Raw genomic sequence first — 72,089 nt, forward strand, 5'->3', positions numbered from 1 at the left:
TTTGACCTTGGATTTAGTATTGACAGTTCTTGGCTCAACCTTTGCTGAGCCATTCCCGGAAATGAGTATTGCGAACTTCAGAAGTAGAGGATGTGTGTGCAGGTATGAACAAACCAACATGGGATATGAGATCCAACCTGGACTCCTCTGGAAGAGAAGCTAGTGTCCTTATCATCTGAGTCATCTCTCCAGACCCCTTGTGTATATGCACATGTATGCATATGTTCATGTATATAGTTGTGTGTGTGTTTGTGTGTATGTTCAGGTTCACATGTGCCATTGTGTGTGTAAGCCAAAAGACAACCTCAGCTGGTAAGCCTTTGGTGCCATCAACTGAGTGTGTGTGTGTGTGTGTGTGTGTGTGTGTGTGTGTGCTCATAGGAAAAGGCATGTGCATGGAGGGAAGGGGTCCAAGTGTGCCACAGTGCTCACGAGAAGGTCAGAGGGCTCCTTCAGTCACTCACTTTCCACAATGCTTAATCAAAGGTCTTTTTGTTGTGTGCTTCTGTAAATCATCTGACCCTCAAGTTTCTGAGAAGTTTCCTGTCTCCACTTCTCTCTTTCTCACAATAGGAGCCCTGAAATTATAGGCATACCCTACTGTGTCTAGTTTTATATGAGTTAGAGTGATTTGAACTCATGTCCTCCAATTGCTTGAAAGGCAATTGCTTTACCTACAGAGCTATCTGCCAGTCTGGAAAATGCTGTACTTGCCTTAACATAAAGGAACATTTATCTTATGAACCTCACTGAGACTCCCTAGAATCTTGTATGTGTGGACAAACTCTAAAGCGTATGGATCATCTACAAATACTGTGAATTTGGTGGCAAGAGAGATGGCACAATGTACTGGTTGTAATTGGGAAGTTGGGTTCAGTTCCCAACACCCACATGTTGATTCACCAATTCCAGGACCTCCAACATCCTTTCTGACCTCTTCAGGCACTTCACACATGTGGTACACAGACATGAATGAATGAATGAAATTTATGCCCTGGCAAGGCTATCTATGGCTGTTCTGTTAACTTTGTCCATATTGGGTTTAACGCTCTGTGTTGGTGAGGACCTCTGACTAGGTCTCTTGCTCAATAGGGTACCAGATCTCATTACAGATGGTTGTGAGTCACCATGTGGTTGCTGGAAATTGAACTCAGGACCTTTGGAAGAGCAGGAAGTGCTCTTAACCAATGAGCCATCTCTCCAGACATACATGCAGAAAAACACTCATAAATAAAACATAAAATACACAGACTTTTAAAAGAAAAAAATAGTCTGATTTTGTCTACAATTTTGCATAGAAATTTGCCTTTGTGTTTATGACAGTCATGTGCACATAGACTGAAAATACTCTGCTCTCCAGCTATGTCACCCTCAGCTTCTGTCTGCTTTCCAGCCAATGACACTAGCCTTTTGTCACATGCCAAACTAGAGCTGCAGGCTCCAAACCCAGCCATGAGAATTCTGACTTGAATCCATGAGCATTTATGCAAGAGAAATAGAGCTACTCTAGAGAATCTAAGATAATCCCCTCTGCAATGCCATTACCAGAGGCAACGTGCCTATTGGTGGTAAACAGGTGAAAGAGTGACAGGAAAAAGACTGAGTTGAAAAGCTAAGCAATGGATAGCTCTTTGGGTATCTTGGTGCAGTGTTCTGATTTAGTAACAGGAGGTAATGACTTCAGATCCTAGCAACTACCTGAGATTTTCTTGAAAGACTATTCATAAATAGATACATAGAAAGCTGCAAGGACCATCTGGACTTAGTGTGTCCTTTCCCCGGTTTATACTAATGGTCACCTCTTCCAAGCCTATAAAACAGCTTGAAATCTAGAAAATACATGGGCACATGACATCAAGAACTTTATAGCACTTATCACAAGTATAGATCTGGGGGAATGTTAGTCAGGACTCAAGTAATTTCATCCCCGAAAAGTTCACACTCTTCCTTCCAACCAGCATTGGAAGGGACAACCACATGCCTTGTCCCTGGCAACCACTAATTTCCTCTGTGCCTCTATAATTTTGTCGTTTTGGAAATGAAATCATATAACATGACCTTTTGAGGTTGGCTTTTTATGGATCTCAATTCTATTTGCTAAAAATTTATTAAGAATTTTTATATTGCTCATTTCTCAGAAAATTAGGAAACAACCTTCCTCAAGACCCAGTAACACCACTTTTAGGTATATATCCATAGGATGCTCAATCGTACCACAAGAGTATGTGCTCAACTATGTTCATTGGAACGTTGTTTGATATAGCCAGAACCTGGAAACAACCTAAAAGCCCCTCAGCTGATGAATGAATAAGGAAAACGAGGTACATTTGCATAACGGAGTACTACATAGCAGAAAAAAATAATGAGATCTTGAATTTTGCAGGAAAATGGATGGAGGTAGAAAAAATTATTTTGAGTGAGGTAACCCAGAGACAGAAAGACAATTATCACATGTACTCACTCATAGGTGGTTTTTAAACATAAAGCAAAAATAAACCATCCTACAAAACACAATCCCAGAGAACTTAGACAACAATGAGGACACTAAGAGACTTATACAGATCTAACCTAAATGGGAAGTAGAAAAAGATAGATCTCTTGAGTAAATTGGGAACATGGGGACTTTGGGGGAAGGTTGAAGGGTGAAGGGGAGAGACAGGGAGGGCAGCAAAGAAAAATGTAAATAAAAATCAATTAAAAAAGAATTTTTATATTGCTCACCCCCCATTCCATCAGTCTCTAACTCCCAAAGGCATTACCTGAGAACCCTTTTGCCACAAAAACTGGTTGAAGAGCTTCAGACCTATAGTCTCCCTCCTGTCCTCCAAATTAAATCCCGCAGTCTCATCCCCAGATCTTTAGTATCTTCTCTTTCCTCTCTGTTACCATTCCCAGGAGACTCAGCAGATCCTGGTGGAATGCCCTGTTTTCCACCCTTCTGTGGACATGATCAGACTTCCCTTCTAGCCCACTTCAATTCCTAAGTGTCAGTTTCTCAATATTTAGAAAAACATTCTGCTTGGAACTGCCAGTGGCCATACCTGGCACAATCTTAGAAGGATTCCCTACCAGGCAACCCAGAGCCTTCATAATATTCTAAATATCAAAAGAGCAACAGAAACCAAGGAACACAGCCCTTGCCCAGCAAAGACATGGCCAGTTATCAGAACAGATATCTAAAAAGATGCCTAAACAGCAGCATAAAACTAGTTACAGCTAGGACAATATGTCTCCACTAAAGACCAACAACCTTATTAAATCAGACTGTAAGAAATGCAATATAGCTGAAGCATAAGACAAGGACTTCGCAATAGGCTTTATGAATGTGTTAGAGGGCTTGAAAAAGAAATGGAAGACTTAACATTGCCAGTACCTCTCAGAGTCAGACATGACTTACCAAGAGTTTTAGCTACTTAGCCTGTTATTATTTCTGAAAAATCAGCAAATAGTAAATACTCAAATGGATATATAGAATGTAAATAGGATCCTATATGTATGAAAGTTCTAAAAGATATTAAGCAATCAGTGGTATCTTATGGCATGTATTCACCATATGTGAGGCAGTTGATAAGACATGGGCTTCAAGAAATAAGCTACTCCAATAGACAGGCTTCAGTGAGTCTCAGCTTTACTAGATCATAGTCCACATCTGTGGAAGAAGAGTTACTAGAGGGAGGAAGCCTAGTACCTTGAACATCAAGGTAGAATCAGAGGTTTTGAGATCTCCCAAGATCAAATTCTTGGTGAGGGCCATTATGCAGATCCAGATAGTCAAGCTCTATACACTGAACACAATTTGTCCCTATTCCATATAGCAGCTCTGAATGCCTGGGACAGGAGACAGGAACCAGGAAAAAGAACTGAATATATACTAAGGTTACACAAGTTCCAAAAAGACAATTCACTGTCTTTTTGCAAATAGTAACTAAAGCTGTACAAACAGGGGTAGCAGATCCAGAATCCAGATAAGTACACATTGAATTTCTGGCTTAGAAAATGATAGTTTAGAATGTAAAAAGATAATTGGGCCCTCAAAGCTCAGATCAGTACCAATGGAGTAATGGATCCTACACAAAGTCAACATTGAGTTCTTTGGCTCTAACATTGAGGGTAGGAGAGTCAAATTGAAAACATATGAAGAGACTTCAAAATAGCAACTGTTTTAATTGTGGTAGAATGGGCTATCTGAGAAGGAATTGTAGACAATGCATTCCTAGAAATGCTTCTTCTGGGAATGGCCCAACCTTCTGGGTTATGCAGAAGATGTTAAAAATGCCAACAATGAACCAAGGAGTGTAGATCAATCAAGATATAAACAAGGCAACCCATTACCATTGGAAGACTCCTTGGGGAAACTCTCACCGGCCCCCAGATCAATAGTGGTCCAGTCATTCTCAGTCACTGTGGAAGACACACGTCCCCAGGATAATTAGAAAATTCAGTGCCTGTGTAAAAAAGACAATCCTACTGTCAATGATATTATAACCCTGGATGATGACTCAAAAATTCCAAAGGAAAATAGAATACATATATTTGGGCAGACTTCTATAAATGATCAAAGGACAAAAGTGAGAGTAAAAATATAGAATATTTTAATTACTTGATTATTGGAGACAGGTTCAGATGTGGCTTTTATTACCCCAGAATCTTGGAGCACAAATTGGCCTCTTCAAGAGGTAAATGTTCACCTCCTAGGAATTGGAACCCTACCTCAGGTAAAACAAAACAAGAAATGAGTTGAATGCATAGGGTAAAAAGAACAAAGAGGAATGCTGAGACCATATATGGCTAATATAGAAAAGTGAATCTATGGGATCATGATCTGTTACAATAACAGAATACCTGTTATTATTATAATGTTAATGTTATAACATTAACATTCCTGCAGTCACAGAAGTGGACAATAAACCAACTCATATGTCTGGAAAGGATGTTATAAGCTATCATAAAAAACAGTCACTGACTATTCAGGCTGTACAAAAACACAGAACAACGACAGACAAACTCTCACAAGTGTCAAAGGCTTTACCTTTAAAATGGTTAACTAAGAAGTATGAAGTAATGACCTATAACAAAAGGGAAACTGCAGGCTTTAGAATAACTGGTACAGGTGCAACTAGATACTGAGCATATTGAACTCTTAACCATCCCTTTGATTTTTTCTGTATTTGTTTTAAAAAGAAATGTGGAAAATGAAGAATGGTAAGAGACCTAATAGCTCTTAATAAGGTGATTCAGCCAATGGGCTCTCTATAATTTGGAATTCCATTGCCTTCCCTATTGCCTAAAGGATGGTCAATTATAGTTATTGATTTAAAAGATTTTTTTTTACTATACCTTTACAGACAGAGAAAAATTTGCCTTCAGCATGTCTACTGATAATAATTCTAAACCTGCTAAAAGATATCAATTCAAGAGAAATTATAGGAGGAACATGTGGATCATGTGGTTCTTAGTCTTTATTCTATTTTTGAGATAGGGAGTCTCTGTAGTTTTGGAGCCTGTCCTGGAACTAGCTCTTGAAGACTAGGCTGGCCTCAAACTCACAGATATCTACCTGCTTCTGCTTCCTGAGTGCGGGGATTAAAGACAAGTGCCACCACCACCTAGCATGGATCTGAGTCTTAACTGCATTCTGGTAATATTACCCTGCAAAATTTACCCTACAGACGTTTTAACACAGAAGGAAGATATTATCTTAGAATGAATCTTTTTGCCACATAAACTCAATAAAAATTTAAAAAACTTATGTGGAAAAGGTCTCTGGATTAATTAGGAAAGAAAAATTGAGACTCCATCAATTTTCAGCAATAGACCCATCAGAGATTGTAATATCATTTGATAACGAAGAAATTAACAAATTATGGGAAGAAAGTGAACCCTGGCTATGAGCTTGTAGTAATTTTTTGGGAGAGATTAACAACAGCTATTCCAAACATGACTGAATTTGACTTTTAAAGAGAAGTGACTGAATCCTTCCTCACATTGTATGGGACACACCAATAACTGGAGCCCCTGCATTCCATGTTAATGCAAATGACTCAGAAAAGGCAGGTAAAAAATAAAAAAATTCAAGTTAACCTCCAATATCTGTCTCTGGATTTTTAAATAATCACGTTACAGAAAGAAATAGTAGTATTATGGTAGAAAAAAGTTGGCTGAACATACTGCATTCATACTGAGATATCTTGGGGTGGAGTGGGAGTGGGAACACAGAGGCAGGGATCAGCAACTGGGAAAATAAAATCGCCAATCTCAGGACCAGTGACTTCAGCAAGGTTCCATCTCTCAAAAGATCCATAACCTCCCAAACAGAGTCACCAGGTCAGAACCACGTATTCACACACAGGCACCAGGAGCGGCTTCACCGTCAATCACAAAAGGCATCATGGACTCAGATGAGCTCTGGAAACCCGAAGGCAGAGGTCTGAGAAGAGCATCTCCCACATGAACCTGGGATCCACAGCATCCTCCGCTCTTCTCAGTCTCCCATAACCTGCAACAGAGCAGGAACATCAGAGGTGCACTGAGTGGTCCATGGGGCAGAGGGATGCTAGGAGCAGTGGTGACCACCAGGTAGGTGCTTATAATCCCAGCACCCAAAATAGTGTGCTGTTCGTTTGTTACACTCTGTCCAGTTCTCGGGCTCCCCCTTTGCATTGCAACAGAACACAAGCTGTAGCTTTTCCTTCCCCACTGTCCACATCTCCTGTGGATTAACACCAGCAAGCATTCCCCCACACATGCCCCTTTAACACACAAGTCAAGCAGATCAGTAAAACAGAGAACACACACCCACCACACTCAGAAAATATATCGAGGAAAGAGAAACCAAGGAACAAAACACTCATGCAACCCAGACAAACTCAGAAATCATCCCAAAACCTGATACCTAGTTGGCAGCATAAGAACAGAATCAAGGGTGGTGGCAGTGCGATCGTCCATGCGGTAATGGTTTTCATCTAGGAGCGGCTGGAGCGGCAGTGGCTGCTGGGAAGGGCGCGAGGCGATGCCAACTGCCAGTGGCGGTGGGGGGTGGGATGCAGAGGCAGCAGAGCAGCAAGTTGGACTCGTGGACATGCACTGCTGCAGTGCCGCTATGGTGACAGCGGAGAGAGGGGCCTCGGCGCTCCAGCCTGCTATGGCTTTCAATGTCCAGTCCCCAGCTCGCCAACTTTTTTTTTTTTTTGAATATACCTTGCATGTTCATGGTAATTCCGAGAGTGAGGGCAGACTGGCAGACTTCTGCCAGGCTCAGCCTCAGCATTTTCGCTGACAAGTGAGCTCGGCGGATATATGTGTCATAGCTGACATTTCCTTGAAGACTCTGAGAATATGGACTCAGAAGAGGTAGGCTTTTTTTTTTTACTTGAAGCAAATTTCTTTTAATGACTTTTAATTTTAAAATTAAGCATCAAGTAAACAAAAGTTTTACCTTTGAAACTTGTCTCACTCCGGCCTAAATGTAGGTTAAAAGCTGCTTAAATTTTGTATGTTGTTGGACTTTTTTGAGGCTGAAAGTATTCATCTGCAGCAATTGAGATCCTAGTTGAATTTGGATTGAAGTGGATTCTGGACACTTCTGCCTGGGTTGAAGAGAGAAGCTTTGTAAGGCGTAAACAAGTTGAATAGAGAAAATAGTAATCACTAATAGGCATTTTATGGTCATGTTAATGTTTTCTGCTGAGAAACATTTCAAGATTTATTGAAGCCCCCCCCCACTCCATTTTCCCTACTACACTCACACACCAGCTCACACTTTTTATTTGTCCTAATGAACATCCAGCCTCTGTGGAGATCTCTTACGAGAACATGTGCTTTCTGATAACTCCCAACCCCACCAATCCTACTCTCAACGAGTTCACAGGAACTTCAGAAGTACGGAGTGACAATTTCGGTTCGAGTTTGTGGTGCTACCTATGATAAAGCTGCAGGTGAAAGGGAGGAATTAATGCTCTAGATTGGATGATGGTGCTCTGCTCGTTAATCAAACAGTAGATGACTGGCTAAACCTGATAAAGCCAAGTTTGGTGAAGAATCAGGTTGCTGTGCTGCAGTGCTTTGTGTGGCAGGGTTGGGAAGGGCCCTGTGCTACTGGCACTTGCATTGATGTGGGATGCAGTGTGAAGATTCCGTTCAGTTTATGAGACAAAAAAGATGGGGAGCATTCAATTCCAAGCAGAAGCTTTACTTGGAGAAATACTGACCTAAAGTGTGATTAACTAAAAATTCTTCATTTTAAAATCCCCAAAAGATACCATCAACCCAAAAAGTAGAAAGTAAGTTTAAGAATATGACACCCACATTCCCAAGGGGAAGAGTGGATGGGTTTTGGTCATTCATTGCATTATGGATCTTGGTCATTGTTTAGGAGTGTCAGTTACAAGTTATTATTGGTAATGATCAGGAAAAAGCTAAACAAAGGAAATTATATTCAAGGATCTTGTTTTGGAAAGCAACAGAGGGGATATAGATATGATAGGATAAGAGGGTTGTTTATTAAATCTACTCTGGAAAGAAAATGTGAGGATATAGATATCATAAGATAAGAAGTTAGGTTATTGAATGTACTTTTAGAAAGCAACTACAAGTTTTAGACATTTTACACTGGAATATACTTTTGCATATTGCATATAAATTTGTATATTGATACAAATTTGAGATTAATTTTCATAAAACATATTGTAAGTAAGTTTACAATCCTGTTCAAGGTATTATACATATACAGTTCATTTAAAAATATTGCGCAAACTTCTAGTCCTTGAATGTTTTATTACCAACTGTTTAGAACAGTTAGGTAATGCAGGTTAGTAATTAGTCACTTATTATAATCGAACTTGTATTCATAGTAGGCATGTTTTCAAGGTCAAACGAAGATAAATTTTTAATAGACAAGTCATCTTCAAACACTTCAGAATATTAAAGAATATAGCATTTAAGATATTTTTAATAACATAGGCTCTTTTTATGACAAGGAATTATGTCTGCTCCTGGCAGCACCAATCTACTTCAAAGAAGATAATCATTATCATAGAAACTCTACATAGAGTTTACATTCTTTGTGTCAAAAGTAATCCACTGGGCAAGAAAATGTCTTTGTCTCAACTGTTAACAGTATGCCATCCCCATTGAATGACCAGAATTCAAAATAAAGACAAGGAGGGACAGCCCTTCAGAATATTCTGCTTCAAAGAAAAAAAAATCTGTTAGATGTGCTAGGTCTGTTGACCGAAGATCGATGCCCAGTGCTACAGAGGAACTCTGGGATGGGAGAGCTGTTTCTGTCTTTTCTCACAATTTAGAAATCGCTTGCTCGCACTTCTTACTTACTCAGTTAATAATATTTCCTGCTTGGGTCTCTGAGTGAGTTGAAGTCAAGATAGCTATAGTTATAGTTTTTCTTGTTTAACAGGCACAGAAAGAAAGTTATGATAGACAGTAAATTAGGTACAAGACATTGGACTCAACAAGATAGGATAGACATGGAGTACTTTCTCATAGTTTGTCAAATGCACATGGACTAGAGATTGTTGATGTATTTATTGCCTGTATATATTGTATATACTTATTGAACTTCTAGTACATAGTTTTTTTATATTAGTTATAGCCTTCTTTTTTATTTTAGTCAAAAAGAGGAAATGTAGTGATTTTTATTCGTATTTTAATAAATAAAGCTTGCCTGAAGATCAGAATAGAAAACAGCAACACCAGTCAGTCACATAGGACAGGCAGTGGTGTACACACCTTTAACCCCAGCACTAGAGAGGAATATAAGGCAGGAAAGACAGGAACTGTCTCTCTCTTTCAGTCTGGCTATTTCATAGAGATAAGAGCTCCCTAGTGCCATGGCTTCTGTGCTTTTCTGATCTTCAGGTTGAACTACAATGTCTGTCTCTGGGTTTTTAATTAATCGTGCTACAGAAAGAAATGGTAGTATCCTAGAAGGAATAAGTTGGGTGAACACACTGAATTCACACTGAGATATCTTGAGGCAAGGGTGGAGATGGGAACACAGAGGCTGGGATCAGGACCTGGGAAAATAAAATCGCAAGTCCCAGGACCAGTGACTTCAGCAAGGTTCCATCTCTCAAAAGATCCATAACCTCCCAAACAGAGTCACCAGGTCGGAACCAAGTGTTCACAAACAGGCACCAGGAGCGGCTTCATCGTCAATCACAAAAGGCATCATGGACTCAGATGAGCTCTGGAAATCCGAAGGCAGAGGTCTGAGAAGAGCATCTCCCACATGAACCTGGGATCCACAGCATCCTCCGCTCTTCTCAGTCTCCCATAACCTGCAGCAGAGCAGAAACATCAGAGGTGCCCTGAGTTGTTCATGGGGCAGAGGGATGCTAGGAGCAGTGGTGACTACCAGGTAGGTGCTTATAATCCCCGCAGCCCAAAATAGTGCGCTGTTCGTTTGCTCCACTCTGTCCAGTTCTCTGGCTCCCCGTTTGCACTGCAACAGAACACAAGCTGCAGCTTTTCCTTCCCCACTGTCCACACCTCCTGTGGATTAACACCAGCAAGCTTCCCCCAACACCTGCCCCTTTAACATACAAGTCAAGCAGATCAGTAAAACAGAGAACACACACCCACCACACTCAGAAAATATATCGAGGAAAGAGAAACCAAGGAACAAAACATCCATGCAACCCAGACAAACTCAGAAATCATCCCAAAACCTGATACCTAGTTGGCAGCATAAGAACAGAATCAAGGGTGGTGGCAGTGCGATCGTCCATGCGGTAAAGGTTGTTATCTAGGAGGGGCTGGAGCGGCAGTGGCTGCCGGGAAGGGCGCGAGGCGATGCCAACTGACAATGGCCTTAGTGGGATGCAGAGGCAGCAGAGCAGCAAGTTGGACTCGTGGACATGCACTGCTGCAGTGCGGCTATGGTGACTGAGAGAGAGGGATCTCTGCGCTCCAGCCTCCTTCAGCCTTCTATGCCCAGTCCCCACCTTGCCAGCGTTTTTTGTTTAAATATATTTTGCACATTCATGGTAATTCCGAGTTTGAGGACAGACTTCTCTCAGGCTCAGCACAGCATTTTTGCTGACAAGTGAGCTCGGCGGATAGATGTGTCATAGCTAACATTTTCTTGAAGACTCTGGACTCTGAGAATGGCCTCAGAAATGGTAGGCTTTTTTTTTAACTAGCAAGCAAAATTTTTTAATGACTCCAGTAAAATTAAGCATCAAGTAAACAAAAGTTTAACTCTTTCAATTTATCTCACTAGGAGCTAAATGCAGTTTAAAGGCTGCTTAAATTTTGTATGATGTTGGATTTTTTTTTGAGACTAAAACTATCCATCTGCAGACATTGAGACCCAAGTTTAATTTGGATTGAAGTAGATTCTGAATACTTCTGCCTGTGAGAAGAGAGAAGCTTTGTAAGGCGTAAACAAGTTGAATAGAGAACATAGCGATCACTAATAGGCATTTTATGGTCGTTTTAATAGTTTCCTGCTGAGAAATATTTCAAGATTTATTGAAGCCCCCCCCACTCCATTCTCCCTACTACACTCACACACGCGCTCACACTTTTTATTTGTCCTAATGAACGTCCAGCCTCTGTGGAGATCTCTTATGAGAACACGTGCCTTCTGATAACTCCCAACCCCACCAATCCTACTCTCACCGAGTTCACAGGAACTTCAGAAGTACGGAGTGACAACTTTGGTTCGAGTTTGTGGTGCTACCTATGATAAAGCTGCAGGTGAAAGGGAGGTATCCATGCTCTAGATTGGATGATGGTGCTCTGCCAGTTAATCAAACAGTAGATGACTGGCTAAACCTGATAAAGCCAAGTTTGGTGAAGAGTCAGGTTGCTGTGCTGCAGTGCTTTGTGTGGCAGGGTTGGGAAGGGCCCTGTGTTACTGGCGCTTGCATTGATGTGAGATGCAGTGTGAAGATTCCGTTCAGTTTATAAGACAAAAAAGAAGGGGAACATTCAATTCCAAAGAGCAGCTTTACTTGGAGAAATACTAATTAAATGTGTGATTATTCTTCAGAGATACCAATGGGCATTGCTGTGTTCAGTAGAAGTAGAGGAAGGCTGACTGGATCGTGGCATTAGAGAGAACTCTTGGTAAGTGGAAATGTGAATCTGGAATCTATCGGTGTTAACAAAGCAGTGATGGAGTCAGTTCTCAGTTTCTAATGATTGAAAAGAAAACAAATGATAAAGAAATCTCTCTACAACACAAAAGGAAAAGAGATTAATTTAGTGAAAGATGATTTTGCTCCTAGTTTTGGAGTTTGATTTATGCCAGGATAGAATGATTTCAAAATCCTTTGTGTTTTTAATTTTTTGTTCAAAACAGATGTCTGAGAAAAACCAGAAAGAAAAAAAACCTCACAATCAATAACAGCCAAGGCAATATGTCTCCACTAGAGCCCAGCTATCCTATCACAGCAGCCCTGAATATTACAACATAGGTGAAGCACAGAAAAATGCCTTAAAACCACCTTTGTGAAGATGATTGAAGTCCTTAAAGATGAAATGAATAAACAATTTCAAGAAAGCCACCATGTGGCCTGGGTCACATAGTAAATTCCAGGACAGCCTTGGCTACATAGTAGATTCCAGGCTAGCCTGGTCTATACAGTGAATTCCAGGGCAGTTTGCATTACAAAATGAGATTCTGTCTCAAAAAATATATCTCAGCCGTTGTCCTGAGAAATCTTGTCATCCTGTCACTGGTTTGTCTACCTCACTCATCCCTGGTCACTCAGGGACCATTGACAGACTTTTCTGGTACCCACCTTGGTCACTATCCTGCGCTTTTTCTTGTTCACAGGAATGCATAGTATTTCTGGGTGCAAAGGCCAAATGAGCATCCCCCACTATTAGCTGACTCAGATGACAGCATATAGTTTCAGAGTAGCCTCCTTGAGACCCTGACTATGTCCTCTGGAGAAAGTTGCTAATGCTGAGACCTATGATGTCTCACTGTAAACCAGGAATGCAATGTCCCATGAGAAGATGCAACATTTCTTAAATGGAGACAGCCCTGCACACAGCTGTCCTGCTCATGACAGCTCTCAGTGTCCTGAAGCCAGAGGCCCACTGCCATCTTCTGTCCTGCCTTCTTCAGAAGAGACTAGCTTGCAATAGTATGAGTGTCTCAGCCACCATGTTAGTTTTGCTGGGGGCGGAGATGCCATTGGATGTGCTGGAGGTATAGAGGTTTATGTATGTAAACTTGCATGCATGTTTGGGATTGTGTGTAGAATGTGGATGTCTCTGGGGCAGGCGTCATGTGTATGTATGTGGTTGGGCATCTGATCTGTCTCCTAAAAGAAGATAGTAGTTCTCCCAAGTTTGACATCTTTTGATGAGCTTCACATAATTCTTGGGGTCAGGGATGTGAATTGGCACCTTCCCACCACCTTGATGCAGTGTTGCAGGTTGGGTCTTTTAGAGCTCCAGGGACAAGTGCTGTAAGACTTACTACATAAATGTCTTCCCTTGATGTCAAATGCAGACTGCCCCTCCCAGGTAGGTTGATTTTTAGAAATGAAATCTTGGGCTATGATCAGGTTACATATGAACAAAGAGAACCAGACACTTGCCTCTTTGTACTGTCACCTCTGCTTCAGCCAAATGGAGGTAGAACTTCCTGCAGGCTTTGAAGAAGTCAGCTGTAATGTGAGCGAGGACCAGGTAGGCCTTAGGAGCCAAGTGTGAACATCAGTTGCAACCAGGGAGGAAGTGAGTATTTTGACTCCAAAACTCATGCCCATGAGGCAAACACACTCCCAAAGCCTCCATAGTCTGTCTTACCATGAGCCCAGACTACAGGCTGGACTATCTGAAACTGGGAGCCAAGTTAGATCTATGAACCTGTCAAAACATGAAATAAATTCCTACTGACTACATTGTTGCAGAGTTCTGCTTTCTTGGCCCATCACCCAGTCCTCCCTGGCTGCAAACAGGGTAAGGTAGGAACACAGGGGTCCATCCCCCGTAATTGTAAGGGAAGAGAGTAAAGTTTTCTCTCTTTAAATATTTAAATTTATTGAAAGGCATAATGGCTCCTCATTGGCCAAAAGAATTGAAATCCAGCACTATCACACGTTGTTAGTACACGTATAAATTGGACCAATCATGCAGAGTACAATTCAGCAAAATCCCACCTAGGTTTCAGAAGTACACTCTGTGTTGGTCATACGATAAAGAAAAGGCGTATTTCTCAACATTTGTCCTGACCTTTAGTGATGCCTGCCTACAGTTCATGAGACCTTTACTTAGACTGTAAGAAATACAAGAAATCATAAATACTACCACTGGGGTAGGATCACTAAGCATTTTAAAATAAATATTGCCTCTTCAGTTCTTTCTCGTTTTATTAACCCCATACATTTGTTATTCCAGCAATCTCTCAACTGAGAACATGCCAAAGACAATCATATTTCATCCTAGAGATACACAAAACTATTTGACAAAATCTCAGAGGGGCTGCTAATACATTTGTACCAGGAAGACACTGCAGAAATTCCTCTGAACCTGCCATAAAGAAGATAAACATGGCTGGGCAGTAGTGGTTCGCGCCTTTAATCCCAGCACTCGGGATAAGGAGGCAGGTGGATCTCTGTGAGTTCGAGGCCAGCCTTGTCTACAGAGCAAGTTCCAGGCTGTTACCCAGAGAAATGTTTTGAAAAGGAAAATAAACAAAGCTACACTGTGCTTCAGTAGAGTTGCTACTGTTTAACCATGTTTCATGTCATGCACGTATGCTATCCTGGTTTGGTTCACTGGTGTATGTATTTACGCATGTGCAAGCAAACTGAGGGACTGTTGAAACGCCAGGGCAGAAAGAAGGGCATCTGGTCACACTGGGCTGTCCCTGTGTTAGAGATCGACTCTGACTGGGACAGTTTAAGTTCGTCCTAAATGTGACTCTGTCTAGCACTTTTACTGTATCAGTGGGAATCCAACATTGCTGCAAGCTATTTCTAGAGTTATGCCTTAAATAAAATTTCTCAGTTTTGAAGATAGACATAAATATAGTTAACCTTATGATTGTATTTCTACACACCAAAGAATGTATACATTAAAACAACATTAGGAGACTTATCACAATTTGAGATTCTTTTTTTTTATAATTTTTTATTACCATTGTTTAATAAATAAGCTGTTTTGACGTATAGCAGGGAAAATATAGCCTGGAGGGAAACACAAACAAAGATATATAGAGAGAGTAGGCAGAATCAAAGAGATGCTATGTAGCTGTCCAAGGATAAAGATGCCCATACCCTTTCTGGTAAACCACAACCTCATGGTGATACACAGATGAATAGAAATAGATTAACTAAAGATGAAAGAATAGGTAGGAATACTCTTGAACCATTTGCCAAACAGTGTTTTGATTAATATAATTTGTGTGATTATTCATGTGTTGGTTGCTGGGAAATGAAGAGCAGTGTCAGTTTAAACTTATATCCCTCTATTTTCTCTCTGTTGGTGTATTTCCTCTGGGAAGGTTCTAGAGCTTCCTTACTGGAAATATAAGAGTAAAAAACTTCGCAGAAGTGATGAAATGCTCACAATTGGATGTTCATTATAATAAAGAAAATGACAGTCACATGTTATTTTTATATTTTTAATTTTTATTGCTTTATAAATAATACCATTCAAAATTTCCACTTCTTCCCCTCCTCCCATTTCCCTCCTGCTCCCTCACTCTTCCTCCCCTTCCCCCTCCAGTCCAAAGAGAAGGCAGGGTACCCTGCCCTGTGGGAAGTCAAAGGCCCTCCCCACTCCATTCAGGCTTAGGAAGGTGTGCATCCAGATAGACTAGGATCCCAAAAAGCCAGTACATGCAGATGAGACAAATCCCACTGTCATTATCATTAGCTTCTCAGTCAGCCTTCACTATCAGCTACATTCAGAGGGTCCAGTTTGATTACATGCTCATTCAGTCCCAATCCAGCTGACTTTGGTGAGCTACCCTTAGATCAGTCACACTGTCTCAGTGGGTGGACCAACTCCTCCTGGTCCTGAGTTCCTTGCTCAGATTCTCCCTTCTTCTGCTCTTCATCTGGACCTTGGGAGCTCAGTCCAGTGCTAAGAGTGGGTCTCTGTATCTATCTCCATCTGTAGCCAGATGAAGGTTCTATGGTGATGTTCAAGATAGTCATCAGTTGGACTATGGAACAAGGCCAGTTAAGACACCCTCTCCTCTACTGCCCAAGGATCTAGCTGGGGAAATCCCCATGGGCACTTTGGAACCCCTCTAGAGCCAAGCCTCTTGCCAGCCCTAAAATGGCTCCCCTAATTAAGATATCTTCTTCCTTGCTTCTATATCCACCCTTCCTCCATCTCAACCATCCCACTCCCCAAACCTCCCCTTCTTCCTTCTCTTTCCCCCTCTCCCCTCCTTCCCTCCAACCCCACCACCATGCTCCCAGCTTTTGCCCGGCAATCTTGTCTACTTCCAATTTCCAGGAGGATAAATATATGTTTTTCTTTGGGTTCATCTTATTACTTAGGTTCTCTAGGATCATGAACTCTAGGCTCAGTGTCCTTTGTTTATGGCTAGAATCCACTAATGAGTGAGTACATACCATATTCATCTTTTTGGGTCTGGTAATTTTTATGTTTCTCTTCAAGGCCAGCTTAAGTATAAATTTGTTTTTTTAAACACTTGGAAAATTAAAGAACTCATTTTATATGATGTTATTCAAAAACACAGAAAACAATGATGGTGACAATTTCTAGAGTAGTTACAGTTGAAATAAAAGGAACCACCATGTTTAATACACAGATGACACGGCTTCTGCAGTTCTGGCTGGCACAGGGTAAGGGGGTCGCAGGGACAGAGCCCAGAGCTGAGCTCTAGTTTCTCCTCTGCCCTCACTTCAAGCTGCAGCCTCCCCCCTCCTCCTGGGTTCTGCAAGCGAACTAGCCATGCCTCCCTGCTCCTTGCCAGTTATTTAAGCTGGCTTGATCCCGGTCTTGCTGTTCCAGGGGCTCCTCCAAACCTAGCTCACTTTCAAATAAGGCGAAAAATGCCGGTTTGCTCAGGTCTTGGATGAGTTGAGCAGCCTTGCTTGGCCCCCTAGTACAATCTGGAGCTGTGCCAAGCTTTCTATGATTGGCCTCTGCCCCTAACACCCGTGCTGTCATTTCATCCTCAGCTCCTACAGCAGGGACCTCTGTGCGATGGGGAGTGTAGGGGGCTCGGGTTCTGAGAATCTTGCAGAGTTTGCCCTTGACTAGGTTCACATGAGGTACACCACAGGCTCAGTTTCTGGGACTTCAGGTCTGACCACCACCAGGTCCTTGGTTCGGGGGGGGTGGGGGTCTGGAGAAGCAGTTGCTGCCACACAGCCCTACTTACCTCAAGCAGCCCCAGAGCTCCTGCTTCTCCACCTCAGAGGTCTTCATGGCCTCAGGCCCCCACTACCTGCAGCTTTCTTGGCAGAGGCTACAGTGACAGCTCTAGGTCCCTGGGGAGCAGAGGACATGGCACTCCTGGAGCCCCATGTGCTGCCTGCTGGGCACCTCCTGTGGCTACACAGCCTTCTTTGCCTTGCCCCAGGAGCTGACCAGCCTCCTCAAGCCATTGACCATCTGGATCCACAGGTTTGCTTGTGACCAAAGTTACGTACTATCACGCCTGCACAGTGTCTCGTGGGCCCTACATTGCCCCTGTGTAACACCCTGTTGGCCCCCTGTACTGACTTGCCAGCCTTTGGATTCCATCTGCTGCCCTGTCTGTCCAAGTCACATGGGTTTAATGTGACTCACGGACCCAGGGCGACCTGTTGGTCTGCTGCAGTACCTGACCTGCTTGCTGAACTCAGGGAGCTTCAGAGATCAAGGTGTGCCGACTTTCAGATGACTCTCCATCCCCAAGAACTGAGTCAAGTGAACACCTGAGTGACATTCAGAGAAGTGCTGTGGGGGCACAAGGCAGGTGACAGTGCCACAGGCATGCTTACACACCCTGCAGAGCCACTGGACTCCACACTGTTGGGAGGGTCCTTCCTTTTTGTGTATGTGCAGTTTTATTATTCTTATTATTTTCATCATCATCGTAATCATTATTCTTTTTTTTGAAAGTAATTTTATTAAATTATAAAAGTTTCCATTTACGCCCCTCTTCCCAACACCCTCCCACTCCCCCCTCCCTCTCCTCCTCCCTCTTTGTCCCTAAGGGCAGTCAGGGTTTCCTGCCCTGTGGGAAGTTCAAGTTCTTCCCCCCTCCCTCCAGGTCCAGGAAGGTGAGTATCCAAACAGACTGGATCCCAGAAATCCAGTATATGCAGAGGAAACTAGTCCCAGTGTCATTGTCAATGGCTTCTCAGAAAGACTCCAGGCCAGCCACATTCAGAGAATCCGGCCACATTCAGAGAATCTGGTTGGATCACGTGCTCGTTCAGTCGCAGTCCAGCTGGCCTTGGTAAACTCTCATTAGATCCGACCCCTTGTATCAGTGGGTGATAGCATCCCTCGCAGTCCTTTGTCATTTTCTTCGTCCTTCTGCTCTTCATTTGGATCTTGCGGGGCTCAGTTCGGTGCTCCAATGTGGGTCTCCATCTGTATCGCCATCCAACGCCAGATGAAGGATCTATGGTGATAAGCAAAATATTCATCAGTATGGTTATGGGCCAAGGCCGGTTCAGACACCCTCTCCTCTGTCCAGAGAACAATCTGGGGATCTCTCCTTGGTCCTGGGATCCCATATATAATCAAGTTTCCTGTAAACCCTAAAATGACTCCCTTAGTTGAAATATATTCTTCCCTGATCCCATATTCATCCTTCCTCCCTTCCCCCCATCCCGGTCAACCGAGCTTTCTCCATTCCTCCCCTACTCCCTTCTCTCTAACCCTCTCCCCTTCCAACAACCCTCCCCCCCCCATGCACCCAAGGTTACCTGGGACTCTTGACTATTTCCTACCTCCTGGCGGATAGCTAAATAATCTTCATCAGGTTCGTCTTCTTATTTAGCTTCTCTAGGATCACGAATAATAGGCTCAAAGACCTTTAATTATGGTTAGAATCCACTTATGAGTGAATACATACCGTGTTCCTCTTTTTGGGTCTGGCTTACCTCACTCAGTAAAGCGTTTTCTATGTCCATCCATTTGCATGCAAAATTCAAGATGTCATTATTTTTTACCGCTGAGTAAAACTCTAATGTGTATATGTTCCACACCTTTTTTAACCATTCTTCTCTTGAGGGGCACCTAGGCTGTTTCCAGGTTCTGGCTATTACAAATAGTGCTGCTATGAACATAGTTGAACAAACGCTTTTGTAGTATGTTCGGGAATCTCTAGGGTATATTCCCAAGAGTGGAATTGCTGGGTCCTGAGGGAGGTTGACTCCCAGTTTCCTGAGAAACCGCCACACTGATTTCCACAGTGGCTGCACAAGTTTGCATTCCCACCAAAAATGGATGAGTGTTCCCCTCATTCCACATCCTCTCCAGCATAGGCTATCATTGGTGTTTTTGAGTCTAGCTATTGTGACAGGTGTAAGATGGTATCTCAAAGTGGTTTTGATTTGCATTTCCCTGATCGCTAAGGAGGTTGAGCATGACCTTAAGTGTCTTCTGGCCATTCGAAGTTCATCTGTTGTGAATTCTCTGTTCAGATCAGTACCCCATTTTTTAATTGGGTTAATTAGAGTTTTAGTGTCTAGTTTCTTGAGTTCTTTGTATATTCTGGAGATCAGACCTTTGTCTGATGAGGGGTTGGTGAAGATCTTCTCCCAGTCAGAAGGCAGCCTTTTTGTCTTACTGACAGTGTCCTTTGCTTTACAGAAGCTTCTCAGTTTCAGCAGGTCCCATTTATTCATTGTTTCTCTTATTGTCTGTACTACTGGGGTCCTACTTAGGAAGTGGCCTCCTGTGCCTATATCTTGTAGACTACTTCCCACTTTCTCTTCTATCAGGTTCAAAGTGGACAGATTGATGTTGATGTCTTTAATCCATTTGGACTTGAGTTTTGTGCATGGTGATAGATATGGATCTATTTTCATTCTTCTACAGGTTGACATCCAGTTATGCCAGCACCATTTGTTAAAGACGCTTTCCTTCTTCCATTGTATACCTTTAGCTCCCTTGTCAAAAATTAGGTGTTCATAGGTTTGAGGGTTAGTATCTGGGTCTTCTATTCGATTCCATAGGTCGACTTCTCTGTTCTTATGCCAATACCAGGCTGTTTTCAATACTGTAGCTCTGTAATAGAGTTTGAAGTCAGGGATAGTAATGCCTCCAGAAGTTCCTTTATTGTATAAGATTGTTTTGGCTATCCTGGGTTTTTTGTTTTTCCATATAAACTTGATTATTGTTCTCTCAAGGTCTGTGAAGAAGTTTGATGGGATTTTGATGGGGATTGTATTGAATCTATAGATTGCTTTTGGTAGAATTGCCATTTTTACTATGTTGATTCTCCCAATCCAAGAGCAGGGGAGGTCTTTCCATTTTCTGGTATCCTCCTCAATTTCTCTTTTCAAAGGCTTAAAGTTCTTGTCAAATAGGTCTTTCACATCCTTGGTTAGAGTAACCCCAAGATATTTTATGCTATTTGTGGCTATTGTGAAAGGTGATGCTTCTCTGATTTCCCTCTCCGTTTCTTTATCCTTTGTGTATAGGTGTGCCACTGATTTTTTGGAGTTGATCTTGTATCCTGCCACGTTACTAAAGGTGTTTATCAGCTGTAGGAGTTCTTTGGTAGAGTTTTTGGGGTCGCTTATGTACACTATCATATCGTCAGCAAATAACGAAAGTTTAACTTCATCCTTTCCAATTCGAATCCCCTTGATCCCCTTATGTTGTCTTATTGCTATTGTTAGAACTTCAAGCACTATATTGAAGAGGTCTGGAGAGAGTGGACAGCCTTGTCGTGTTCCTGATTTTAGTGGAAAGGCTTTGAGTTTCTCTCCATTCAATTTGATGTTAGCTGTCGGCTTGCTGTATATTGCTTTTATTATATTTAGGTATGATCCTTGTATCCCCAGTCTCTCCAACACCTTTATCATAAATGGGTGTTGAATTTTGTCAAATGCTTTTTCAGCATCCAATGAAATGATCATATGGTTTTTTTCTTTCAGTTTATTTATATGATGGATTACATTGATAGATTTGCGTATGTTGAACCATCCCTGCATCTCTGGGATGAAGCCTACTTGATCATAATGGATAATTTTTCTAATGTGTTCTTGGATTCGGTTTGCCAGTATTTTATTGAGAATTTTCGCGTCGATGTTCATGAGTGAGATTGATTGGCCTCTAATTCTCTTTCTTGGTTGTGTCTTTGTGTGGTTTTGGTATTAGGGTGACTGTAGCTTCATAAAAGGAGTTTGGCAGTGACTTTTCTTTTTCTATATTGTGGAATACATTAAGGAGTATAGGTATTAGCTCTTCCTGGAAGTTCTGGTAGAATTCTGCATTGAAACCATCTGGTCTTGGGCTTATTTTGGTAGGGAGATTTTTGATAACAGCTTCTAGTTCTTCACGACTAACAGGTCTATTTAGATTGTTCACCTGGTCTTGGTTCAACTTTGGTATATGATACTTATCTAAAAAAATGTCCATTTCTTTTACATTTTCCAACTTTGTGGCATATAAACTTTTGTAGTAAGATCTAATGATTCTCTGAATTTCCTCTGTGTCTGTGGTTATGTCCCCCTTTTCATTTCTGATCCTATTAATTTGCAAGTTCTCTCTCTGCCGTTTGATTAGTTTGGATAGGGGTTTGTCAATCTTGTTAATTTTCTCCAAGAACCAACTTTTTGATTAATTGATTCTTTGAATTGTTTTCTGTGTTTCTATTTTGTTGATTTCAGCCCTCAGTTTGATTATTTCCAGTCTTCTACTCCTCATGGGTAAATCAGCTTCTTTTTTTTCTAGAGCTTTCAAGCGTGTTGTTAAGTCTCCAATGTGTGCTTTCTCCGTTTTCTTTAGGTGGGCACTTAATGCTATGAACTTTCCTCTTAGCACTGCTTTCATAGTGTCCCATAGGTTTGAATACGTTGTGTCTTTGTTTTCATTATATTCAAGGAAGACTTTAATTTCTTTCTTTATTTCTTCCTTGACCCAGGGGTGATTCAGTAGTTGACTGTTCAACTTCCATGAGTTTGTTGGCTTCCTGGGGGTACCATTGTTGTTGAATTCTAATTTTAATCCATGGTGATCTGACAAGACACAGGTGGTTACTAATATTTTTTTGTATCTGTGGAAGTTTGCTTTGTTACCAAGTATGTGGTTAATTTTCGAGAAGGTTCCATGAGCTGCAGAGCAGAAGGTATACTCTTTCCTATTTGGGTGGAGTGTTCTATAGATGTCTGTTAAGTCCATTTGATTCAGTACCTCCAATAAATCTCTTATTTCTCTGTTAGGTTTCTGTCTGATAGACCTGTCCATTGGTGAGAGAGGAGTGTTGAAGTCTCCTACTATTAGTGTGTGTGGTTTGATAACTGCCTTGAGTTCTAGAAGAGTTTCTTTTACGTATGTGGGTGCCTTTATATTAGGGGCATAGATATTCAAGATTGAGACTTCTTCCTGATGAATTGTTCCTGTTATGAGTATGAAATGTCCATCTCCATCTCTTCTGATTGATTTTAGTTTGAAGTCGATTTTGTTAGATATTAGAATGGCCACACCCGCTTTTTTCTTAGGTCCATTTGCTTGGAAAACCTTTTCCCAACCCTTTACTCTGAGTAGGTGTCTGTTTTTGTGGTTGAGGTGTGTTTCTTGTAGACAGCAGAATTTTGGATCCTGTTTTTGTATCCAATCTCTAAGTCTGTGCCTCTTTATAGGTGAGTTGAGTCCATTGATATTAAGTGATATTAAAGACCAGTGATCGATGACTACGGTCATTTTTTTGGGTAGTAGAGTGTGTGTGTTTTCCTTCTTTGAGTTGTGCTTGTGAAGGGTCACTAGATGTCTGAGTTAATGTAGGCAGTGTTGGGAATGTTGGATTCCTTGGGTTGTGATTTTCCTTCTAGTATTCTCTGTAAGGCTGGATTAGTAGCTACGTATTGTTTAAATTTGTTTTTATCCTGGAATATTTTGTTTTCTCCGTTGATAGTGAACACTAGCTTGGCTGGGTAAAGTAGTCTGGGCTTGCATCCATTGTCTCTTAGTTTCTGCAGTACCTCTATCCAGGACCTTCTGGCTTTCATGGTTTCCATTGAGAAGTTTGGTGTAAGTCTGATAGGTTTACCTTTATAAGTTACTTGACCTTTTTCCTTTGCAGCTCTCAATATCCTTTCTTTAGTCTGAATGCTTTGTGTTTTGATTATTATATGACGAGGGGATGTTTTTTTCTGATCCAGTCTATTCAGTGTTCTGTATGCTTCTTGAACCTTCATAGGAATATCGTTCTTTAGGATGGGAAAGTTTTCTTCTATAATTTTGTTGAGTATATTTTCTGGACCTTTGAAATGCAATTCTTCTCCTTCTTCTACTCCTATTATTCTTAGATTTGGTTTTTTTATTGTGTTCCACAGTTCTTGAATGTTTTGTGATGAGAATTTGTTGAATTTGCTGTTTTCTTTGGTCAGAGTGTTTAATTTCTCTATGGTGTCCTCAGAGTCTGAGATTCTTTCTTCTATCTCTTGTATTCTATTGGTTAAGCTTGTTTCTGAAGTCTCTGTTCATTTACCCAGATTTTCCATAGCCAGCCGGCCCTCGGTTTGTGATTTCTTCATTGACTCCATTTCAGTTTTCAAATCTTGAACTGTTTCTATTACCTGTTTTATTGTTTTTTCTTGGTTTCCCAGAATTTCATTTACGGATTTAGTCATTTCTTCAAACTTTTTGGTATATTTCTCATCCATTTCTTTACTCATTTCCTCAATTTTTTTGTTATACTAATCTTCCATTTCTTTACGGCAGATTTTCACCTCCTGTTTAAGTTCCTCTATTATTTTCATAAAGAAGTGCTTAGAGTCGATTTCTTCTATTTCTTCTGGAGTAGGGTGTTCAATTCTTCTAGTTTCGAGCTCCCTGGATTCTGGCGATGTCATGTTGCCTTTCAGGTTGTTGGAGGAATTCTTGCATTGGCGCCTGCCCATCTCCTCCACTCTGAAAGAAACTCCTCAGCACTTTCTGGATAGAACTCAGCACTCTCTGGGTAGAACTTCACAGCACTCTCTGGATAGAGCTCCTCAGCCCTCTCTGGGAAGAACTCCTCAGCAGTGCAAAAGGGCTAGCTGGTCTTCCCAGGACCCGGGAGACAAAGGGCCCACAGCAGTGGGGGGAGGGGAGGGGTCCTTTGGAACACCGAAGACCCTGCCGAAGAAGTTGAGGGGGAAAGGGCTGTGCTCCCTTCCCGGACAGGCAGGCAGGCTGCCCAGGCTAGCACCCACTCAGCTCTCTGGGAAGAGCGCCTCAGCAGTGCAACAGGGCTAGCTGGTCTTCCCAGGACCCGGGAGGCAAAGGGCCCGCAGCAGTGGGGGGAGGGGAGGGGTCCCTTGGAACACTGAAGACCCTGCTGCAGAAGCTGAGGGGGGAAGGGCTGTGATCCCTTCCCGGACAGGCAGGCAGGCTGCCCAGGCTAGCACCCACTCAGCTCTCTGGGAAGAACTCCTAAGCCCAATTTGAGATTCTTATTTAAATGCAATTTAAGCAAAGCATAAAACAATTTACACATATTATTCTTTCGGAGAAAGAACTGGCCACGATGGCTGCAGTTAGATTTATCATTTCTATCTTCATTTTGATGTTTTCATTTTATTTTGGATTTTAGTTTAACAACTCGCTTGGGTTTAGGGAAGGAACCACACTCAACTCCAAACCCAGTTTTAATTTTGAATTGAACTGGGACCACAAAAAGATCATTTGCTTTATATGTCTGTAGAGCACAGCAGAAACAAACATTTGGGAAGATTTATAAAATTTTTTTCCATTGAAAATGTGATATACCAGTAGGTCAATTTACTCTTTTTTGGGGGGGGACATTTATTCTGGATGATTCATCTTTTTTCTTCAGATGCCTCAGTTGTTCAGAATTCTTTAGATTCCTTATCTGGATACCTTTATTCTTCTGAAAAGACAGAAACAGAACTCTAATTTTGGGGGGATTTTCTTTTGGCAGGTTATATCTGATCAAATGAAAAGCATTTGTTAGTTTTGTACGCTAGTTTAGATTAAATGTCCATACTGTTTGATGAAATATTATCTCTTCTAATTAAGAGATATCTCTTGCTCAAATCAAATCTTTATCTATTTTGATGATATCCATAGCTTTTCTTCTCCTGTGAAAACAAAAGAAAAACCCGTGCCCAACCTAAGACATATCCTGGTTTCCATTCTGATGTCATTGCATCTTTAAAGTTTATCAGCTGATTTAATCCTGTCGTTTGCCCTGCTATCCAATGTTTCCCCATGGTTGTTGTTCCATTCTCATTAGCATTTAGAAAATACAAAGTTATTAAAGAATTATGAAATCCATTTCTGGGGGCATTTATCATACCTTTCTGTTTATTTAACATATCCTTTAGAGTTCGATTTGCTCTTTCTATAACTACCTGCCCTGTAGGATTGTGTGATATGCCTGTGATATGCTTGATAATAAATTAACAACTGTTTCATTTTCTTAGATACATATGCTGGACAAGTATCAGTCTTTATTTGTGCAGGTATACCCATGATGGGCATAATTTCTAATAAATGTGTGATTGCTGAATCTTTTTTTTTCCGAACTCAAAGCGGCCTCCCATAGAAAACTTAAATAGATTCAATAGTGTGGTGTACATATTTTAATTTTCCACCTTCTACAAATGGAACACTTCCACCTGCCAGATTTCATTTCTTTGAGTACCCTTTGGGTTACTTCCTTTATCCTTTGCTGACCTACATTCGTTCGTCCCATGCCTGTCTTTGTCACACCTTCTGCATAATTCATGAAGGAAGGGTGTTCTGAAATGTTTAGAAAAACATTATTTCTAGGAACATTCTATTTACAATCCATTTTAAGGTGGTCTTATTTGCCACAATTGAAACACATGACATTTCACTTTTTCTTTAAGCCTCTGGAAATCACTCCTCCTATCTAAGTATCATTATGATCATGAGATTCAATATTAATTGTCTTTTAAATACATTTTCCCAAAGGTGCTAATATTACCAATTTAATAGCCAATTATTCTTTTGCATTGAGAATTAGCAATTTCAAAATCTAGAGATTCAATTATTATTTGTCTACCTTTTGATTTTGGTATCATTCTATTTACTGCTGATGTCAATCTTTGTAAGAAATCCGTGAAGGTTTCTTTTGGGCCCTGTATGTCTTTAGCAAATGATTCAACCTTGGTTCCTATTTCTTCAATTCTGTCCCAAGCATTCAAAGCTGATGCACAGCTGAAAGGTAGGATGTGACCATGATATAGGGATTATGTTCACAACCATCTAACCTCCTTTCAAGAGGGTTTTGATGATCTCTTCTTGGCCATGTGGGTACCAAGGATACAGGTGGTGTACAGAAATACCTGCAGACAAAATGCCCAGGTGCATTAAATGAATTGGAGAAAGACGTCTGCAGAAATGTCACTAAGCTGTTACCTCTACCAGTTCACCTTTTTCATGTTTGTTTTTTCTTCTGCGGAAGGCACCTGCCACTAGATTAAAGGTGTGATGTGGTTTGTTAAAGATAGCTGCATCTTAAGTTTAACAAATTAAGTACATCGGTAAAGAATGTTTTCCCAATTCAATTCATAGCTATAAGATCCTGGAATTGGTCTTGGCCCTAACTTTTGAGGGGGGCCTGTTATTAACTTACTCTTCAGTATAGTTCACAGAAGGAGGCAATTTCTGAATGTGAATGATAGATGGTTTGGGGTTGGCTGTACTACTTTACTTTCATAGTTGTTAGAAATTATTTACTGAGTTGGTACGATGGTCATAATTTTGTGCCCATTTACATGTACTTGACACTTGCAAAAGCCCATGAGAGAAGTACATTCCACATATAATGTGAAAATAACCCAAGACAGCATAACTGAGGAAGCGCAGCAGCAGCTGAAGGCAGAAGAGTCTGGTCCAGCACAGAGAACATCTACAGGACTTTCGGTGAGAAGGCAAAATCCAGGACATGGTGTCAATGTGACTTCCAAAGATAGCATCTTTTCAGCCTGAGCACGTTCCCACCATCTTTGGGACATACTTATATTAGTAATCACTATTTGTCTAGAATGCAGCTGTTTGTCCTGTTCCTTAACTGGGGGGCCCGGTCAACAGGAACACTCCCCAATGCCATCAGATTCTTCACAGCATCTCCCAGCTTACGTAGAGATTTCCACCTGCTTTAGCCCTTGCCTGCCAGGCACGAAAACCTCACAGGGAGTTTCTTGTGAAGTCTATCCTCACTGACACACAGACAGTTAAATCTGTCTGAATTCCATTCTTCAAGGTCTCCACTAACAGCATTGAAGAGATAACACATCAACGAAAATTTAGCAACGCAGGCATGACTTTGCACTTTTCTTCTAATCTCTCATAGAAACTTCTGGACTTTGGGCAATGTGGGTGCAGCTTTTTTCTTATTGGATTGTCTCCCTTTAACTGGGAAGGGCTTATTCAAATTAAGAAATAGCTTATAAAACAGCAAGAACTCTTTTTTTGCTGTGGAGTTCCTTAGAGTGAACAGCTTTATCACAAGGTAAGTACTGCATCAAATCAATTTTCCTAATACACACACCCATGCACACACACATGTACACACACAGACAGACACACAGGGACACACATAGACACACACACAAACAGACACAAACATGCACACACACAGAGGCACACAAAGACATACACACAAAGACAAACATAAACATATACACATAGGTACACACACAAACACACACACGCATGCACACACACACAAACAGACACACACATGCATACACACAGAGGCATACATGCACAGAAACAGATCCACACAGACACCCACATAAACACCCACACACAGATATGCACCCAAACAGCATCCCCCCACACACAACCTTTGGCACCTAGAAAATACTTCACAAGAAAACTTGTGTTTTGAACTTGCATTATGCAGGGTTATTGTGCTTCAGGACTTCCTAAGAATTGTTGATTTCATTTCTACTGAATGCAGTATTACAGAGGTGCAGAAATGAAGGATTTAGAAATTTGGGTTGTGAGAATTTATTTGTAAGAGACAAATTAGCTTCTTAAGGAAGAAACAGAGGGATAACAGTCCTCACAAACCAGCATTATATCCAGGAAAGAGAAACACGGCACTGATGCTAGAGTTGCTTTCTCTACAGAAGAAACCAGTGTGCACTTGGGGACTGTGATGCCGAGGCAGAATATAAGGACAAGGAGAATGAAATAGATGAGGAGCAAAATGAACTCCTTACCTTTGCTGGATGAGATTTTAGTCAAGGTCATGAATTATGTTTGCAGTGAAAACATTTGCCTTGATCACTGACAAGATTTGACTTGAATTCTATCTTATCTGCTTATAACCCAGTGGCATATGCTGCATAAAGCACATATCAGAGCAATCAAGAACCATGTACAGTCTATTTTACTATGGGGAAACACTATATAAAGGTAAGCATCTCTAAACATGCTGCCCAACTTTTTAATTCTTTGGACAGTTATAGCTACAAATTTAATGTAACTACATGTGGATAGCTATTGTTAAGACAGCTCTCTTCCCGCCCCCCCCGTCCGTCTGTCTATCTGTCTCTTTCTTTCTCTATCTTTCTATGTCTCTACCCATGCAAACACTTGGGTATATACAACTACCTTTTTCTTTTTTAGAAATAGTAACTGTACACTCCTTATATAAAGTAACTGAGTTCATCAAAATACTTGTAACTGAGCACGTCATTAAGCTTTGACTGTATTTATACCTGCTTCCCTCTCTTGCCCTCTCTCTTTTGCAAGTCTCCTCCCTTGCCCCAAATAGTTCTCCTTTTCCATCCACCTTCCTGTTTCTCTCTCTCTCTGCTCCCTCTTTCCCTCTCTTTTTTCTGCTTCCTTCTCCCCCGCCCTCCCTTTCTCCAATTTGATCTACTCTAAAACCATTTTTAGGCAATTGATTTTCAGAGTTTATTTTCTTTTCATTGTATGTACAAAGTATCTTGGCCATATCTACTCCCAGCTCCCTTTCTTACTCCCTCTTTTTAACTCCATCTACTATGTCCACATACATCTTCCTCCAGCTCCCAGGCATCTTCTTGCTTTACCACCCATTGAGTCCTATTAGTTTTGCCCAAATATTGATAGATATGGACCATTCACTGGGTCATGAGCAGCCTACCAAAGGTGACCCCCCAAAAGAGTGACTGTCACTTTCTCAGCAGTTCTCAGCTCTCAATATCTCTTCAATTAGGTATGGAATGCTAGGAGCCCCTTCTCTCTCATACTGCAACTTTCAACTGGATTGATTTTGTTCAAGTAACCATGATGGCCTCACACACTTTATCCTTCTGCTTCAACATCCCAAGTACTGGGGTTGCAGTCATGTACCACCACACACAGAAGCCAGTTGTCTTAACGGAATAAACAGAGTTCTGTTAGTTCTATGATGGGTATGATGACTGAGTTCCTTAAGCCTTCAAAGGAAAGTACTGAAGATCTTTACCAAACTTTCTTTCCCTGCAGTTCCCAAAAAGCTGTTCACAGAAAGGCATTCATGAACTGGAGGCTCCATTTTTCCTTCTTCAATATTGACATGGCTGAAGGACTCTGGGAAAATAGGCAGTAGGCCCTAGGAGAGCAGCATGGGGCTCAGGGAGGGCTCCAGGGTGGACCGGAGAAGTCTTGACCTGTAGCAGGAGAAAGTTGATGATCAAATGTTTTGAGATTGGGAGTGTATTGTTTCTCTCTGAACCTGCGGAAACCCCCTGTAAGTGGAGCACCAGGGAGCATTCCCACAGTGGTTGCAGACAGGGCAGTTAGTCCTCAGAACTGACTGTGACTGAGCATCATGTTCAGACCCCATCATTCAGTCTCTCTCATTTTCATTCTGTTGACTTTGTGAGGCTGAGCGGTAAGCTTCATTCTGGCAGTGAATTGACCTTTGGAAGGCCTTTCAAAGGCCTTTGGAAATGGATAGTGTTAGCGTGGAGAGCATTATGATGAAATACTACGGAATGTGATCCTCTATTAATGGCAATAGGATTAGTGAGCAAATTTGAATCACTTGGCTCTGTGTCCCCAACAATCAAATACCTGTAGCCAAGTGACCCCCACTCTCCCTTTTATCCTGTTAATTACCCCTAAAAGAACATGAAATATTCACATTCTACACTGTAAGAACGATGAAATTATTGCATTGTCGATGTTTTTATAACATGAAGGTTGGAGCTTAGTATTTTTCTATATAAGTGATATTTATAGTAGTTTGATATTTAAATTAAAGTGCACATACTTTAAAAAATACACCTCCTGGTAAGAACAAGGATATTGTTTCAAATTGCACAACATCAAAACTTTCCAACAAAAAAACGTAAGGTTTTCTGACAGTCTTTGAGTCTGTACGGGGAAAGGGAGTTTTCCCCAAGCCCAGCACTGGAGCCTCTGGTCTCAGTGACTCCTGGGTGTTTAGTTTACTCTCTTGACCTCATCGGCTCCATTTATCCCAGAATGCACTGCTCTTTTTCTCTGATTCTTTGCTGTGTTCTACCTTGAAGCCATCTGAAATGGGAGCATCAAATTCCCTTGATGGACTCAGCAGGATCCCTTATCCACGGATAATGACCAAATGAGCAGAGACACATGCATGCATCCCCCCACACAGTGCACACACAGCTAACTAAAAACACATCCACTTACTTAACCATTTCTTCACTCTCACAGTTCCTATCCTCTTCCACTTCTTTAAAAAGTGGATTTCATAACACACCTAATGATTTCCACCGTATTTTGAAAACCAATATCATAATTAATAAAATCTTTGGTTTTGAATAGAAGTGTCCATACTGGAAAAAGCACTTCCTTATTTGGCAGGCTGCCTTAGAAAATTGTCTCTACAGTCTTACACTGCAACTAAGTTTCAAAAGTCTCATTAGGTGATTTTTTTAAATTAGGATAAAATGAAGATGAGCTGATGAGGGTGTCCATTGTGGCAGACATGGACACCCCTGTACCTGGCTGTGTAGTCTGTAAAAGGAACTCAACAAGACCTCCTTTCTAGCTTTCACATAGAAATGTAGACATGAAGAAAAAAACCACATTCCAAAGAAGCAAGTAATATACGTCTCTGGGAAAAATATAACAGTTTTAGAGGACAATTGAGTTATTCTTAGCACACACTCCATGTGGTAAAACACATTTTCGAAGCCTGATCTCTTTTTTTGATCAAATGCAGTCTAACAGCCAAACGGCTGAACAGTGCCTGCTGCCCTGTTCATTGCTGCAAGCCATGTTCTAGGGTTTTAATGTGTTCAGTTGTGAGCCTTCTTTCATGAGAATACGGATCCTTCTTGGTTTTAATCTTCTCTATGAATTTTTACATTTACCAGTGATTATGAACAATGCACTGAAGTTATCTGACATCTAGTTTCCTTAACTGAATAATGAGAAATAGCCAGTTCATGTGGTCATGTGATTATTAAAGACGGTGTGTCAGAAAGGATCTGAGCTGGGCATGTAGCTCAGGAATATAGAGTTTGTCTAGTATATGCAAAACATGGGTTAGACCTTCACCTAGATGTGGAGGAGGAGGAAGAGAAGACAAAGAACAAGAGTGGGATGTAATGGGTGGGACCATTAGAAGGCAACAATGAACTGTAGTTTGCTGGTACTCTATTTGCCTCTTGGGTCCCACACATTATTATCCTCCAATCTGACAAATAAACCAGTTTTTAGAAAGTCACATTTTAACCAATGGAGACTCTAAACTGGTTTGGCACAATCAGAGGGTGGTTCTGGATGGGTAATGATTTTGATCAAGGGACATATTCCTTGAAAGTCTCCAACCCTGCCATGAGGAAGTCAGATATCTCTTCAGTGTAGCTGCTGCCCAAACACCCTGATAGGACAGACTTAAGAATAAGGTGTGTTTCATTCCTGTTTAGGAAAACCAAACAATTGCTGGCATGGCAGGGAAGCCAGTCCTTCACTACTTTGATGGCCGGGGCAGAATGGAGTCTATTCGGTGGCTCTTGGCTGCAGCTGGAGTAGAGGTAGGTTCTTAACTGAGTCATTTTAAGTTGAACCTGCAATTCATTTTTATCAAACATTTTCCTCATATGAGCCATCAAAGTATCTTCCTGGATGACCTAAATTAAAGCCTGCCAACTATTAAGTGGCCCACATATTTATCCTAATAAATTAATTGTTTTCATTAGCAATTAATTTCTCGGCAGTTAAGAGCACTTACTAGCCTATAGAATGGGAAAAGATCTTCACCAACCTCACAACAGACAGAGGGCTGATCTCCAAAAGAGACAAAGAACTCAAGAAATTTGTCATCAAAAGAACAAATAATCCAATAAAAAATGGGGTACAGACTTAAATAGAAAACTCTCAATAGATGAATCTAAAATGGCTGAAAGACACTTAAGGAAATACCACCAGAGAAATGCAAATCAAAACAACTCTGAAATTCCATCTTATACCTGTGAGACTGGCCAAGATCAAAAACACTGATGACAACAAAAACACTGATGAAGAGGATGTGGGGTAAAGGGAACACTCCTGTATTGCTGCTGGGAGTGCCGGCTGGTACAGTCACTTTGGATATCAGTATGGTGATTTCTCAGAAAATTAGGAAGCAACCTTCCTCAGGACGAAGTAATACCACTTTTGGGTATATATCCAAAGGATGCTCAATCGTGCCACAAGGACAAGTGCTCAACTATGTTCATAGCAACTTTGTTTGTCATAGCCAGAACCTGGAAACAATCTAAGTGCCCCTCAACTGAAGAATAGATAAGGAAAATGTGGTACATTTACACAATGGAGCACTACACAGCAGAAAAAAATAACGGCATTTTGAAATTTGCGGGCAAATGGATGGATCTTGAAAACATCACATTGAGTGAGGTAACCCAGACCCAGAAATGCAAATATAATATGGACTCACTCATAAGTGGCTTTTAGACATAAACAAAGAAAAAACAGTCTACAATTCACAATCCCAGAGAACCTAGACAACAAAGATGATCCTAGGAGACACATACATAGATCTAATCTATGTGGGAAGTAGAAAAAGACAAGATCTCCTGAGTAAATTGGGAGCATGGGAGAAGAGTAGAAGGAGAGAACAGAAGAAAGGAGGGGAGCAGAGAAAAATATATGGCTCAATCAAAACAATTTTTTAAAAATGGAAAAAAGAGCACTTGCGACTCTTCCAGAGTACCTGAGTTCAATTCCCTGCACTCACCTCACCCCTGTAACTCATAGTCCAAATCTGTGAGTTCTCCCAGCCTCTATGTACACAAATACACACGCACACACACACCAGAAATGAGAGAGAGAATGAAAATAAATTTTCAAAAATGCAAAAGAAGTCTAAGTAATTTATCAGTGCTGTACACACACATTAGCCTCAGTGTGATGTACACCTGGGCATTGGTGTCACCATCCTCCTCCTCCATATCTTGTCCTACTGGAAAATCCTGGGGCAGTGACATGCATGAATTGTTGTCCTCTATGAAGACATTGTCTTCTTCTAATCTAGAGCAGCTGTTGTGGTGTCTGCCTGAGGCTCATCTGAGGCGATGTCTCTCTGGCATGAGTTCTCTTGCCATTCCTAAAAGCAGCTATTGGAGCATGATCTTCCTTTCTGGAAATGAAAGGTTTTTCCATGTTGTGGTCCACATTTTCAACTTTAAATGACTGTTCCTGTGAAGGGTCCTAAATGTCCCACTACACTTCTACTTTTGTAATCTGTGACATTCACCATGCAGTGATGCTTCTGAAATTCTGCTATAACCTATGGAACTACCTTTGCACAGCTTATGGTCAACCCAAAGTGTTGTACAGGGCTTCAGAGTACATGAAATCTGAGATTTCCTTCAAGAGATTACAAAAGAAGAGGTGTATATGAAACTCTGTAACTTGAGCAGACAATTGTTGAATGTAAGTGAGGGGTACAATGAGGAACATAATAATTTTCTGTTATTTGTATCCATATCCAACATGACAATAATTAAAGGAGTGAGGCATACACTCTTTGGAACTGAATGTAATTACAATGCAAATACACACTCTGGAAGAGGAGTGGGCAGGAGACAACGTACAAACTTTCTGTTAACCACAGCTCTCATCGTAAAGGGAATCAGAGACACTTTGTTCTGGAGCCATTCCAGTGAACATTGCCAGGGAACACAGATTTAGGCTACTCTAAACTCCATGTTCTAAGATTGTCTTAGGGTTTCTATTACTGACTTACAGTTTCAGAATTTAATCTATTATCACCATGGTGGGACATCGAGGCATAGAGGCAGACATGGTGCTGGAGAAGGAGCTGAGAGTTCTTCATCTTGAACTGCAGACAATAGGAAGTAAACTGTCTACCACACTCGATGTACCTTGAGCATATGAGACCTCAAAGCCCACCCCCACAGTGACACACTTACTCCAACAAGGTCACACCTACTCCAATTAGGTGATACCACCTAATTGTGCCACTTCCTATGGGCCAAGCACTCAAATCCCTAGTCCACTGGGACCATACCTATCCAAACCACCACAAAGATGAAAATGACCAAAGATGACCACCACAAAAAAGCAGTTTCACTAGGTTTATAGTTTTACAGAACAAAAAAGATTGTAAATCAAGGCAAGTTTGAAAAGCATTGGTGGGCACACCATAGAGGCAGGGACAAAGTGATGAGGGGAGCAACTCTACAGGCCTAACAGAGTCTCTAATGACATTCTTTGCTCTCAGATTAGTGTCCTGATAAGTTAAAACCTACTAAGACATTTTTATCTATTACCACAAGATATTAAGTCTAAGTTAATAGCTTGTAAAAGGTTTTATATATTATCACAAGATACTAGTTCAAATACAAGGTAAGGCAAAGGATGTCTGTTCCACAATGCTAAAACTAGTTAGATAAAGTAATTAGATTCTGAACTTAACACAATTCCAATCTCCTCCCAATACTGAAATTCCAGTCTGCCTATCAGTCTCCACAGACATAGACTCCTTACAGGACTTTTTGTTCACAGCCAGATACAGCTTTGTTTGCTGAATTTTCATTCATGGTATATAGATGACATGGAATCAAGCTATTTATAGGGTTAAAAGACAGTGTTTCCAACTGTGTGAGCAGAAATCCAGTGGGGATCTCTGTGATTCAGTTGATCACTGCTTTCTGGAGCTGTCGCAAGGGAAAACCATCTCAGTGCAGCCCAGAGGGACCGCACAACTGGGTGAGAGTTTTTCTGAGAAGGAAGTCATAGAAACTGCCAAGAGGTCTTGTCCGTGGGAGGTAGTGGTCAGAAAGGCAGGGCTACAATATGAGCCCCGTGTTTCAGTTGGGTTTCTGCTACCTCCTCAGCGTCTAGCAAAGTGTTTACCAGGGCTCAGATTAGCACCCTTGCACAACCACTATGTGAATATATTGTCTGCAAGCCCTTATCCTGTTCCAAAGCAACGAAGAAACAAGGAGAAAACTGTACTGCTGTCACAGACTGTTTTCTTTGTACAAATGGTCAATCTGAAAGACCTCTGGAGCAGGGAGACTCTCACTCAAGTCTCGGGATAACACGACCCTCCAGGAACTCACTAGAGACTGTCCTTGCTGCAGTCACATGAGGTTTATTGACAGGACAGGAACCAGTGCACTGGGGCTGAAACTCATTTCCCATGCAGGGGTAGAGAATTCAACCCTTAGTAGCTGGAAGAAGGAGTATTTAAGGAAAGTAACCATCCAAAGGGGGTAGGGAGGGCCTCGTTGGAAAATTCCGAAAATACCAGTGGTAATCACAGGGTTAACTCCCTGTTTCTCAAGATTATAATCTATCTTTATCTTCAGCTAGTTCCTGAAACAGAGTCACTGAACCGGTTAATCTAGATTTTTGATTCTTCTCCCCTTGCTTAGATTTTTCGGGCTCTAATTTTTTTCTGCTAGAGGGGTCTGGATTTACCCAGGTCTTTCAAATCGTTCTCTCAAGTAACCAGATGGCAGCCTTGTGTTTCAAGTTTCCAAGCCTCTGGGCAGAGTGAGCTCAGTGCAGGAAGAGCAAGTGGCAGTGATGGCAGCTTCCCCTCCTGCCTTTCAGCGTGACAGAAGAGCCTGCTGAGCACAGGTCGCCCAGATCCTCTGGCAGTGATCTACTGTGCACACATGATGGTCGCTACAGCCCTACCCATCAGCAGCAACCTCACCATCAACATCACACTCCAGCCCCATCCCACCTTGCCCACCCTCATGGAGCTCTGAGTGTGATGCCATGTGATCATATAGATCCACAAGAAACTGATCCATGGAGTCTGCCAGATATCTTACAACCAGAAACTCCAGAAAAGTCAAAATGTCACTGAAAACAACACTACTGTATTACATAACAATACTTGCTTTCTGTGCAGCAAGAGAGGTACTGAGTTTTTTTAAAACAACCCACTATTCTTTTTTTTATTGTTTTTACTGAGCCATATTTTTTCTCTGCCTCCTGTCTTCCTCCCCCCTCTTTCTTCCCTTTTCCATGAGCCCCACGCTTCTAATTTGTTCAGGAGATCCTGTCTTTCTCTACTTCCCCTGTAGATTAGATCCATGTATGTCTCTCCTAGTGTCCTCTTTGTTGTCTAGGTTCTCTGGGATTCCCACTAGTCTTCTAAAGAAGAATACACTTCCTCTAAGTTACAAATGATCAAAGGAAGTCTTTCCTGTGTTGTTATACCGTCTCACTGTGAGCATGAGACATGACCACAAGTGGAAGAAAACATGTCAGCAATAGTTTCACGCCATGATGACTCTTTCCGTGGACGTTTGACTGAACTGTATAGTATTTCCCTTCCTCTGGCATTCTTATCCCCTATGCTTTAATCAGCTACATAGGTAGAGTACGGTGTCGAATACAAGAAGGAGAAGTGATGTGTTGTGACCACAACTCCTTTCTTAAAAGATCTGCTTTTAATTCCCACAAGCCCTGATAAGTGCACCTGTGTCCTTGACAAATAAAGATATATTTTCCTTTTCTCACATCATCTATGGATCAGAGCCATTAAAGCAAAAAGCCTGGAATGTAATAAAATTAATTAATTAAGATGTATTTATTCTTTCTGCATTCTAGTTTGAAGAAAAGTTTCTGAAAACTCGGGATGATCTGGAAAGGTTAAGAAATGGTAAGAACAAAGATCTGAATGTCCCTGAGAGGGTTTCCGGTGGAAGCTTTAATCACTAGACATTACCTATCTAAGTGTAGAAAATTAGCAGATAATAATTGATGGAAGGGTGGTAGATTGTATGTCATGCATCTCTGTGAGCATTTGAACCTGGAGGCTTTTCCATGTCTCACCCAGTCCTGCTGTTGCTTTTATGATAACCACTCTGAGGCTTAATATTAATTACAAACTTTTTGACCTATTAGCTCAGGCTTACTATAACTAGCTCTTATATCTAAATCGACCCATTTCTATTAATATGTATACTGTAATGAGGCCTGTGGATTACCAGTGATGCTCTGGCATATTGTTTCTTGGGTGGCTGGATGGCAACTCTCTCAATCCCACCTTCTTTCTCCCCATATTCAGTTTGGCTTTCCTGCCTAGCTATATTCTGCCCTGTCATAGGCCAAAACAGTTTTATTTATCAACCAATAAAAGTATACAGAAGGTCATCCCACATCACAGATCTGGTAAATATCTCAGTTAAAAGGGCTGAAACTCTGTATTTGCTGAAACCATCCATAAAGCCGTATGGATGACCTGTCTCTGTTCTTCCATGCTTGCTGCAGTTCGCTTGGGTTCCCACACAGCCTTCCATCCACATTAAATTCACTAGATGCCACAAGCAAATATGTCAGCCACTTATTCTGAGTTTTAATGGGTTTGACAAATGAATTACCTAGTAATACTGCTTTATAGGATTAACAGAAAGGTTATGCTGATTATGTGGAATACTGTGAGGGAGGATGCAAGAGAACAGGAAGAAGATCAACACAGGTGTGTGAGGGTTTCGGGTCTACCCAGCACATGCTGACCCTTGGTGTCGGTGAAAACACATAGGAAACCTACACAGAAGCAGCTTTATGACCTTTTCTTGATGTCATGAAATGTCAGAGACTCTGAGGCCCTCTTTTTATTTTCAGGGTACCAGCTAATGGTACAGTTATACCTCCTTCAACTTCATCCCAAAATACACATGAACATGAGTTAAATAGACCACCACATCCTGTGCAACAAATACAGAAGTACTGTCAATATGAAATAAAAACATCAATAAGATAAGATTCTAGAACTTAGACACTAAAGACACAGAAAACAAAAAAATGTAAATGCTATTCCATTGAAAAGTTAATTATCAAGTAATTAGTTTTAAAATTTTCTGTTCTTTCATCAGATACCTTTTGTTTTGAACTTTTAAATATGTCTGACCATGGATTAACGTGTGTGTGTGTGTGTGTGTGTGTGTGTGTGTGTCTGTCTCTGTTTGTCAGTCTGTCTGTCAGTCAGTCTGTCTGTCTGTGTGTTTATGTATACATGTATATAATATGCCCATAAACATCTTATACTTCTTTCTCTATGATTCATCTGATAGATGGGAGTTTGATGTTCCAACAAGCACCCATGGTAGAGATCGATGGAATGAAGCTGGTGCAGACCAGAGCCATTCTCAACTACATCGCCACCAAATACAACCTCTCTGGGAAGGACATGAAGGAGAGAGCTATGTATGATGCATTTACTCTAGAAAATATTTATGTTCTGTCTTGAATGAACAGAACCATGGCAAAGGAATCATGACACAATGCCTGGGTGTTTGGACATACACACACTGACATCACTTAAGAAGAAAGCTATGGAATTGAGGGAAGAATATGAGAGGAGATGAGGGAAGAATAGGAGGGGAGATGAGGGAAGAATAGGAGGGGTTGTGTGTGTCATGTGGGATAGGAGATGGTGGAGTCCGGTTTCCCTTTGTTTAGTCTTCAGAAGCAACATTCTAGCCAATAGTTTTACACAAAGAAAAATTCTTTGTGTAGTGGTGTAGTATTTGTGTTTTAATAAATAAATCTTGCCTGAAGACCAGAGGCAAAATTAAATCTCCCAGAGATCAGGTAATGGGGATGTACACCTTTAATCACAGGAGTTGTGAGACAGAGGCAGATGAATCTCTGTGAGTTCACGGCCACCCTGGACTACACAGGATCAATGCAGAAACAAATCTAGGTGGTGGTGGCCTACACCTTTAATCCACTACTAGAGGTAATAAAAAATGTGAGTAGAAAGAGAGAGAGAGGCTTAGGCTGCTTAGTTTCCAGCCACCCAGCCTTGGTAGAGGTAAGACTTCCCCAGTGATTTGACTGCTTTACTTTTCTTGTTTTTGCATTGAAACCCAATATCTGACTCTGGATCTTTCTTATTCATGCTATGTCTTTGAGTAGAAGTAAAGAGAAGGATCCAAAGAGCTGATTTTCCAGTTATGACAATTACAGTCATGATCCTGGGTTATCATGTGAATCTACATACGCTCAGGCTGATTGTGGCTCATAGAGTCTGGTACAGGGACACCATGGTTGCATGAAGCTTTTTCTGGTATGGCTGTTCTGAGCTGTCAAGACTGATGGAGAGGGCTCCTCTTTCTTGTGTTAGAATCACACCATTTACACCAAATCTTCTGTGGAACTGTGGGTTTTTCTCTAAAAGTGAAGCATCAAGTCCCCAATAATTCAGAAGTTTCATTAGCAGATAAACACACAAGAGCAATAAAAACACATCCTTTGAAGTGATTGTTCATAGATGTGTTATTTTTGTTCAAGAAGTACAATGTTCAAAAAGTAGAAAATGAGTCAAATTTTAACAGAAGAATCAATGACGAGAAGAGCATTGCTTACTAGCCCTTGAGGTCATTCAGAATGGAAAGTTACTGGAGGTGGTGCAATTGGCTTTATCTCAGCACTCAGTGTCAAAGGCAGGAGAATTCTGTGTGTTTAAGGTCAGTCTGTCCACATAGTCTACAGGCCAGTCAAGCAGCATAAAGAGATCCTGTCTCCAAACAACGTTCTAAAACAGTAGATAATCAGCAATAAAAATCTATTATTATGGGCTCCATATCCCCATTAGAGGAGAGCTATTTTACCATTGCCTCTTATGTTTTTCAAGTATAAGAGCTGAGGCAAGAGGGATGTGGAAGGACATATGTCTGTTTTTCAGCATTGATATGTATACTGAAGGTGTGATGGATCTGGATGAAATGGTTCTCTGTCATCCTTACATTCCCAAAGAGGAGAAGGAGGGAAACCTTGCCAAGATCAAGGATAAGGCAAGAAACCGCTACTTCCCTGCCTATGAGAAGGTGAGTGCAAGTTGTTTGACCTTTAGAGCATTCAGAGGGTCTATTCGTCCTCAGGGGACATCTGAGCAGCAAACATAGCTGCAGCAAAAATGCCTGCTTTCTGTCTGTGTGTTCAACGGCAGGTGGGGATGCGAACTCTCCGATGTCTCCCTTGTTAGGAGAAATAATGCTATTCATGAACCCTTAACCTGGAGGATCTATTCTCCCCTCAATGTCCTAATTACTAACGGCATCATTCTGTTGGCTAGAGTTCTTACCATCTTGATTTTGGGGAGAAACAGATCTGCAGTAACAAAGGAGAAAAGATGAAAAGAGTCTGTGTGTCCTTGGGTTGCTGGTCTTCACTCCCAAAATGCACTTCATTGTTGTCAATTCAGCACCCAAGCACTCCAGGCATTGTGTAAAGGAGGAATATAAAGAGCTATTGACATAGTTAGAGCAAATAGCAGGCTTCATGTTCCCACAAATTGCTACTTTGCTGTGACTCACCATAGAATTTTTCTAACAGATTTCACAGTCACATTTAGAACTTGGACTATGTAAGCATCTGAGCCACACTAGTGGATGGACCTGACTGAACAGAACTCTGGAATTTTGACTCAGGAGCATCAAACTGAGAGTAACACATCAGAAAATATTCTTCTACCCCAAGTATAGGGAGACCTGAAATAGGTTTCCATTAGGAGACTATCGTACTGCTTCAGGATGGATGCAGAGAGGCTACACAATCTTGACAAAGCCACGGATGAGAAGAGACAGAGAGGAAATGTGAAGAAAAACTGATTGCCAGAATTAGCAACATATCTCTCGGATTTGTTAAGAGAAAGTTGCATAAGAATAAGGGAATTAAGGGAATTAAGTTCTATTTTCATATCCATGTGTACGTGTGTTTGTTGTATGTGTGCCAGTTCCAGATGAAGAGGCCATGTCTCAGAAACATACTATGTCAGGCCAAACCAAACAAGGAGAAATGTCTAAATATGTCAGTGTGGCTGGAGCCTTGCAGACCGAAGAAGCACTTGGCTTCAGAAGGTCATTTACCTCTACCTCACTGCCCACGGCATTTCTCCTTCATTTCTCCTTTATTCTGCAGGTTTCAGCAATGCTGAGATTTCAGCAAATAGCTCATATTGTACTCATTTGTTCTGTAATAGCTTACTTAGCAATAGATTATTCTTCCTTTGTTCATTCAACAAATCTGAATTCATTGATGTGTATTGGATCCAGGGAGCAGATAATAATATAGATGCCCATTTCCTCAGTTTCTCCCTCTTGGCCCTTAGAATCTGACAGATTAGGATTTATCTTGTGAAGAGAAGCTCTCTGTTCATTATAGCTTGTCCCCTATACTGTGAAAACAAACCCCTTGAATATCAATAAGACATGTAAATTACAGTATCATTTGGTTCTTTTACCAAGAAGTCATTCAAATTTCTATAGGTATATATTATATGATATGTATTTGATAACATTATTTTAATTGGTAGTGCTATGGTGAACTTTCTATTCTTTATTATTTTTAATTAATTAATTTATTTATTAAAAATTTCCACCTCCTCCCTGCCTCCCTTTTCCCTCCCCATATCCATTTCTCCCTCCCTCTCTAGTTCTAAGAGCAGTCAGGGTTCCCTGCCCCGTGGGAAGTCCAAGGACCTCCCACCTCCATCCAGGTCTACAAAGATGAGCATCCAAACAAACCAGGCTCCCACAAAGTAAGTCCATGCAGTAGAATCAAAAGCCAGGGCCTTTGTCCTTGGCTTCTCAGTCAGCCTTCATTGTCAGCCACATTCAGAGTGCCCAATTTGATCACATGCTCCATCACTCCCAGTCCAGCTGGCCTTGGTGAGCTCCCATTAGATCAGTCCCACTGTCTTAGTGGGTGGACACACCACTCATAGTTCTGACTTCCTTGCTCATGCTCTCCCTCCTACTACTCCTCATTTGGACCTTGGGAGCTCAGTCCAGTGCTCCAATGTGGGTCTCTGTCTCTATCTCCATCCATTGCCAGATGAAGGTTCTATGGTAATATGCAAAATATTCATCAGTGTGGCTATGGGACAAGGCCAGTTCAGGCACCCTCTCCTCTGCTGCCAAAGGAACAATCTGGGGATCTCTCCTTGGACCTGGGAACCCCTCTAGAATCAAGTCTCTTGCAAACCCTAAAATGGCTCCCTTAATTAAGATATTTATTTTCCTGCTGTCATATCCACCCTTCCTCCATCTCACCCATCCCATTCCCCTGAACTTTCCTGAACCCTTGCCTTCTCCCTTCTCTCTATCCATCTCCCCTTACGTCCACCCCCTCATACCCTCATGCACCCAAGTTTTGCCTGGCAAACTTGTCTACTTCCAAAATCCAGGAGGATAACTATATGATTTTCTTTATGTTCACCTTCTTATATAGCTTCTCTAGGATCACAAATTTTAGGCTCAATGACCTTTAACTATGGCTAGAATCCACTTATCAGTGAGTACATACCATATTCCTCTTTTTGGGTCTGGGTTACCTCACTCAGTAAAGCGTTTTCTATTTCCATCCATTTGCATGCAAAATTCAAGACGTCATTGTTTTTTACCACTGAGTAAAACTCCAATGTGTATATGTTCCACACCTTCTTTAACCATTCTTCTATTGAGGGGCATCTAGGTTGTTTCCAGGTTCTGGCTATTACAATTAGTGTTCCTATGAACATAGTTGAATAAATGCTGTTGCAGTATGATAGGGCATCTCTTGGGGACATTCCCAAGAGTGGAATTGTTGGGTCCTGGGGAGGTTGACTCCCAGTTTCTTGAGAAACCGCCACACTGATTTCCAAAGTGACTGCCCAATTTGCATTCTCACCACCAACTCTACCTTGGTTACAGTTACCCCAAGATATTTTATCCTATTTGTGGCTATCATGAAAGGTGATGCTTCTCTGATTTCCCTCTCTTCTTCTTTATCTTTTGTGTATAAGAGGGTGACTGATTTTTTGGAGTTGATCTTGTATCCTGCCACATTACCAAAGGTGTTTATCATCTGTAGGAGTTCTTTGGTAGAGTTTTTGGGGTCGCTAATGTACACAATCAGATCATCTGCAAATAATGAACTTTTAACTTCTTCCTTTCCAATTCGAATCCCCTTGATCCCCTTATGTTGTCTTATTGCTATTGCTAGAACTTCAAGCACTATATTGAAGAAGTATGGAGAGAATGGACAGCCTTGTCGTGTTCCTGATTTTAGTGGAATTGTTTTGAGTTTCTCTCCATTTAATTTGATGCTAACTGTCAGCTTGCTGTAAAGAGCTTTTATTTTATTTAGGTATGAACCTTGTATCCCTAATCTCTCCAACACCTTTATCATAGAGGGGTGTTGAATTTTGTCAAATGCTTTTTCAGCATCCAATGAAATGATCATATGGTTTTTTTTCTTTCAGTTTATTTATATGATGGATTACATTGATAGATTTGCATATGTTGGACCAGCCCTGCATCTCTGGGATGAAACCTACGTATTCTTAACGGATAATTTTTCTAATGTGTTCTTGGATTCGGTTTGCCAGTATTTTGTTGAGAATTTTCGCGTCGATGTTCATGAGTGAGATTGGCCTGTAATTCTCTTTCTTGGTTGTGTATTTGTGTGGTTTTGGTATCAGTGTAACTGTAGCTTCATCAAAAGAATTTGGCAATGACTCTTTTGTTTCTATATTGTGAAATACATTAAGGAGTATAGGTATTAGCTCTTCCTGGAAGTTCTGATAGAACTCTGCTTGAAACCATCTGATCCAGGGATTTTTTGGTAGGGAGGTGTCTGACGACAGCTTCTATTTCCTCACGGCTAACAGGTCTATTTAGATTGTTCACCTGGTCTTGGTTCAACTTTAGTATATGGTACTTATCTAAAAAAATGTCCATTTCTTTTATATTTTCCAATTTTGTGGCATACGGGCTTTTGTAGTAAGATCTAATGATTCTCTGAATTTCCTCTGTGTCTGTGGTTATGTCCCCCTTTTCATTTCTGATCTTATTAATTTGCGTGTTCTTTCTCTGCCATTTGATTAGTTTGGCTAGGGGTTTGTCAATCTTGTTGCTTTTCTCCAAGAACCATCTTTTTGTTTCATTGATTCTTTGGATTGTTTTCTGTGTTTCTATTTTGTTGATTTCAGCCCTCAGTTTGATTATTTCTAGTCTTCTACTCCTCCTGGGTGAGTCTGCTTCTTTTTTTTCCAGAGCTTTCAGGTGTGCTGTTCAGTCTCCAAAGTGTATTTTCTCCATTGTCTTTAATTTAGCACTTAGTGCTATGAACTTTCCTCTTAGCACTGCTTTCATAGTGTCCCATAGGTTTGAGTAGGTTGTGTCTTTATTTTCATTAAATTCAAGGAAGACTTTAATTTCTTTCTTTATTTCTTCCTTGACCCAGGGGTGATTCAGTAGTTGACTGTTCAGCTTCCAAGAGTTTGTAGGCTTTCTGGGGGTAGCATTGTTGTTGAATTCTAACTTTAATCCATGGTGATCCGACAAGACACAGGTGTTTACCAATATTTTTTTTTTGTATCTGTAGAAGTTTGCTTTGTTACCGAGTATGTGGTCAATTTTCGAGAAGTTTCCATGAGCTGCAGCGAAGAAGGTGTATTCTTTCCTATTTGGGTGGAATGTTCTATAGATGTCTGTTATGTCCATTTGATTCATTACCTATATTAATTCTCTTATTTCTCTGTTAGGTTTCTGTCTGATTGACCTGTCCATTGTTGAGAGAGGTGTGTTGAATTCTCCTACTATTAGTATGTGTGGTTTGATGGCTGCCTTGAGTCCTAGAAGTGTTTCTTTTACATAAGTGGGTGCTTTTATATTAGGGGCATAGATATTCAGGATTGAGACTTCCTCCTGATGAATTGTTCCTGTTATGAATATAAAATGTTCATCTCTATCTCTTGTGATTGGTTTTAGTTCGAAGTCAATTTTGTTAGAAATTAGAATGGCCACACCTACTTGTTTCTTAGGTCCTTTTGCTTGAAAAACCTTTTCCCAACCCTTTACTCTGAGTAGATGTCTGTCTTTGTGGTTGAGATGTGTTTCTTGTAACCAGCAGAATGTTGGATCCTGTTTTTGTATCCAATCTTTTAGTCTGTGCCTTTTTATAGGTGAATTGATTCCATTGATATTAAGTGATATTAATGACCAGTGGTTGTTGAATCCGTTTTTTTTTTTTAAATTTTTTTTGTGTGTAGTAGAGTTTGTGTGTTTCCCTTCTTTGAGTTGTGCTTGTGAAGGGTCGCTAGATGTCTGAATTATTGTAGGCAGTGTTGGCAATGTTAGATTCCTTGGATTGTGATTTTCCTTCTATTACTTTCTGTAAGGCTGGATTTGTGGCTACGTATTGTTTAAATTTGTTTTTATCCTGAAATATTTTGTTTTCTACATTGATAGTGAATGAGAGCTTGACTGGGTATAGTAGTCTGCGCTTGCATCCATGGTCTCTTAGTTTCTGCCGTACCTCTATCCAGGACCTGGCTTTCATGGTTTCTGTAGAGAAGTCCTTTGTAAGTCTGATAGGTTTACCTTTAGAAGTTTCTTGATCTTTTTCCTTTGCAGCTCTTAATATTGTTTCTTTAATCTATATGTTTTGTGTTTTGAATATTATATTGCAAGCGGATTTTTTTGATCCAGTCTATTCTGTGTTCTGTATGCTTCTTGAAACTTCATAGGACTATCGTTCTTTAGGTTGGGAAAGTTTTCTTCTATAATTTTGTTGAATATATTTTCTGGGCCTTTGATCTGCAATTCTTCTCCTTCTTCTATCCCTTTATTCTTAGGTTTGGACTTTTTATTGTGTCCCAGATTTCTTGAATGTTTTGTGGTGAGTATTTGTTGGATTTGCTGTTTTCTTTGATCAGAGCATTTATTTTCTCTATGGCATCTTCAGAATCTGAGATTTGTTCTTCTATCTCTTGTATTCTATTGGTTATGCTTGTTTCTGTAGTCTCTGTTTGTTTACCTAGATTTTCCATATCCAGCCAGCCCTTGGTTTGTGTTTTCTTCATTGTCTCCATTTCAGTTTTCAATTCTTGAACTGTTTCAAGAATAACTGTTCATTACCTGTTTGATTGTTTTTTCGTGGTTTCCCAGGGTACCATTTACGGATTTACTCATTTCTTCAAACTTTTTGTTATACTTCTCTTCCATTTCCTTAAGGGAGTTACTCATATCCTGTTTAAGGGATTCTATCACTTTTATAATGTCACTTTTTTCCACTTCTTCTGGAATAGAGTGTTCAAGTTCTTCTGTTGTAAGATCATTGGGTTCTTGTGTTTTCATGTTGTTTTTCAGATTGTTGGAGGAAATCTTGCTTTGATGCCTGCCCATCTCTTCCTTTAAATGCTCTCCAATGAATCCTCTGGTACAGCATCAGGTTAACTTGTTGGCCAGGGACCTCGCTGACAAAAGGCATACCTTGCTGCAGGCTGGCTATTGAAACAAAGGAACTCCCCCCTGCCTGGTTGCACTTACCACCCAGTCCCAGCACCCAAACAGGCTGAGCTGGGGGATTTTATTGCCCCAAGGAAGGGAGAAAGAAGGGAAGGCGTTCCTGGGTGAAAGCTGGGGTGGGATAGGAGGAGAGAGGGCATAACAGGGTGGAGCAGCCCCTGCAGAATGACCAGGGAGTTAAGGGGATCGGGGAGTGTCTATGCTCAGTTTCCAGGCTTCTGCTGTGGGTCAGGAACACATTTACCTTTCTGACGGATCTTCTGCTACAGAGTCAGTGCCCCTTGCTGGCTAGGGATCTCGCTGACAAAAGGCCTACCTTGCTGCCAGCAGACCTTCTGAAGGATCTTTTGCTACAGGATCAGTGCCCCTTGTAGGCCAGGGATCACGCTGACAAAAGCTCTATTCTTTATTCATTGTAACTTTAACATTGAAGGATTATTTTATGAAATATTGCATGTTACTCAAATAATTTTTATAAAGACTTTCATTCATCTATAAATGTAGAGATAGGCAAGGTGATGAAAGCCTGTAAGCCAAGGTCAAGACGTAGAAGATGGAGGATCAGTTCAAGACTAGGTTAAGAACAAAGTGAGTTTGAGGCCAGCCTGGGCTACACGAAACCCTATCTTCAAAATAGGAAAAGAGGAAGGAAGGAAGGAAGGAAGGATGGAAGAAAGGAAGGAAGGAAGACTAGTTAGTTAGATTAAAGAAAACACAAATACATGGATATCATCTACATGATGCTGAATTCAGCATCCTGTGGTGCTGGTTTTCTTGTATGTGTTCATTCTTTTCCTATCCCACCCACACACTCTTCTTTCCACCGTAGTATTTTTTCCCTAGCATTCTCAAATTAATTGGCAACACACACGCAGTGGACTCTTTGTTGCTTCAGCACTGCAGAAGGAGGATGCCTAGTATAAAGAACCTGAGCTAGTGTTGCGAAGGAGAAAAGGATCAAACTTACTCTTGATGCCGTAGATGTAAGGATACTGGGAGAGCAGAACAAAAAGGAATGTAGTCACTGAAGCAGTCGGCTCAGGTGTGAAGTGCGTATTCACACAGGTGACACTACTTCCCACTAAGAGACTGCAGAGTACAGTCAGGGGACACCCTCAAATGTCAGAGCTTCATCCCTTTAAAGGGGAGGCAGGAAGAAATAGTGAGGCTGGAACAGAAAGTTTCGAACATGTATGAAAAGCAGTGACGACCAGATGGCAAAATAATGGGTGAAACTCTGCTTCTTGAATTTGTTCGTGAGTCAGAACTGACAGAAAAGTGTGGGGTTCCGTACACACATGAAAAGGCTGGAGAAGGGAATTTGGTTTGAAATCCTCAGAAGAAGCCATAGAGGCCCCATTCTGATGGCTGTTAGTCTTCAAGATCTAAAGAACATCTTGAATCCCACAGGTGTTAAAGAGCCATGGACAAGATTATCTCGTTGGCAACAGGCTGAGCAGTGTGGATATTTACCTGGTTAAACTTCTCTACCATGTGGAAGAGCTGGACCCCAGTGCTTTGACCAACTTCCCTCTGCTGAAGGTGCTCTATTTCAAACACTCTGAGGGGCAGCCCAGACCTTATCTTGTGGGATACAATAGTTTGACCCAACTTCTAGTATCCTCATGCCTTCACAGCTACCCCTTGCCCCCAGTTATACCTACAAAATGAGATTTTAGACCCTAGGTATCTCAGAAAGGACACTTTGTCTTGCATGATGAAAAGAGCTTAAGGCTTCGCGCTCTCTCCTCAAAACCTAGTCCAGCTTGGTTTTGACCCTGGTTTCAACAAGATTCTCTTCATCATTGCTGTAGCCTTGTCCTTCCACACTAAGCCTATCTGGGGAGGTCTTTTCAAACTTCTATGTTATCAAACCTTGCATTTCTTTCTACAGTGGCCTCCCTCACTGACATATTTCCACAATCCAAAAACTTTCCCTCTGTGTGTGTGTGCGCGCATGTGTGTGCATGAGTTGTATACATGTGTTCATCTGGTGTGTATGAATGTTCTTATGCATATGGAAGACAGGGGTATACATAGCCTTCTTGGACACTCTCCATCATGTCTTTTGTGGGAGCCCACGTGGGACCCAGCTTCTAGCTGGAGTCATTACTGACTTAAAGAAGTCATTTGAGTTCAAGTTTGCTCACCTGCCTGTATCATTCAGAGCTGTGAGAAAGTTCTGATTAAGCCCATAAGAAACAGCATTTTAGTCTAGATAAAAGGACATATTATCTATTAAGAGAACACATTATCTATTAAGATTTGGGCTATGTATGCCAGTTGGAAGCACTCCTTCTTAGAGATTAGAATGTACTTAGCTGAATGAGATAATGCACCTACTTGAGCTTCCTCTCAAGGACAGTGTGGGGAGGTGGGTAGCTGACTGGACTGCCCTTTGTTCTGCCCTTTGCCCGTTACTAGTAATTTGTTAGCGGAGAAATAATCTTGGTGCTGCTTGGCATTTACCTTCAATTCTCCCAGTCTATCCTATGTTTCTATCTTTATTTCTCTTAATCTGCCATTTCCTGTAACCTCGCACCCGCTCTCAGGTACCCATTGCTGATCCCTGCCCGAAGGGGCTCTGACAATATTTTGAGCAGTCAGCCACTGAGCCAGGAGCTCATCTATTCAGCTAGGCTGGCTGATCAATGAATTTCAGAGCTGTCTTCTCCACCCTCTGCACTACAGCCCTGGGGCAAAGACACACACAATTGTCCTTTCTTCATGTGGGTTCTGGGCATCCAAAATCACATCCTTATGCTTGCATAGCAGGACTTTACCCCCTGAGCCATCCTGCAGCTCCCTTACTGGCTTTATTTGACTTTGTTTTGTGTGGTGCTAGTGATTAACCCTTGCGTCCACCAGACAAGGGCTGTACTAGTGGGCTCTCCTGCCAGCCCCCAACAATCCCACTTCTCTTCCTCAATGCGACAGCTGGTTGTGACTGGACTCAGGTTTTCCGTTCTATTTTCTGCCACTGTTCCGGACCCTATTGACCCAGATCTTCGTTTTATCTATTTGGGTCTGTCTAGGTATCAACAACATCTGGGAAATAAACTGTTCATTCTTAAATTGTAGAGAAGTGTCGATTCTACAGATTAAAGTCCAAAGATGAGAGCGCTGGGAGCAGAATAAGTCTTTAAGATGTATGGAGGACAGCTCCATTTTTCCCTCTCAACTTCATCCTGAGTATCTGCCTCCGACCTCCACCTGCTGCTGATGGAGGGAATCAGTTGGTCTTTAGACTGGCAGGGGTGCAGGACTGCACATGTAATAATAGCTTTTTCTTCAGCTTCTCTCTGAGGCTCTGATTTGTTTCTTACAGGCACTGAGAACCAGAGTCAGCAACCTCCCTAATGTGAAGAAGTTTCTTCAGCCTGGCAGCCCGAGGAAGCCTTTGGAGGATGAGAAATGCGTAGAAACAGCAATGAAGATTTTCCATTAAATCAGGCAAACACGATGTGTAACAGCCCCAAGGCCAACCTTCTAAAGCTTTGCAACAATGAAGTGTTTTGATTAAATGTTGATCCTGCTTATTGTGAGGCCAGCAAGTTTTCTGAGATTTGTGCATTTTGCTATTTGGTTGTAATCAAAATTGAAATCATGATCACTTCCGGGAATATTTCTTTGAATTTCAATAAAATAGAACAAACTTCTTAGACTCTGGAGTATTCAAATATCACCATGAAATAGTTGTCATATCTTTGTCAAGCACAAGTAAGTAGAAACCTTCATGTCAAACCTTGACTCATACAGATATAATCTTTCCTGATGATTAGTGTCCTTTCTGTCCAAATACACGCCTGCATGCACATCCTCACATGGTGAAGGACTGTTTCCTTCAAATATTAGCCTTTTTCTTATTCATGTTCTCAAATAGTATATTTATGTTCAATATAGAGCATTCATTTTTCCTCGGTCTTCATGAATAATGGATAGAGCAAATATAATTATGTCCCTAGCCCCAGAAGATCAAATTATTGTAGTAATTGTAATAAATGTTGTAACGAAAAAAATCATTCAAGCTTCCGTTTCAGAAACCAAAAACCTTCCCCTTTCCCTGTGTGTTAGTTTATTGCTGCTGTGAAGACACTCTAGAGGGACAAGTCAATAGGAGGAAAGATTGACTTTTGTTCCCAGTCAAGGTCTTCACTGTATGGTCAGCTGGGATTTGTCTTTCTGTGTTTAAAACAGCTGATGTGTATTGTATGCTCAGTGTGTGCCAGGGAGTATTCTGGAGCTTGAATTCATTTTTTTAAGTAGCCAGAAGAGCGAGACATTTATAGTTTCCTTTTGTGAAAATGGAGAGATGGGATTACAGAGCAATTGAGGATGCACCTGATTTTACCCAGCCTGTAAGCCATGGGATCAGCTTGATGACCAGGTATGTGGTCCAGCGTGGCTCATCCCTACATAGTGCTAGGGAGGATTCAGTGTGCACTGTGCATGGGGCAGAAAAGTGTGTGTCACCAGGTGGATGATGTACTGAGTTCACAGTTGTGAGGCCATTCAGGAGATGAATTCATGATAGAGAATTCTGAAGCACATCTCTTCCTCTGCCTGTTCACCTTGTTCAGCCCAATGACTCAATTCTCAGGGATGCTTTGACATAGTTTCCAACAATAAGACGTCCTTGGCTTTGAAATCTTTGCTCTGTGTGGTTTGGACTTTGCTTGCCCTCTCTGTGTCTGTTTCCTCACTTGGAACATACATGGTAGCACTTCCCTCCCAAGTTCACACAGTGATTGACTGGGATGGTGTGGAATCAAATGCTAGTCACTCAGAATTGTATTTCCCACTGCCCTTTTAAATGTTTCTTTTTAATTTTTTCCATTTGTTTATTTGTTTAATTTTTAAAAGTTTAATTAGTTCTATATCCCCCACCCCCACAGAAGGATTCATGCAGCACTGGATGGCCTAGAACTCATGGTGTAGTTCAGGCTGGCTTCAAACTCACATAGATCCTGACTGAAATTGAAGACATTGCCACTATGCCCCAACCAGTGCCTTCAACACACAGTGTGTGTGTGTGTGTGTGTGTGTGTGTGTCTGTGTGTTTGAGTGTGTGTGTGTATCTGTGTTTGTGTACGTATGTGTCTGTGTGTCTCTGTGTGTGCGCATGTGTATCTGTGTGTGTGTGTGTGAACGTGTCTGTGTGTGTGTCTGTGCATGTGCTTACACATTTCTTTCTTTTATTTTTTTCCACATCACAATTCTTCTCTAGTTTTCTGGGGGTTTTTGTTTTTGTTTTTTTATTTAATCTTTTGGGGGATATTTTGTCTGTATGCATGTCTGGACACCAAGGGAATTCCTGGTTCCCATGGAGACCAGAAGAGCGTTCCCTGGAACTAGAGTTACAGGTAGTTATGAGCTGTCCTGTAGGTGCTGGGAATTGAACCTCAGCATTATGGAAGAGTAGGCTGTACTCTAAAACACTGAGCTGTCTCCAGCCCCTGCTATTATTTCATCTCTTTTTCAGGCATCAACTGTTTTTGAATTCAGGTTCTTCCTACACGTTATAGACCTTGGTGTAAAGATGACACATACTGGATTAGTTCTCCACGTTGCCCTCTCTCTCTCTCTCTCTCTCTCTCTCTCTCTCTCTCTCTCTCTCTCTCTCTCTCTCTCTGTGTGTGTGTGTGTGTGTGTGTGTGTGTGTTTGAGGCAAACTCTCACGCTGTAGCCTGACTGGCCAGGAACCCACTGTGTAGTGAGGTTGATCTTGAACTCCTGGAAATCCTCCTGCCCCAGGCTCCTACATACTGAGATTGCAGGCATGAGCTACCACATTTGGTTTACAGAACAGTTTAAGTGACTCTGAGATGAGTTTCGCACCTAACCTATTCTGAGTCAGTCTCATAAAACTGGTTAATCTAAAGGGGAGCAGTGAGAAAATTAAAGGACCACACAGGTGAGCCAGGGATACAACCCCATAGTGTAGTAGTATGGGAAGACCTGGATTAGCTTCCCCATTAGAACATACATGTTCTTACATATGCCCTAACATATAAGTGCACATAAAACCTCAAACACTATTACTATTTTTATATTTATTAACATAAGTGTTTTTCTTATGGACAAATAGATATAAAAATGGTAAAAATATAAAAATGTAAATATCCCGTGGCTGGATAATTCCTAGGTCCTAGGGAGAAGCCTCCTGCTTTTACTCTGCTGAATGGAAACTGTATGGCAATGACTCCTCATAGCCTATTGCTCAGCCCATAGATTAGTGCGTTTTCAGTCCTCATCAGAGAAACTCCCTGCAGTAGTCAGTGACTTCCAGTTGGTCACCATCCTGAAGATATGTGACCTGTGCTAAGCAGTGAATAGGATGCCTGTCATACCCCTCCCTGCAGGCTCAGGAGTCATCCAGGAATAAGGGGCGGAGAGACTGCAAGAGCAAGAGGTTGTAGATGCTGACAGTGTTCTCTAGACACAGCAGGGTGCGTGTGAACTCACATTGATTCTCACAGGGTGCACAAGGCCAAAGCAGGCATGTGTGAACTCACAGAATTCTCACAGTGTACACAAGGCCCGTGCAAGCTCCAGCCTGACAAATCCCAGGATAGAGATGGGGAGATGGACACAAATTCCCACCCTTACCTGAGGAGCTCTTAGCATCTGGTTGTTGTGTTAAAGGGAAGGTCAGTTTTCTAAGTATATGACCCCTAGCACATCTGCCACTGTCCAAGTCCCACACCCAAGAGCATTTTCGCAACACAAATTGGACTTTGTGGGAGAGAGAGAAGACAGAGAGAGAGAGAGACATAGAGAGCTTAAAGTCGTGTGGTTAGGGAAGTGGGGGTGGATCTGGGGAGATTTGGGTGAGGTGAAAATATGTTAGAAATACGTTATATGGAATTCTTAAGGTATTAATAAAATATTATTTAAAAATCAATAGCCAATGTAGACTTCAAGCAGCTGAAGAACCACATCTACATCCCTCACTTTGGGGACATGGGGAGTTGAAGGGGCCTTACCTATGGATCCATGACCACCTAGAACAGTAGTTCCCGACCTTCCCAATGCAGTGACCTTTAGGACAGTTCCTCATCTTGTGCAGACCCCAACCCTTTCATTGCTATTCCATAACTGTGATTTTGCTACTGTTGTGAATCTTAATGTAAAGATCTGACATGCAGATGGTCTTAGATGACCCTGTCAAAGGGTCATCTGCCCCCAAATAGTGTAATGACCCACAGGTTGGGAACAGCTGAGCTAGAGGCTCATTCCTTATGCCCTGGGGCTATCTCTCTTCTGTTGCATCTTGGGAGATTGAGGGCAAGGTTTCATTGGAACTTCTCCCCATCACTGAGGGTGCTGTACCGGTCCCATGATTCACAGGACAGTAAATTAATTCTGGGGAAGGGGAGTTATAATGCTCAGTGATTTAGTACTGGCTACAAGTGGATGTCTTGCCCACTGGGATGTTGGTAACAAAGCACATGGTCAGCGTGAACCCTCCTTTAGAGGAGTCAGAAGCCACCACTGCAGAGCCCTCTCCAGACAGAGTCCAAAGAGTCGGTGAAGAAGTCATTGAGAGCAGAGGCCGGGGAGAAAGTGTGGAGGATGGTGGGCGCAGGGGCTGGCTGTGTCTCATAAGGCGAGGGGGCGGGGAGAAGGTGCGGAGGACTGTGGGCACAGGGCTGGCTGGGTCTCATAGGGCGAGGGGAAAAGGCCTTGAAAGCCTGGGGTCGAGGATGAGTGGTGATGTCTAGACCTCTGACCAGAGCGGAAGTCTCATTTAGAAATGAAACAGCAGAGGGTATGGCAGGTCTTGAAGAGGGCATCACAGAATTAACTGATGGATCCCCACTGCACATGCGTGTTTGAGTGATGAGATGGGGGAGAGGAACTGGGTGGTACAAGAGAGAAGATAGAGCTTCCTTTCTGTGGTGGGCCAGAGAAATCCCACAGCAATGTGGGATACCTATCGTGTACACACATTTCTTCTCCAGAACGCTATATCATGTGCCCCTCACCCTTTCCTTAGACTTGAATCCCCACCAATGGACCTGGTTAGTTGTGGTTATGCAGCCCTTGTGACAATTGGAAGTATTTGGGATATAAGTGAAGAGATAAAACAAAACTTTCCTGCTTTCCCACCCTCCCTCTCTCCCTCTTTTCCTCCCATCCCCCTGCTCATTTCCCAACACAGTGTATCATGTAGCACAGGCTGGCTTCAAACTCACTGATCTGCCAAGTGCTGGTATTGTAGGTAGGTACCACCATGCCCTGCACAAATTCAACAAAGGAACTTAGTGGGGGATTTGGTGACTGTAGTGGGGCTTCGTTGGCTATAGTGGGGAGTTGGTGGCTGTAGTTTGGGTGGTAGCTCTAGTGGGGAGTAGTGACTGTAGTGAAGAGCTGGTTGCTGTGCTGGGATCTTCTGAAGATATGTGAGCAGGACAATAAGCTGTAGATGTCTTTGTGCTGACTGAGAACAACATGCCTTGGGAGAGATTTATGGAAAGGAGGGAGTTATTTGGGACCAAGCATGGTAGATCCTTCTGGACTTCTGTCTTTCACAAAACTAATTTTACCAGCGATTATGAACTGCAGAATGAATTAACCTTCTTCAAGGCAACTTATTCCTCCCACTTACATAAAAACAAAAGATTTATTTAAGGATATTTAATTAAAAACAAAGAGGTTGGGGAAGTTAGATCTTGCCTGAGAATGTTCTATTCCACAATGTAGGGATTAGTTATATTATTGTTTTTGTAATAATTTACTATATACTTACTTATGCAAGAAAATATAAATAGATCACTCAGTTTTTGAGGGACAAATCATAATTTTCCAACCCCATCAAAAATAACAAGGATATAAAGTACTTAGCTACTTAGGTTTTATGGTTATAAATATTTAGGCTTTTCTGAACTTCATAGTCAAACTTCTATTGTTTGTAGATAAAGTCTTATTTTATTTTTAAATTTTTTATTGATTTTATTGTGCTAGACATTTTTCTCTGCTCCTCTCCCTGCTTCTCCCCCCCTTCAACCCTCTCTCATGGTCCCCATGCTCCAAATTTACTCAGGAGATTTTGTCTTTTTGTACTTCCCATGTAGATTAGATCCATGTACATCTGTCTTAGGGTCCTCCTTGTTTTCTAGGTTCTCTGGGCTTGTGATTTGTAGGCTTTTTTTTTGCACTATGTCTAAAAGCCACTTGTGAGTGAGTACATATGCTATTTATCTTTCTGGGTCTGTGTTACCTCACTCAACATGATGTTTTCTAGCTCCATCCATCTTCCTGAAAATTTCAAGATGTCATTATTTTTCTCTGCTATGTAATACTCCATTGTGTAAATGTACCACATTTTCCTTATTCATTTTTTAGTCAAGGGGCATTTAGGTTGTTTCCAGGTTCTGACTATGACAAACAATGCTGCTATGAACACATCTGAACACATGTCCTTGTGGTATAATTGGGTATCCTTTGGGTATATACCCAAAAGGGGTATTGCTGGGTCTTGAGGAAGGTTGTTTCCTACTTTTCTGTTCCAGTGGTAGGACTGGTTACCTTCGATTGAGTCATTGTCCATTAATGTCCCCAAACAACCTAGGCTGATTCTAGGACTCAGGTCATCCTCTGAAAGCTTACAATGGGGCTCCAATGCCAGGGACAACTTCCATACAGCTCACTGAATGCAGTTATGTTGAGCTGGTGAGGATTTGGAACTTTCATCTCAAGGTTCTTACATCTTTGGCACCAAAAGGTACTCTGTAGGCTATGAAAAGAGAAACCTGGACACCAACTGAGTCATAAAAGTCTGAGCATACAGCCTGTCCTGCCGGCAAGATATGCTGGAGCAATGGAGGCACATAACTTGTGGGAGTGGCCAACCAATTACAGGTGTATCTTGAGGACCACACCACAAGAGGGAGCACCTCTAGGGAAACTCCTGAATGGCCAGAAGCCAGAGACTGAACAACCCAGAGACCTACGATACAAACAAACACAACTGGCCAAAAAATGATATGATTCCTAATTCCTAATATTGTGCTGTACTCATAGATCAGTATCTTGTCCAGTTGTTATCAAAGAGGATTCCTCCTGCAGCCAATGGCAGTGAATACAGTGACACACAGTTAGACATTATTCAAAGAGAGAGTCTAAACTGGAGATCTCCATCTGGTTCAACCTTTCAGTGATTAGGAAACACCAAAGAAGAGAGGGAGTAAGACTTTCAGAGTCAGAGGGCATGGAGGACACCAAGAGAACATACAGCCCACTGAATCCACTAAGCAGAGCTCACATGGGCTCCCAGAGACTGAAATGGCAAACATGGGACCTGCAATGGTCTGAACCAGGTCGTCTGTGTATGTTATGGCTGTTAGTTTGGTGGGTTTTTTTTCTGGGACTCCTAATAGTTGGAGAGGGAATATCTCTGATTTTTCATAATGCTTTTGGTACTCTTTTCCTCCTATTGGGTTCCCTTGTCCACTCCTGATATGGGGGATTTTGTCTTGCTCATTGTTTCTTATTTTGTCCTTTTTGGCTGTTGTCTCTTAGAGGCCTGCTCTTTTCTGAAGAAGAAACGGAGAGTGGATCTGGGGGAGAAGGGAGGATCTGTGGGGGAGGTAGAAGGAGTGGAGGGAGGGAAAACTGTGGTTGGGATGGATTGTATGAGAGAAGAATCTATTTTCAGTTAAAAGAGAGAGAGAAAGGTGGATTGTTCAAATAGAACTTCTTGCTTACTTGCATTCTTGCTTACTTGCATATCTTCACTAATCACACACACACACACACACACACACACACACACACACACACACACACACACACACACTGCATGCTGTATGCTGTAGTACTTTGTTCTACAGGAACACGTAAGTCTCCCAGCTAGCATGCTTTCTTCAAAGTAATGTTGAAAACTAGAATTCCAGAGACAATGCCTCTTTTTCTGCCACTCGACTTGCCCCCATCAGAAACCAAAATAAGACAAAGACATCTATCTGATGCTGTTTGTGTGACCAGATACCCTCTGTGTAAGTGTTCCCACAAAACTCATTCTGAAATAAATTTCCATTCTGAGCTACTTAAGAGGGTACAACTGCAATCTGATTATGGTTTTGTGGAAGTCAGACTTTTTGGGAATAATAATTATTAAATAAGACCATGAGTTGGGACCCTTGTCTCAAGAGGCTGGTGGCTTTACAAGAGACCTAAGCAAGAATGAAATGGAGAGAGAGAGAGAGAGAGAGAGAGAGAGAGAGAGAGAGAGAGAGAGAAACTTGGGCTGTTGAGCATTTGAAACCCCAAAGACCACCTCCAGTGACACACTTACTCTAACAAGGTCATATCTCCTCATCCCTGTCAAGTAGCACCACTCCTAAAGACCAAACATTCAAATCTATGAGTCTATGGGGCCATCCCTATTTAAACACAAGGGGAGTCAGACAGGAACACAGAATGTAATCAAGGCTCAGCATAGTTTTCTTCACTCATGGTTCAGATGTTATCACTGAATAACAGGACACTCCAACTGTAAGGTCCTTCAAGTGGATCCCAACAGTTAGCAGCTATGATTGTGAGACTACCACACCTGGGACTGAAGAATTCTATCTATCCTGTCTTCTCTCCATCCATCCACTCACCCACCCACCTACCCATCCACCCAATCACTAGCGCATCCATCCATCCATCCATCCATCCATCCATCCATCCATCCATCCATCCATCCATACATCCACCCAGATTAGTTACATCTGTGTCTCTATAACCTGGCACTACCATGGGGAGGAGGGATTTGTCTTGGCTCTTAGTCTCAGAAGGACCACGCACTCAGAACATGACAACAGAAAGAAATTGTGGTGAAGGAACTGATCGTTTTTTCATAGACACAGAGCTGGGAAATGGGGAAATTGGGAGCTAAATATAATCACATGTTCCAATGGGGTGTGCTTCTCCAGGGATTTCTCATGTACACAGGTCTCCACAGTTTTCCCATACAGCCCTGCCACCCAGCAACTAGAGACTATGGGAAACATTTTATTTTTTTTACTTCTTCTCTTTTTTCTTTTTTATTACTTTAAAAATAATACCAATCAAAATTCCTACTTCTTTACCTCCTCCCACATCCCTCCTGCTCCACACACATACCCTCTCCCCAACCCCCTCCAGTCCTAAGAGAGGGCAAGTCCCTGCCCTGTGGGAAGTGCCAGGCCCCCCGCACTACATCTGGGCCGAGCAGGGTATGCACCCAAAGAGAATAGAATCCCAAAAGCCAGTACATGCAGTAGAGACAACTCCCAATGCCATTGTCATTGGCCCCTCAGTCTGTCCCAACTGTCAACCACATTCAGTGCTACCAGTTTGATCCCATGCTCTTTCATTTCCAGTCCAGCTGGAGTTGGTGAGATCCCATTTGCTTAGGCACACTGTCTCAGTTTGTGAACCAACCCTCGTTGTTCTGACTTCCTTGCTCATGTTCTCTCTCCTTCTGCTCTTCAACTGGACCTTGGAATCTCAGCTCAGCACTCCGATGTGGGTCTCTGTCTCCATTGTCACCTGACGAAGGTTCTATGGTGATATTCAAGATAGTCATCAGTCTGACTACAGGACAAGGCCAATTCAAGGACCTCTACTCCACTGCCCAGGGTCCTATCTGGGGACATCCCGGTAGACTTCTGGGAAACCCTCCAGATCCAAGCCTCTTGCCAACTCCAAATTGGCTCCCTCAATTAAGAGATCTCCTTCCTTGCTCCTATACCCATCCTTCTCCATTTCAACCATCCCATTCCCCCAAACTCTCCCCAAAACTCTCTTTCTCCCCTCCCCCTCTCCCTTCCTCTCTACCCCTACTCCTTTGCTCCACCTTTTACCAGGAAATCTTGTGTGTTTTCAATTTTCGGGTAGATATATATATGTTTTTCTTTGGGTTCACCTTATTACTTAGCTTCTCTAGGATCATGAACTATAGGCTCAGTGTCCTTTGCTTATTACTAGAATCCACTAATGAGTGAGCATATACCATATTCATAATTTTGGATCTGAATTATCTCACTCAGGATAGTGTTTTCTACTTCCATTCATTTGCATGCAAAATTCAAGATGTCATTGCAGTACTATAATGTGTAGATGTGCCACACTTTCTTTATCTATTCTTCCATTGAAGGGTGTCTAGGTTGTTTCTATGTTCTGGCTATTACAAATAGTGCTGCTATGAACATAGTTGAACAAATATTTTTGTATTATGATTGGGAATCATTTGGGTATATCCCAGAGAGTGGTATTGCTGGATCCTGAGGTAGGTTGACCCTCATTTTTCTGAGAAACCGCCACACTGATTTCCAAAGCCCACTGTGCTGCAGGAGCGCCTTCTGCTCCTTCAGTCAATAGCCGCTGAAATACCAGTCCACTGGGGCGTGGTCTGTTTCTCTTTTTTTTTTAAAAAAAAAAGCAGCAAGCCTCAGCTAGCCCTCTTGGTTCCTGCACTTGGTTCCAGCTCCTGCTCCAGCGACAGGACTCCTTTCCTGACAGTTGCTGTTTTGTAAGTTTTACCCCTAAAATAAGGACCCCTTTAAATCCTAACTGGTGTGGGATTGTTTCATGCATTACTTTACCCAGTCTGTGCTATTCTGTTACCCAACAGGACACAGACTCAGCTGGTCCTCGCATGCCAAGGATGCTGTGTGAGAGGATGGAATTGGGCTGGTGGAAGCACTCTGTGACGAGAAAGCGATGCATAGGAAGTAAGTGAGAAGTTCTCGTCCTGAATCTTCCTGGAGGGAGTTTTAGCCCTGAATGAAGACTGGAGACACAGGGGCTGCCTGGAACTCCTTGGCTGAGGACCAGTCTCCTGAGCCCAGATGATCTGAGAACCAGACTGCCTGGCTTTCTGGAAGGACTAAACGGTCTCCAAACAGGAAGAGCTCTTTCCTAGAGCACACCCAGACCACAAAGGCATTGCCCCCAATTGTGTTAAAAATAAAATAATGACATTTCTGATAGCAAAATGCTTTCTTTCATACCTGAGGGTGAAAGATTTATTGGAAATTTATTAAACTATATGAAATAAATTAAAAAGATGGAATCTTCTGGCAAATGGAGGAGCCACCACCTTACCTGTGGATGTCTTGGCTTTGTACTAAGAAAGTGTCACAAGTCATTTGGATCAGAGAATGTAGCTATAGACCACCAAATGCTTATTAATTAACCTCATATTGGATTGGTTCTGCCTGATAGTTTCATTAGGGAAAATAAATGAAAATGTGGAAAACGGTAAAAAAATTATTATTATTATTAGTAGTAGTAGTAGTAGAAGAAGAAGGAGAAGGAGAAAGCATCACTGAAAAAGACTAGAGAGGAGGAAGATCACGCTGTCCTCTGAGCTGCTGTGTGTGTTCAGGCATGCAGGCAATAATAGGGTCCCTGACCATAAAGATCAGTGGTGATACTATAGTTTTATTTGTCAACTTGACAGGGTCTAGATTCACCTGAAAAGGACTCTCAGTGAGATACTGTCTAGGTTAGGTTACCCTGTGGGCAAGACTTGGGTAGGGGTGGGGTATCTTGATTGTGTTATTGTGGGAAGACCCACCATCTGTGGGCAGCAACATTCCCTAGGCAAGGGTTTCTAAATTGCATACATGAAGAAGTAAGCTGGTCACAGCACACAGGCATCCTTTGCTCTCTGTCCTGATAATAGATGTGATGTAACTAACTCCCCAAGCTCCAGCTGCTATGCCAGCCTGGCTGGGATAGACTGGAACCTCAATCCTGATAGAAAACAAATTATCCTTCTTTGTATTATTTATTTTTCTGTTGCTTTGATAGAATAGCATGACCAAAAGCAACTTACAAAAGAAGGCTTTTATGCACTTATGGTTCCAGAGGAATGGGTTTATCATGCTAGGGGGAAACGGGAGCAAGCAACAGAAGCCAGAAGCTGAGAGCTCACATCTTCAGATGCAACCGTGAACCAGAGATGGCACACTGAAGAGGGGTAAGACTGGAAAACATACAGCCATCCCCAGTAACACACTTGTGGAGGTTCTATAACCTCCCCTAACAGTGCCACCAACTGGGAACCAAATATGACAATTCTCAATTAAATTTTACAATGTTGACAAAGGTTTCTGTCCCACCAGGTCCCACATCCATTTAGTCCCAAATAAACACACAGAGGCCTGCATAATTATAAACTGATTTACCTATTAGCTCAGGCTTCTTATTAACTTTTATAGCTTATTTTAGCCTATATTCTTGTCTGTGTTAGCCACGTGGTTTGGTTCCTTTTTCCGTGAGACAGTCACATCTTGCTTGCTTTGTGTCTGGCTTCCTCTGTGTCTGGGTAACAAGCTTACTGACCTTTCTTCTTCCCAGAATTCTCTTTTTCTCCCCGCCCCACTGATACTTTCTGCCTGGGCTACTGGCCAATCAGTGTTTTATTAAAATACAATTGACAGGGTACAGACCATTGTAATACAGGAATATTCTCATTCAAACCACAAGACAAACACTTAGCAAAAACTTCCACCCGGATACCATATGATTTCTGAATGTTGTCTTTGGGCTGGGGTGATGGCTCAGGAAGTAACATTTGCTGTGGGAATGGGAGGCCCAGAGTTCAAATCCCAGTACCCATGTAAATTCCCAGTAGCTGTACTACCCCACTTCCAATTTCTCTGTCAGATCCCAAGACAGAGGATCCCTGGAGCAAGTTGGCAGCTAGACTAGTCAAGTCCTTGAGCTCTGGGTTCTAGTGAGAGACCTTGCCTCAGTATGTAAGGAGGAAAGCAATTGTGGAAGACATGCATCATCAAGCTCTAGCCTCCAAATGCACACACATGTACATGCACTCCCATACATGTCCACACACTCTCACATGTAAAACACACATGAACATACCCAAAGAAATTGGGCTTTGTTATGCCCTAGTTCAATAATGTAAGGCTTGATAACTTTTAGGAACTTCTATGGGTGCCTGCCATTTTTTTATCCTTATGAGTTTTGTGCATTCAAACATTAAACTTTAAGTGTTTAGGTTCAGCCCTGAGCTGGTCAACTAACTCATAGCAGGACAAAAGACATGGTTCTTTCTGTTCAAAGGGCTAAAGTTAGCACAGCAAGCTCCATTCTTGTGCTGTGTCTCACTATCTCAATCTGAACAAATATTGTGTCCTGGAACCAAACTGAAATTTTCTTCAATTCCTTGAGTATTTTGTATTCTTTCCACACTGCCTTGCTTCTCCCTATTCTGTTTCCAGTGTATGGAATCTTTCTCTCCAAACTTCACCAACTTATCCCTGTGTCACTTGGTTAATTCCCACTCACACAGTTGTTGTAGAATATCACCTTCTGAAGTTACTACCATGTTCATCAGAGCAGCTGTGACCACCCACAAGCGACTCTTCGTGCCACGCCTATTGACAGGCCCTTATAAAAGGGGGTTACAAGGAGGGCTATTGAATTCTCACTTTTGATTTCAGCCTTCCTCTCTTGTACCTGGCAGCTAGTGGCATCTAATTCTGTCCCAACTTCATATGGTCTTAGAAGATGCTAATCCATATGGGGTGAAAAGTTAACCCAAGAATATTGGGGACAGAGGACCTCAGCATTGGGGAAATCATTATTCAAGGCAAGATGGGATGTTCTGGAGTTGTGGCTGCCTTGGGATCACCCAAATTGCTCAATAACCCCCTACTCACTCTCTGTAACTAAGCTCAAAAACTTATTAATTCACCAAGCTACACTCAAATGAAACCATTAGTTTGGGCTGTGGTTAGTACTTTATCTTGGATGAGTGGCCATTTGTTGACATTTCTCCAGAGCAAGACCACGTAACATCTTCAGGTTGCAGCTTAGTTTAAATGTAATTTCTCCTGGCAAACCTTACTCCATTAATTCCAGGTGCCAGACAATGCAGGGAGGCCACCTTCTGCTGTCCAGAGTCAGGGAGATGCCATGTTTCTTCTTCCTGAGACAGACGCTGGTTAGAATCTTTGCCGGTAAGCCACTGCCACATGGTGATATACAAATTAATAGAATGGGTTAAATTAATATTAGAGTTAGTCAATAAGAAGCTAGAGCTAATGGGCCAAGCAGTGTTTTAATTAATACAATTTCCATGTGATTATTTCTGTTCTGAGCAGCTGGGACGAACATCCAGGCCCTCCTCCAACAAGCACTGGGATCTGTGACAGCTCTATGACAGCATTTCCAGAGCCCTCAGATCGTTAGGACTCTGACCCAGTCAATGTCTTAATATCATGGCAGATCCATAACATGGTGGTGTTACTGAGAATGGGGTTTACCAAGGCCAGTAGGTCAGTGGGGATACGTCCTTGGGGACTACCTCTCATTCTGGTCTCTTCCTGTGTGCTCCTTGCTCTGCTACTTTTCCACCATGAAGCCTCCCTGATATCCCTCCAAGCCTAGGAACAAAGGAACCCAATGACCGTGAGATAAACCCTCTAATGCCATGAGTCAAAATACACATCCCTGTCAGGTCTTTGGGATGAGAAAGCCTATGGGAAGAAGTCCTGGTAACTTTTTACAGCCTATGTAGGAAAGCAACACATTGCTCATTCCTGGGCTTCCTGTGTCTTTGACGCTAGACTGTAGGGCTGTGTGTCAGAGTTCCCCACAGCTGTTATACAAGCAGCCATGACAACCAGACCAGAACAACCCAAGAGACAGAGTAAGAAGAGAGACTTGTCAGCAGTTGCCTCAGGTTTGACTCCAGGATGTCAAACCGCTTACAGACACAATATGGTCGTCATGATTTATTTAATTCTTATGAACATGTGTCTGTATATGTGTTTCCCGGAGGTCAGAAGAGTGTGTTCAATCTCCTGGAACTGGAGTTACAGGTGTTCATGAGTCACATGTAAACGCTGAGAACCAAATTCAGGTCTTCAGCAAGAGAAGCAAGTGCTGTTAACTGCTGTGCCATCTGTCTCTCCAGTCTACCTACAAATAAATTAGTATCATTTTTTAAAAGATATGTTTTTTCTGTCGGTGCTGCCTGCCTTGGAATTTGCTGTATACCCTAGGCTGACTTCACACATGTGCTAGTCCTCCCATCTCTGTCTCCCAAATGCAGAGGTTCAGTTTCTCTGTCAATAAAATGAAGATGATGTCCAGCAAGGACACATGGAACTGGCAGATGTGTGTGAGGTCCATTGTGGTTCAGAAACCACAGAACTTCAGAAAATGGGCAGGTGTGTTCAAGTTTCTCTGGATGACTTCATTTCTTCAAAGTAACTCAGTGCCAAGGTGGAAATGGTGCCATTTCTTCACCCAGTTGACTGATTGGGACAATCAGTAAATCCGTAAATGATACCCTGGGAAACCAAGAAAAAGCAATCAAACAGGTAATAGAAACAGTTCAAGAATTGAAAACTGAAATGAGACAATGAAGAAAACACAAACCAAGGGCCGGCTGGATTTGTAAAATCTAGGTAAACAAACAGAGACTACAGAAACAAACATAACCAATAGAATACAAGAGATAGAAGAACGAATCTCAGATTTTGAAGACACCATAGAGAAAATAAACGCTCTGATCAAAGAAAACAGCAAATCCAACAAATTCTCATCACAAAACATTCAAGAAATCTGGAATATAATAAAAAGTCCAAACCTAAGAATAATAGGTTTAGAAGAAGGGGAAGAATTGCAGATCAAAGGCCCAAAAAATACACTCAACAAAATTATAGAAGAAAACTTTCCCAACCTAAAGAATGATATTCCTATGAAGGTTCAAAAAGCATACAGAACACCGAATAGACTGGATAAAAAAAAATCCCCTTGCCATATAATAATCAAAACACAAAACATACAGATTAAAGAAACAATATTAAGAGTTGCAAAGGAAAAAGTCAGGTAACTTCTAAAGGTAAACCTATCAGACTTACAAAGGACTTCTCTATGGAAACCATGAAAACCAGAAGGTCCTGAATAGAGGTACTGCAGAAACTAAGAGATCATGCATGCAAGCCCAGACTACTATACCCAGTCAAGCTATCGTTCACTATCAATGGAGAAAACAAAATATTCCCGGATAAAAACAAATTTAAACAATACGTAGCCACAAATCCAGCCTTACAGAAAGTAATAGAAGGAAAATCGCAACCCAAGGTATCTAATATTGCCAACACTGCCTACAATTACTCAGACATCTAGCGACCCTTCACAAGCACAACTGAAAGAAGGGAAACACACTAACTCTACTACACACACAAAAAAAATAAAAATAAAAAAGATAACCAGAGTCAACAACCACTGGTCATTAATATCACTTAATATTAATGGACTCAACTCACGTATAAGAAGGCACAGACTAAGAGATTGGATACGAAAATAGGATTCAACATTCTGTTGTTTACAAGAAACACATCTCAACCACAAAGACAGACATCTACTCAGAGTAAAGGGTTGGGAAAAGGTTTTTCAAGCAAAAGGACCTAAGAAACAAGCGAGTGAGGCCATTCTAATTTCCAACAAAATTGACTTCGAAGTAAAACCAATCAGAAGAGATGGAGACAGACATTTTATACTCATAACAGGAACAATTCATCAGGATGAAGTCTCAATCCTGAATATCTATGCCCCTAATATAAAAGCACCCATTTATGTAAAAGAAACACTTCTAGAACTCAAGGCAGCCATCAAACTACACATACTAATAGTAGGAGACTTCAACACACCTCTCTCAACAATGGACAGGTCAATCAGACAGAAACCTAACAGAGAAATAAGAGAATTAATGGAGGTAATGAATCAAATGGACTTAACAGACATCTATAGAACATTCCACCCAAATAGGAAAGAATATACCTTCTTCTCTGCAGCTCATGGAACCTTCTCAAAAATTGACCACATACTCGGTAACAGGGCAAACTTCTCTTTTTTTTTCAAAGTTTATTAAATTATGAAAGTTTCCATTTCTGCCCCTCCTCCCAACACCCTCCCACTCCCCCTCCTACCCCTCCTCCTCCCTCTCCATCCCTAAGAGCAGTCAGGGCTTCCAGCCCTGTGGGAAGTTCAAGTTCCTCCACCCTCCCTCCAGGTCCAGGAAGGTGAGTATCCAAACAGACTGGACCCCAAAAACCCAGTATATGCAGAGGAAACAAGTCCCAGTGTCATTGTCAATGGCTTTTCAGAAAGACTTCGGGCCAGCCACATTCAGAGAATCCGGCCACATTCAGAAAATCTGCTTGGGTCACATGCTCGTTCAGTCCCAGTCCAACTGGCCTTGGTGAACTCTCATTAGATCATTCCCCTTGTATCAGTGGGTGATCATACCCCTCGCGGTCCTGAGTTTTTTTTCGTGATCTTCCTCCTTCTGCTCCTCATTTGGACCATGGGGGGCTCAGTCTGGTGCTCCAATGTGGGTTTCCATCTGTATTGCCATCCATCCTCGGATGAAAGATCTATGGTGATAAGAAAAATCTTCATCAGTATGGTTATAGGCCAAGGCCGGTTCAGGCACCCTCTCCTCTGTCCAGAGAACAATCTGGGAATCTCTCCTTGGACCTGGGATCCCATTTATAATCAAGTCTCTTTTAAACCCTAAAATGACTCCCTTATTTGAGACATAGTCTTCCCTGATCCCATATCCATCCTTCCTCCCTCCACCTATCTCAGTCCCCTGAGTTTTCCCCATTCCTCCCCTACTCCCTTCTCTCTAACCCTCTGCCCTTCCAACAACCCTCCCACCCACCCCCCCATGCACCCGAGGTTACCTGGGACTCTTGTCTATTTCCAATCTCCAGGAGGATAAGTACATGATTTTCTTCAGGTTCACCTTCTTATTTAGCTTCTCTAGGATCTCGAATAATAGGCTCAAATACCTTTAATTATGGCTAGAATCCACTTATGAGTGAATACATACCGTGTTCCACTTTTTGGGTCTGTCTTACCTCACTCAGTAAAGCGTTTTCTATGTCCATCCATTTGCATGCAAAATTCAAGATGTCATTGTTTTTTACTGCTGAGTAAAACTCTAGTGTATATATGTTCCACACCTTCTTTAACCATTCTTCTATTGAGGGGCACCTAGAATATTTCCAGGTTCTGGCTATTACAAATAGTGCTGCTATGAACATAGTTGAAAAATGCTTTTGTGGTATGATAAGGCCTCTCTTGGGTATATTCCCAAGAGTGGAATTGCTGGGTCTTGAGGGAGATTGACTCCCAGTTTCCTGAGAAACCACCACACTGATTTCCACAGTGGCTGCACAAGTTTGCATTCCCACCAACAATGGATGAGAGTTCCCCTCTCTCCACATCCTCTCCAGTATAGGCTATCATTGGTGTTTTTTACTTTGGCTAATCTGACCGGTGTAAAATGATATCTCATAGTTGTTTTGATTTGCATTTCCCTGATCGCTAAGGATGTTGAGCATGACCTTAAGTGTCTTTTGCCCATTCGCAGTTCTTCTGTTGAGAATTCTCTGTTCAGATCAGCACCCCATTTTTTAATTGGGTTAATTAGAATTTTAGTGTCTAGTTTCTTGAGTTGTTTGTATATTTTGGAGACCAGACCTTTGTCTGTTGAGGGGTTTGTGAAGATCTTCTCCCAGTCCGAAGGTAGCCTTTTTGTCTTACTGACAGTGTCCTTTGCTTTACAGAAGCTTCTCAGTTTCAGTAGGTCCTATTCATTTATTGTTTCTCTTATTGTCTGCACTCCTGGGGTTCGGCTTAGGAAGTGGTCTCCTGTGCCTATGTCTTGTAGACTGCTTCCCACTTTCTCTTCTATCAGGTTCAAAGTGGTCGGATTAATGTTGATGTCTTTAATCCATTTGGACCTGAGTTTTGTGCATGGTGATAGATATGAATCTATTTTCATTCTTCTACAGGTTGACATCCAGTTATGCCAGCACCATTTGTTAAAGATGCTATCCTTCTTCCATTGTATACCTTTAGCTCCCTTGTCAAAAATCAGGTGTTCATACGTTTGTGGGTTAATACCCGGGTCTTCTATTTGATCCATAGTTCGACTTCTCTGTTGTTATGCCAATACCAAGCTGTTTTCAATACTGTTGCTCTGTAATAGAGTTTGAAGTCAGGGATGGTAATGCCTCCTGAAGTTCCTTTATTGTATAAGATTGTTTTGGCTATCCTGGGTTTTTTGTTTTGCCATATAAACTTGATTATTTTTCTCTCCAGGTCTGTGAAGAAGTTTGATGGGATTTTGATGGGAATTGCATTGAATCTATAGATTGCTTTTGGTAGAATTGCCATTTTTACTATGTTGATTCTCCCAATCCAAGAGCAGGGGAGGTCTTTCCATTTTCTGGTATCCTCCTCAATTTCTTTCTTCAAGGACTTAAAGTTTTTGTCAAATAGGTCTTTCACTTCCTTGGTTAGAGTTACCCCAAGATACTTTATGCTATTTTTGGCTATCATGAAAGGTGATGTTTCTCTGATTTCCCTCTCTGCTTCTTTATCCTTTGTGTATAGGAAGGCTACCGATTTTTTGGAGTTGATCTTGTATCCTGTCACATTACTAAAGGTGTTTATCAACTGTAGGAGTTCTTTGGTAGAGTTTTTGGGGTTGCTTATGTACACTATCATATCGTCAGCAAATAACGAAAGTTTAACTTCATCCTTTCCAATTCGTATCCCCTTGATCCCCTTATGTTGTCTTATTGCTATTGCTAGAACTTCAAGAACTATATTGAAGAGGTATGGTGAGAGTGGACAGCCTTGTCGTGTTCCTGATTTTAGTGGAATGGCTTTGAGTTTCTCTCCATTCAATTTGATGTCAGCTGACGGCTTGCTGTATATTGCTTTTATTATATTTAGGTATGATCCTTGTATCCCCATTCTCTCCAACACCTTTATCATAAATGGGTGTTGAATTTTGTCAAATGCTTTTTCAGCATCCAATGAAATGATCGTATGGTTTTTTTCTTTCAGTTTATTTATATGATGGATTACATTGATAGATTTGCATATGTTGAACCAGCCCTGCATCTCTGGGATGAAGCCCACTTGAACATAATGGATAATTTTTCTAATGTGCTCTTGGAATCGGTTTGCCAGTATTTTATTGAGTATTTTTGCGTCAATGTTCATGAGTGAGATTGGTCTGTAATTCTCTTTCTTGGTCGTGTCTTTGTGTGGTTTTGGTATCAGGGTAACTGTGGCCTCATAAAAAGAGTTTGGCAATGATTCTTCTGTTTCTATTTTGTGAAATACATTAAGGAGTATAGGTATTAGCTCTTCCTGGAAGTTCTGGTAGAATTCTGCATTGAAACCATCTGGTCCTGGGCTTTTTTTGGTAGGGAGATTTTTGATAACAGCTTCTAATTCTTCACGACTAACAGGTCTGTTTAGATTGTTCACCTGGTCTTGGTTCAACTTTGGTATATGGTACTTATCTAAAAAAATGTCCATTTCTTTTACATTTTCCAACTTTGTGGCATATAAATTTTCGTAGTAAGATCTAATGATTCTCTGAATTTCCTCTGCATCTGTGGTTATGTCCCCCTTTTCATTTCTGATCTTATTAATTTGCATGTTCTCTCTCTGCCGTTTGATTAATTTGGATAGGGGCTTGTCGATCTTGTTGATTTTCTCCAAGAACCAGCTTTTTGATTCATTGATTCTTTGGATTGTTTTCTCTGTTTCTATTTTGTTGATTTCAGCCCTCAGTTTGATTATTTCCAGTCTTCTACTCCTCCTGGGTGAATCAGCTTCTTTTTTTTCGAGAGCTTTCAAGTGTGCTGTTAAGTCTCCCATGTGTGCTTTCTCCGTTTTCTTTAATTGGGCACTTAGTGCTATGAACTTTCCTCTTAGCACTGCTTTCATAGTGTCCCATAGGTTTGAGTATGTTGTATCTTTATTTTCATTAAATTCAAGGAAGACTTTAATTTCTTTCTTTATTTCTTCCTTGACCCAGGGGTGATTCAGTAGTTGACTGTTCAACTTCCATGAATTTTTGGCTTCCTGGTGGTAGCACTGTTGTTGAATTCTAACTTTAATCCATGGTGTTCTGACAAGACACAGGTGGTTACTAATATTTTTTTGTATCTGTGGAAGTTTGCTTTGTTACCCAGTATGTGGTCAATTTTTGAGAAGGTTCCATGAGCTGCAGAGAAGAAGGTATATTCTTTCCTATTTGGGTGGAACGTTCTATAGATGTCTGTTAATTCCATTTGATTCAATACCTCCAATAATTCTCTTATTTCTCTGTTAGGTTTCTGTCTGATTGACCTGTCCATTGTTGAGAGAGGAGTGTTGAAGTCTCCTACTATTAGTGTGTGTGGTTTGATGGCTACCTTGAGATCTAGAAGTGTTTCTTTTTTTAAATGGGTGCTTTTATATTAGGGGCGTAGATATTCAGGATTGAGACTTCATCCTGATGAATTTTTCCTGTTATGAGTATAAAATGAGTATAAAATCTCCATCTCTTCTGATTGATTTTAGTTTGAAGTCAATTTTGTTGGAAATTAGAATGGCCATACCTGCTTGTTTCTTAGGTCCGTTTGCTTGAAAAACCTTTTCTCAGCCCTTTACTCTGAGTAGATGTCTGTCTTTGTGGTTGAGGTGTGTTTCTTGTAAACAGCAGAATGTTGGATCCTGTTTTCATATCCAATCTCTTAGTTTGTGCCTTTTTGTAGGTGAATTGAGTCCATTAATATTAAGTGATATTAATGACCAGTGGTTGTTGACTCCAGTTAATATTATTTTTTGTTTATTTGTTTAATAGAGTTTGTATGTTTCCCTTTTTTGTGTTAAGCTCGTGAAGGGTCGCTAGATGTCTGATTTATTGTAGGTAATGTTGCCAATGTTGGATTCCTTGGGTTGCGATTTTCCTTCTATTACTTTTAGTAAGTCTGGTTTTGTGGCTACGAGTTGTTTAAATTTGTTCTTATCCTGGAATATTTTGTTTTCTCCATTGATAGTGAATGATAGCTTGGCTGGGTATAGTAGTCTGGGCTTGCATCCTTGGTCTCTTAGTTTCTGCAGTACCTCTATCCAGGACCTTCTGGCTTTTATGGTTTCCCTAGAGAAGTCTGGTGTAGATCTGATAGTTTTTTCTTTATAAGTTACTTGCCCTTTTACCTTTGTAGCTCTTAATATTCTTTCTTTAATCTGTATGTTTTGTGTTATGATTATTATATGGCGAGGGGATGTTTTGTTTTTGATCAAGTCTATTCAGTGTTATGTATGCTTCTTGAACCTTCATAGGAATATCATTCTTTATGTTGGGAAAGTTTTCTTCTATAATTTTGTTGAATATATTTTCTG

The 72,089-nt window shown here is 41.4% G+C and overlaps 1 protein-coding gene, 1 long non-coding RNA gene and 1 pseudogene across 5 annotated transcripts in view; 2 read left to right on the forward strand and 1 right to left on the reverse strand.

Annotated features, from left to right (window-relative positions):
* Positions 1–6,966, reverse strand: part of LOC148119093 (uncharacterized) — an 8,307-nt gene extending 1,341 nt beyond the window's left edge. Inside the window, exons 1-2 of the long non-coding RNA XR_015735400.1 lie at positions 6,893–6,966; positions 4,333–4,445 (exon numbers count right to left, since the gene is read on the reverse strand). This is a non-coding gene — a long non-coding RNA (uncharacterized LOC148119093). The remainder of the gene's footprint in view (positions 1–4,332; positions 4,446–6,892) is intronic.
* Positions 6,967–11,175: 4,209 nt separating this feature from the next.
* On the forward strand, positions 11,176–12,052 carry LOC148119094 (protein tyrosine phosphatase type IVA 2-like; annotated as a pseudogene).
* A 15,422-nt stretch (positions 12,053–27,474) lies between these two features.
* Positions 27,475–50,530, forward strand: LOC148119095 (glutathione S-transferase alpha-3). Of its 4 annotated transcripts, XM_087898017.1 has the most exons (8): positions 27,566–27,619; positions 28,451–28,533; positions 32,010–32,117; positions 37,180–37,231; positions 38,646–38,778; positions 40,262–40,403; positions 48,279–48,410; positions 50,197–50,530. In XM_087898017.1, exons 2-8 carry the CDS (start codon positions 28,513–28,515, stop codon positions 50,314–50,316), a joined length of 708 nt encoding a protein of 235 aa, XP_087754143.1. In that variant the 5' UTR covers positions 27,566–27,619; positions 28,451–28,512; the 3' UTR covers positions 50,317–50,530. The 4 variants fall into 4 exon arrangements, with proteins under 4 accessions (XP_087754145.1, XP_087754147.1, XP_087754143.1 ...); XM_087898019.1 differs by lacking the exon at positions 28,451–28,533 and having other exon boundaries at positions 27,475–27,619; XM_087898021.1 differs by lacking the exon at positions 48,279–48,410 and having other exon boundaries at positions 27,565–27,619.
* The last annotated feature ends 21,559 nt before the right edge of the window (positions 50,531–72,089 follow it).

Source organism: Myodes glareolus, chromosome 18, assembly GCF_982192425.1.
Source record: "Myodes glareolus chromosome 18, mMyoGla1.1, whole genome shotgun sequence".
Taxonomy (NCBI): domain Eukaryota; kingdom Metazoa; phylum Chordata; class Mammalia; order Rodentia; family Cricetidae; genus Myodes; species Myodes glareolus.

Coding starts and splice junctions, on each gene's coding strand:
- LOC148119095 (XM_087898017.1), top strand. CDS start 28,513: ATGGGGAAACACTATATAAAG. Junction 38,779..40,261: donor GACATGAAGGAGAGAGCTAT/GTATGATGCATT, acceptor TCTGTTTTTCAG/CATTGATATGTATACTGAAG. Junction 48,411..50,196: donor CCAACTTCCCTCTGCTGAAG/GTGCTCTATTTC, acceptor TGTTTCTTACAG/GCACTGAGAACCAGAGTCAG.